The sequence below is a fragment of the Bombus impatiens genome, unplaced genomic scaffold, assembly GCF_000188095.3.
Source record: "Bombus impatiens unplaced genomic scaffold, BIMP_2.2 scf_0884, whole genome shotgun sequence".
Classification (NCBI taxonomy): domain Eukaryota; kingdom Metazoa; phylum Arthropoda; class Insecta; order Hymenoptera; family Apidae; genus Bombus; species Bombus impatiens.
Genome location: NT_177303.1, coordinates 1 through 61,728, shown reverse-complemented (window position 1 = coordinate 61,728; position 61,728 = coordinate 1). Strand labels below are relative to the sequence as shown.

The 61,728-nt window shown below is 30.5% G+C and overlaps 3 protein-coding genes and 1 long non-coding RNA gene across 8 annotated transcripts; 1 reads left to right on the top strand and 3 right to left on the bottom strand.

The window, feature by feature from the left end:
* Positions 1-48: 48 nt before the first annotated feature.
* Positions 49-9,317, bottom strand: LOC112213629 (dynein beta chain, ciliary). Of its 2 annotated transcripts, none has more exons than XM_024370658.2 (7): positions 8,997-9,317; positions 7,741-8,780; positions 6,725-6,832; positions 5,225-5,444; positions 3,501-3,653; positions 2,999-3,207; positions 49-1,544 (listed from the first exon to the last, which is right to left on the bottom strand). In XM_024370658.2, exons 2-7 carry the CDS (start codon positions 8,002-8,004, stop codon positions 1,305-1,307), a joined length of 1,194 nt encoding a protein of 397 aa, XP_024226426.2. In that variant the 5' UTR covers positions 8,005-8,780; positions 8,997-9,317; the 3' UTR covers positions 49-1,304. The 2 variants fall into 2 exon arrangements, with proteins under 2 accessions (XP_024226426.2, XP_033179159.1); XM_033323268.1 differs by having other exon boundaries at positions 7,741-7,971.
* Positions 9,318-18,715: 9,398 nt separating this feature from the next.
* Positions 18,716-20,024, bottom strand: LOC117152239. The gene is made up of 2 exons (XR_004462554.1): positions 19,626-20,024; positions 18,716-19,436 (listed from the first exon to the last, which is right to left on the bottom strand). It is a non-coding gene; the product is annotated as an uncharacterized LOC117152239 (long non-coding RNA).
* Positions 20,025-27,843: 7,819 nt separating this feature from the next.
* Positions 27,844-45,056, top strand: LOC100742319 (pollen-specific leucine-rich repeat extensin-like protein 4). Its single transcript, XM_003492848.4, has 3 exons — positions 27,844-27,938; positions 43,448-43,900; positions 44,508-45,056. Exons 1-3 carry the CDS (start codon positions 27,924-27,926, stop codon positions 44,601-44,603), a joined length of 564 nt encoding a protein of 187 aa, XP_003492896.3. The 5' UTR covers positions 27,844-27,923; the 3' UTR covers positions 44,604-45,056.
* A 727-nt stretch (positions 45,057-45,783) lies between these two features.
* LOC100742195 (lysophospholipid acyltransferase 5) lies at positions 45,784-55,773 on the bottom strand. Of its 4 annotated transcripts, XM_024370656.2 has the most exons (10): positions 55,599-55,773; positions 54,872-55,131; positions 54,265-54,431; positions 52,920-53,027; positions 52,375-52,497; positions 50,711-50,826; positions 50,355-50,525; positions 49,521-49,757; positions 49,063-49,371; positions 45,784-48,665 (listed from the first exon to the last, which is right to left on the bottom strand). In XM_024370656.2, the coding sequence occupies exons 3-10, from the start codon at positions 54,347-54,349 to the stop codon at positions 48,390-48,392; spliced, it is 1,425 nt and encodes a 474-aa protein (XP_024226424.1). In that variant the 5' UTR covers positions 54,350-54,431; positions 54,872-55,131; positions 55,599-55,773; the 3' UTR covers positions 45,784-48,389. The 4 variants fall into 4 exon arrangements, with proteins under 4 accessions (XP_024226424.1, XP_012246211.1, XP_012246213.1 ...); XM_012390788.3 differs by lacking the exons at positions 54,872-55,131; positions 55,599-55,773 and adding an exon at positions 54,466-54,796 and having other exon boundaries at positions 54,265-54,390; XM_012390790.3 differs by lacking the exons at positions 54,872-55,131; positions 55,599-55,773 and adding an exon at positions 54,487-54,796 and having other exon boundaries at positions 54,265-54,390.
* Between the last annotated feature and the right edge of the window lie 5,955 nt (positions 55,774-61,728).

Here is a 61,728-nt window from a genome sequence, read left to right as displayed (position 1 = left end):
TCTTCCATTCCTTTGTAAACACACATTATATCACGATATTACATATAAAATACTCTTGCAAGTAGAACGAACCTTTTCGACGCTAGATATTCCCACGCTTTTCGTTTCACTTTGATTTGACTTTGGTTTGCGTCAATTCGTTCATTGCCGGCTACGCTGTTTAAGCTATTGGCTTGAACAGAAAGTTCGTTTCGTTTTCCGTAACTAGATGAATTTGGATTTAAACCATAACCATTAAGTTTAATGTAATTGATGTAACCTGATACTGATGATTGGTTAATAGTTAACTGTATTATATAAAAGAAACATTTTCAAAAGCATTTTTTGTTTTCTACTACATATGACTGACTACATGTGTCAAACGTCACACGACAAATATCGGTGCAACTTGTCACTTATTCCACCCGTTACAAAACTATCTTGACAATTAGAAGTTGTCTCTTTGGAATGCTGCAAAAACAAACTGGAACGTTTCTTTTTCTCGGAAGACTAAGCGATTCTACGCCAGTAGAATAACAAAGTTTTTTACAAAAGTATGGCTATATATATATACATTTTTGTATTGTACATTATATTGATTGAAAACAATACATGTAAAGGAGAAATTTTAGATTGTCCTTAAAGAGGAAACGAATTTTCCGTTCAACCCAATACCGTCTAATACGAATCTCTTCCATATCAGAGAATAAAACGCACAAAATCCCAGGAATTGCGATCGAAAAAACATAATAGTTGGTGGAAAATTATTCCAAATTTTATCCGAAAACGCAATACAGTGCACTGTTTTGAATGCCAACGTGTAGAAACTCAAGAATGCGCGAGTAAACTACTGCAGTAACTAATATGAATCTCTTAACTATTTTATCATCAACTAGGTTCAGGTTAGGTTTCGGCATTTTTACCTCGCCTATCCTAACCTGACCCATATGGAATAAAACAGTGGTAGGTCCAGCATTTGTACCTCCATTTCCACATGAAGCGTTAATATCTTTTACAAACAACTAGTAACAGCTATAACCTTCTGAAGATAACTCACGAGGGTGACATATGTGAAGGTTAAGGTCATTGGAGGTTGGTCCCCTAAACAACGAAACTTTACCAGCTTTATTTGCCAGTTTTATCAACGAAACTTACTGAACAATAACAAAAGTTAACAAAAAATGGTCAGTAATCAAATTTTCCCTATAACTTTAGATACAATTTTCTTTTGTTAATCACTGTCGTTTCTTCATATCGATAAAAATTGACTTTGTTTAAACGGCATAAATGTTGATAAATTAAAAGCAAGTATTTATAGATATTATTCAGCAAACCTCGATTTCTTTAAGTCTCTTCTCAAACATATGAATCCTTTCGAAAACTAGCTTCTCGTGAAACGTCCAAAGTATAGGTTCTTGCGACTTAAAGTAAGTTTCTACTTTTTCTTTATATGATCGAAACAATTCTTGATAACTATTGAGCGTCGGTATTACCTCCGCTATCTTCGCTTTGTTGTCTTCAATATCTCCTTCGAATAAAGTTGACGGATTTATATGTTTCACTGCCTATAAAACAATAATCAAATGACAAAAATATCAAATACGAGCGTTATCCTTCCCTGTTAATATTAAAATAACGATTAGCAGAAAAATCGTGCTTATTTTCCAAAATGTTAATTTCCATACAAGATGCGTCACAATCGAATTTCCCTGATTTCGGTAGTTGACCCACAACACCGATAGGGGATGATTAATGGTCAGTCTAAATATTATATATATTATATTGTATTCTTATCATTTTCTTTTTACATCACTATTATTATCTGTACACGAATAAACGCACTTTGCAGTGTAACAAATGTTGGAAGAAAAGCATCTAAAGCTGTGAGCTTATAGCACTCGCTGACAAGATGTAAAATATCTGTAATCAACATAAGTCCTAAAGACAGTCCTTTCAATGAAAAATAATGATTTGTTTTTACATTTGTAAAAGACGTTCGGTGTGTCTTCCATCTATTTCAAAGCAAGACTAACATCTGCTAATTATGGATTGTCGTAATTTTTTTTTCAGTATTCATTCCATGTCTTGTATTACACAACATACGTTCATTTTCCATTTATTGCTGTAAGTCTATTGCATTATTTATCATTGACAAAAAGAACAAGACCTTCAAGTGTCGCCATAAAATACATCCAAAGAAGTCAGATTATTCAGAGTCATTAGCATTTAGAGATCATTTTGAGGTTTACGATATAGAGGAGAATATCTACTATTTCTTAAAATTTAAATATTTCGCTAATTTTGCATATGTTAACTTTATTGCCAAGAACGTCGTAAACTTAATCACCATTTAAACCTTTGATGTTTTCTATTCAATAAACGTATCGTAAATTATTCTTAGAATTAGAAACCACGAGGACAACATGCATCTTAAACACTTGGAATAAATTGGACTTTAATTGCCGATGAACGACAAACGGACACAGGGTACAATAAATTTGTGAATGAACTTGAAATAATAATGTTGTAGATAATGTAATTTTTATTTGTAATAAAATTTTATCAGGTGATACCCGGATAGGACGTAAATGAGAATCAAAAAGTACATCAAGCGATATATTGAAAGTGTAAAATAAAGCATTAAATAAAATAACTGATTGGACTAGTAGTAACTAGAACTCTGAAATAACAAATGACTCTCTATTTAAATAATTCTTTAACCCAGTTAGCTGTTTCTGACGAGTATACTCGTCATGAGGAAATGGTACAATATTTTGTGTTATGGCGAGCCCTGTTAGTAATAAAATTAAAAAATAAAACAGTCGTTTCGCTACAATTTAATTCTATATTATCACAGCTACACATACTCTGTGTTTGATGAATATACTCTTACTTTTTGCGACGCATTTTAGGTACACACTTTCCAAATAATGGTTAATAAAAATTTGTTCAATAATGCTCAAAAATGTTTGTGTCAATATGTTATCTGTTATGTGATTATACTATGTGAATTAAATACCTGAGAAATTAATAAATTTGAAATTTCCCGTAACAGAGCAATAATTCTTTCCATAGAGTAATATTTCGAGTTCGACCACATTAAGCAAACACAGTGAAACAGTAACTTTAATTTCCATATTATATCTCTGAACTCAACGTTTTCAATTTCATTGAAATACATTTCCAGAGGTTTCAAGTAAAGATTTATATCCCTTGTTTCCAACAATGCTGAAAGATTAAAGCAAAGATCATTTGAACGTAAATAATATATCTATTAAGTATAATAGTAATTTTTATTTTTAATTTAACAAAAGGATTATGATTTAATATTTCTCAAAGATTAAATTAGAACTACTTTGAATAGGAAAAGAAGAAGCAATTATAATTTTAAGTTGAAACATAAGTGTCAATATTCCTTAAATTAGGAGTAAGAAAATGCTATTCCAGTCAATATAAAAGAAAGTCAATAATTCCAAAATTATAAGAAATAAAACATTTTCTTTTTCCTAACTATTACTTACATGCAGTCACGTTCTTTACTAAATTTTTGAAATACACCGAATATGGACTTTCCATTTTTTCTAGAAATAAATCCATCTGTCGTACTTTTGGGTCTTTTAATTGATAATAAAGCGATTCCATATTCTTTAGTCTCATGTTCCAATAGACCAACTCTAGTGAAATAAACGATTTCGAATGATATTAATAATTGTCGTACCTTCCTTGGCAGAATAATTACAAGTGAGATGAACTTTTTCTTCAAAAACACGTCATATTTAATATTTTTAAAGTGAAAAACTCAAATATTTTTAAATTATCTATACTATCTATCTATCTTTACTTTTACTTATTTTTACTTACTTACAGGTAGGTAAGTTGAATTCAACAAAAGCTAATACATTATTCTATTGAATTAAATTATTAATTTATTGTAATTATTCCAGAATAGAGGCGATACCAACGATTTCAATGACCTTGAAATATGTTGATAAATATTCTGAACAACTTTTTGCTATACATACAGCGTGTCCTGTTTAACTGGTAATGCTCAGATATCTGAGAAAATACGAAGGATGCGAAAAAATGTTTGAGACAAAGATTGCATCATACTGTACTTTTGCGTACTTGACCTTGAAACATCCAGTAAAGACGACATTAAAATTTTTAAACGGATACCACCATTTTCTATTACATATTCCTGCAGCCGAGATAGACATATTTATTTGCACATGTCCATTGTTGTCAGATAAAACAATAGACCTTCATTTCTTCCAAATAGAACATTAATTCTTCCTCCTCTTGGAGAAATGAAAACACAGTTTAGAAAACTCCTAAACTACTGAAAACGTAGAAAACTACTAAACTCTTCAACATCTACTGCAAATTTTCTCGATGGATAATTGATAATATTCAAGATTTAATATGATTCAGAATAGTTACTTACTATCGTCCAAAAGATGGTAGAAAATAAGATCACAATCATTAGAAACAGAAAAATGGTCAAATTGTTTTGAAAACAAAAATTTGTAAAATAATTTGTTAATACATACACTGCTTGTAATTTGACAACTAAAACTGAATGGCGGTTTATTTATAGGAAAAAGTTGTTCAGAATGTTGACCTTGACAACATATTTGAAAATCATTGAAATCGGTGAAGTCGCCCTTGTTCAGAATAATTACTAATTAATTAATTAAATTGATTTAAAAATTGCCGTACTGAATTAGGATTATAATTACATTCTTATAAATATGCAAAAAATTATTATTATCTAACACGCTCAAATTATAATCATTTCAATAAAACAATACTGATTCATTTCACGCATTTCACAGATATATAGTTTCAAAAATTTACCTCGCTCGTTTCCTCGCCTAATCCATCTCTACCTAGATTACCCTAATAGTAACATAGCATACTCAAAGTATGCTAAATATAATATTATTATGAATTATGTATAGTAATTTATCCTAAACTTATATTTTATAACTATGTTTGAAATATCTGGTAAAATACTTATTTTTTAAAAAATATAAAGAAAATATCTAAGATTTTAGAGAATAATTTCACAGAAAATATGTCTCCTTTCATTACAATATTTGAAACAATATATTCTAAGTATACAAACTAAGTATATGATAATATTCTAAATGCTAATATACGTATATAGGTTTCAGTTATATGTAATGATAAAAACAAAATGATAAACTATAAACAGATATGGTTTGAAAAATTAGTAGATTACCGGACACAGGAATTTCCTTTTCATTCGTTGAAAACTTTGAGAACTCTACGTTGAGGATCTCATTAATTTGTGTCGCCCATTTTATTACAATTTCCTCTATGTTGTTCTTTACTTGGAGTAATTTAGGAGACTCTAATTTAGAATTGAATTGCTGATCAAGAATTTCTTCGATACCCATTGGCATTGGTAGTAAAGTTTGTCCTGTTATTTTTCCTTTCACCTGTATTTTGTATAAGTAATAATATTTTAATTTGTTCTTCACATAGCCTTTAATATGCATATAAACGAATGCAATAGGTCAATTAATAAGTATAAAATTATACAGTTTGTATTTAAAGATGTCAACATAAAAATGCATTCTATAAAGTTGAAGCAAAAAATTTCGTACCAGATATCTACATATGAATTCATTACTAAATCATTATTGGTAGGTACAAATACATAAGAACAGCGCCTAAAGAGGAATATCTGCAGAAGGAAGGAAGAACAAGATGCGGAAATGTTGGGGAGCGTAATCGTTACTAGTTGGACAAGAGAAAAAGAAAATGTGTTTCATGTAGTTTAGAGATAGGCACCTTAAAAGGCTTAGTAAAAAAATGGCTATAGGTTAGATTATAGTGTGCGAAGAAAAGAAAATATAGTAAAAGGTAGGATAAGTGAAGCGGTTATAAGCTGGTTAATTCAGTTTTGGAAAAAGACCCATAAAAATATAGGCACCGAACTGATTGTAAAGCAAAGGTAGATACGTAATAGCATATAGGATAGTGTATATAGGTTAGGTTAGGGTTAGGTTAGGAGAAATAAGGATAAACTAACACGTTTAATTTTTAGTATTAAATATGAGAGACAATATGTATGCTTGGGATTGAAGTATGAATAGGTATGGGTCTTTGGATGTGATGGATGCTCCGAGAGTTATATGACAATGAATAGGAATTAGAAATACAAAAAAATAAATATTATACATATACAGTGCATCCCGTTTATCTCGAATTACTGAAATATTTCGAAGAACATGAATGATACAAAAAGAATTGCACGATATAAAAGTGGACATATTGTATTCTTAAGTATTTGACCTTGCGATGACCTTGAAACGTTCTGTCAAAAAGGTGACACTCAGACTTTTTCAAGACACTACAAACCTGCATCTTTTGAGAAAGATATAAAATTCTAATGTTTTGAAAACATCTGAATGTCAGCTGCAAAAATATGCAATAAAAGATAGATATTTCCATTTAAAAATTACAATATCATTTTCACCGGTTTAATTACAAAATTACAATATCAGCCGGTTTCAAGGTCACTGCAAGGTTAAATAAACGAGAGAGTATACTATTGTATATCCCTCTCCATGTCGTGTAATTTTTGTCTAAAATTTGTTTTGTGTAATTTTGTCATTTTCGTGCTTTGAGATAAACCGAACACACTGTATATACTGAATCATTGTTAAATATAAAATTAACTGCTTTACTATTTTTTAAATAAATATCTTTCTACCTGCCAGATTAGACTTCGAAGATCGTATACTTGTTTCTTAACATCTTTCCGAACAACTTCCGGCCACCCAACGTGATTTTTTGGATTAGATAAAATGGGTACGTATGCCTGAAAATATTACAGTATGTAAAAATTATTTAAGGACCGATATATAGTGACTGAATTAATGACTGAATTAACATAACAGTTTTCATATATGTATATCTAAACTGTGTAAAATAATATTTTGAAAGTAAGTTCATTTTCTTTTGTTTCTTAGTTTGTCCGCGTCTCTATGTGTTCAATGATGTAAATACATTACACAAGTAGTTCTTTGAGAATTTCCTGGACCAATATCTTCTTTCAAGATTATAAATGGACTTACACCACTTTCAAAATTAGTGAATTGTGCGGTTTATTAAATTTAAATTACTTAACATTTTTGTTTTATGTTTTAATACACTTTTGTTTATAGATAAGACCAGGAAGAACAAAATACTGTTATTTAATATCAATATCCTTTCTTTTCGATTATTGGTACCTGACTATTTAGACAGACTATAGATTATAGGACATAGAATTACACCACTTTGAAAATAGATGATTATACAACTTCATCTAATAAGAAAATTTCGATTAATTAAAACAAACGAATCCTTTAAGTCTTAAATTATAGATTGTTTCATTGATATTTTCAAAAATCACATTTAGAATTTTTTCTATATTTACCTGTTTTTACCAGATATTTTGCTATCTTAATTATCTTCTAAAAGCAAAAAATATTCAGGAAAGAAAGGTGACAAAAAATTAAGCTTGAAAATTAATCTTTAAACTCAATTAATGTCACAATAAATAACAAATAGCAAATTTTACCTACCAAATTAATATTTACTAGTTTAGAGAAAGATGTTATATATTTTACACTATATATGTAATTAACATAGTGTTGCTACTAAAATCACAAAATAAAAAAAGAGAAACTAGATTTTCCTGAGTCGAATGTAATGGAATGTAATGGACAAAGTTAGAGAACTAACATCTTCTTCAAGCACCGCCAGTTCCTCGATTGGATTCGGCGCCATGTCACCTGGTATCAACAAATCTTTGTAGTTATCCTCAGTGACCTTTTGGGGCTTCCTCTTCAAGAAGTACGTCTGCTTTCTCTTAGATTGCGTTATTTCGAGATAGGGTACTAAGACACCGGCGGGTGTCAGTTGCAACACGAGGACCATCTCCGATGCAATTCCAAAGAACTTCGTGATTAAATCCTGTATGTGAAAGTCCCGTAATTCATTCATCATTGAATTAAAAAGACCATTTCAGTTTTGGAATCTCTTTAACCGATTGTATTATTGCGAATCTTATACAGGGTGAATCGAATCAGTGAGAAGTACTACCTAAAATAACTCGTTACATATTGGTTATATCAAAAAATGTCTTAAATGATTTATGCTGCATTTCATGGAACTCATCGAATGAGCGCAATTGTATTTTCTAATATCTTAAATTTTCTGAGATATCGAGGTAACCTTGATTCTTTTAAATGGCACCGTATATTTTGTATGACATTAGTTGGACCAACTGGACATTTTCTACAAAACAGATATTAATCTATTTATAACGAAAAGACATTATCGTGGCAGATATCTTGATTTGAATTTGTTAAATTTAACTTATGAAAGACGAAGACAACGTAAGCACAAAAATACCACGTCGCATCACTCCTTGGCTTTCATATTAAATTTGACAGTTGACAAATTAACCGCAACCACGACAATATCGCGTGAGCTGACTAAATGCTTTACAAAACAGTAATAAAATCCACATATGTCAACAACTTAATAGTTTGACAAATATTTTATGAACTACGCAAATATTGTCCAATCTCTATCATCCTCCCTTGAAATTATCAAATAAATGACGATTTTTAATGACCGAATTTTACGCTGGTAACAATCTGATATTTGGAACGAATTGAAGAATTCGTAACAAAAATTATCCTCGTCAATTCTTATCTTTTCCATTCTTGTTCAGTATATTTGAGCTCAGACAGGTACATCAAATAATACATCATAATCTACACATAACAAAAATATTAATTGTTGTTATATTAATTTATGTAAATAAGTATGCCTTCCTCTGATTTAGAGCAAGATAATGATTGTAACATTATTGACAGAGTGTTTGGTTATAAACAAAATATGCAAATTACTAGAAAACTATCCACTGTATGAAAAAATGGTTCAAACAGGAAGTGAATGGTTTCAGAGGGGACATAATGTGATATAATTACCTTTTTTTGTAGATGGCCGGTTAGAGATCATATACTTTTAAATACAACTAATATTTATCTACAAATAAATAAATAGTATTAAAACCTATTTATGTTGAAAAACTATTAGTGTAGCAGATGTTTTAACTTTAACCCATTCGCAATCCATGACGTACTGGTATGTGAAAGTCGAACTGATCAAATCCGCCAATGACGTATTGGTACGTCAAAATTAAACTAATTTTAATCCATTTGTATCACGGCTCTCTAGTTGTATGACTTATCGCTTGTAATGACAACAGCAACTTTGGCAATGAGTCCTTATGTCCGGAACATGCATGACTGATCATATGTAATTTATCAAATCATTCATAATTCATCCAGATTTTGTTTTACCGTATGGTATCACTTCTTTAACTGAACTATGGTTTGATCGATACAGAAGATCTCGATCGATATGTAACATCAAATCGATAATATTCTTTAGTCCTTATTGAATTGCGAGTGTTCGAGACGTGCCCCATTTCACTACGTGTGTCAGTATTACGATCAAAATAAATATTTATCTTTTCAGTCGTAAGACTCTATTTGTACTCTGATGTAACCTTATACATTACTAATTAGTAGTTAATTAATTGTTAGTTCTAATTTAATCTAATCTGATCGAATCATACTGTATGTCAACTTTTTAAACATTCAACAGAATAGTAAAAATATCTTTACATCTACATACGTACATATGTTTAATGCCCACACGCCATCTGTGTGTGAATTTACATATACACTCGCGTACACTCAGCATATCAATAGTTCACAAAGAAAAAGTAACTTGCGGAATGTTCCGCTAGGGTGACATCGGTCAGTTCGTCGTATGCAAGTTTTAATATGGCGAAACGGAGCCGTGAAGTTAAATGGAATAGAGTATATTTTCATTCTAATTCTCATTCTAACTTTAATTCAAATATTCAACAAAGATATAAAACCGAAACAATTGAAACAAGCAAGGTGAGTAATGATGAACATTGTAGCATCGAAAATGAGGAAATTGGATATCAGTGGACACAATGTGATGTACAACTAAAAATTTATAAATTTGAAGGACATGCGGCAATTTTGAATACTATAAATACCAAAAAAAATAGAAAGCTCGGATGAGATCAATATACATATGACTAAATAATAAATAAAACTTCGTGACAAAACAACAAGACATTCGAGGCACTAGTACAATAACACAATGATACATTAATAACAATAATACATGTTTTGGCCGAGCGACTTGGCTCGTTACATACATCCACGATACATATGCAATATGAGCCAGTCGACGCGACACTTTTGTGTTGACAAATTAACCTATTCAAATATGAAAGACAAGGAATGACGCGACGAGGTATTTTTGTGCTTATGTTGTCTTTGTCTTTCGTGAGTTAAATTTGACAAATTCAAACTAAGATATGTGCCACATTGGTTTCTCATTAAAAATAGATTAATACCTTCTTGCAGAAAACGTTCAACTGGGCCGATCAATGTCAGGAAAAATATACGGTGGCATCTAAAAGAGGTTGCCTTGATATCGCAGAAAATACAAGATATTAAAAAATAAAATTGCACCCATTCAGTGAATCCCATGAAATACAGCATAATTCATTTAAGACATCTTTCAATATAAACAATAGGTAACAAGTTATTTTGATAGTACTTCTTGTCGACTCACTCTGTACAAAGATAGATAACACGTTAAAATGCAAACGAAATCCTACTGTACATGCACTTATGTAATCAAAGATTGTACTAGGCTTTAAGCCTAGCTGCAATAAATAATATACGTATGCACATATATTACCAGAGATCTTTCGACAGGTCGTTATGACTACTTCTTTCCACAACGCATTTTTATCTTTACTCACGATGTACTCTATCTTCACTTAGGATATACTTATCGGAAAAAGTAGAAAGACGCAGATTGTTTTTTTATCAAAATGCATAATCTGATAAATTAATGGAACAGTAAAATTTTATTACTCTGTTTTATAAGCACAATTTATGATCCTTTTATTTTTACTTCAGATGATCACTTTATTGCGTTAATCTGTATTATTGCGTTCTTTAACTTACACGTGATCAACATAAAAACAGAAAATATTTTAATGAAAATTAATCGTATACAGGATGTATACTGAAAGCATCTTTCAAGCATTTCCGATAATTTGCCCAGAAAAAAACTTTACAAGACAGTCTGTCAGTTTTTGTCCCGCTACACATTTGGATATTAGAAATTACCAAAAAAATTTTTTTCATTAAAAGATAATCACGTTGATTTTTTTAAAAGATATATATTTTGGGCTTTACAGAGTTGTAGCAGGACGAATTCAAAGGCTTACTACACAATGTCCTTGAGATAACCATGTATTCAGCAATTTAGGTTAGGTCAACAGAAAGAATATGGAAAATTATTTTATTTCGATCAAATTACATATTCAAAATAAGATTAAGACTGATAAACTAATAAGTTTATTGAAAAGATCCAACGATAACAATAATACCGTTTTGTATTACGATAAACTACTGCTATTGGTAGAACTTACATTTCTGAATTCAAGGTCATCTTAAGATTACCTCAAGGTCGTAATATATCAGGCCGTTGAATTTGTCTTGACGCCAGTTACAGCTCTGCGAAGTTCAAAATATTTAAAAATATCAAGGTGACCTTGAGTTTTTATTGAAAAAAAATTTTATTGAAAAAATATATTTTTAAAAAATTTCTAATATCCAAATGTGTAACAGGTCGAAAAATGACTAATTTTTGTCCAAAACATTTCTTTGGCACATTATTAGCAATGCCTGAAAAATGGTGGTTAATCTTAGAAGATACACCCTGTATATTAAAAGGCATCCTAAGATAAATTCTTCTTTGAAATATAACTTTTTAAATCGTGTTGCCAAAAATAACAAGTAATAATAAGTTGTGACGTGATAAAATATTTTAGATAAATGAATCAAAATAAATGTTCCGCTACTCATTCAATGAGCTACGTTCACGTAATTGCGATTTCCCAGACATTTTCCTTCTAAGTTATCCACAATATTTTATTTATGACCTTTCAGATAATAAAAATTTCGAAGATAAAAATCGAGATGGAAGGTTTAAATGAAAGTATCCAAATGCAACTTATGTAATATCATGTGACCGATAAGATCATAGTGAAAGGTGTGCAATAATGTTTTCCTTGCAATAAGGAAATATTTAAGTGGCTTTTGTGATTAAATACCTCACAGCTGTTCCAAGAAGCCTCAATGACTGACCGAAATGAAATTTGAGGGGATTAGCGGCTTACAATATCGATATCGGCTTCGGTATCTATAGGGAGTTTCACCTACGATGTACCCGTCATTTTTTAAACCACGTTTTAATTTCCGTGGCCAAACATGTTATGTTACGATATACCGCATATATGTATATACAGGGTGTCTGACGTAACGCGATTTATTTTTTATGTTTTCATACTGTTTGCAACAATGTAATATTTTTTGTTTTTAACCGTACTTTAATGATATCTAACGTACTACAAATGACGATAAAAAAATTGTGATTTCTGCGAAATTAGTTTTCACGTTAAATGCAACAATATCTGGTTATCATCCGTCCGGGTTTCCCCGGAATTGTCCTAATTTTTAAGACGACTTTCCCGATGCTGACTTATTTTCCAAACGGTCAGCCTTCATCAATCGCCCATATTATCATGGTATACATGTATGTGTATGAGTACAGTGACCTGTCACATGTCAGACACATCTACATGTGTTCTAATATACTAGGTAGCAATGAATTTATTTTTCTAAAAATGATTTCCAAGTGTTGCGTTCGCATTAGATGCATTCGAAGCAGTCTAAATGGAAATGTTGTGCTATACAGTTGTGCTATACATACCTAACCTAAAAAAGTATGCAGTTTGGGAGTTTCCAAGTTTCAGGTAGAAAGTTTTGGAGTTTTAATGCTCTTTATTCTAAATTAGCAATTTTCTAAATGGCAACCCTATTTAATAGGAATATTAATCCAGTCATCTTTTGACTGCGTAATCACTTTCAAGAATAGTTAAACAAAATGTAAGATCCCGTAGATAACTGAGGTTACAATAGTATATCTTACGTGGGACACCCTATAGATACTAAGACTGTATATCGCTATTGCATCATCGGCTGTTTAGTATATCAATCTCTCGAAAACTAATGAATACTCAAAGTTAAAATTTTATATTTGTAGTACACTACTCCTTTCAAATTTCGTATCGAACAGCCACCGGGATCTTTCGGAACTTTATTATCTTTCATACTTATAATGCAAAAGTAAAACCGGGATTTACCTGTGAGTAATAGTCAAGTTTCGTTCCTTTATCTTAATAGCCTTACACGCGCGATAAGATCCAAACGAACATGTAATTGCATTTAAGAAAGGAATATATTTGCACAGAGCAGGTATTCCAATGCGTTTGCAGCAGAGATGCAAAATAATAGTTAGTTTAAACATTTTTCATCAATGAGAGAAAAGTCATTGAGTAAAAATGAATGTTTATTTAAGTAGCAATCAGTTATTAATAAATCTCAGAAATTTCCCAAAATTAAAATGATTAAGAAACAATAATTTTTATTTGTTCCGATTACGAATAACCATTATGAGTAATTACAATTTTTTTTGCTACTAGTAAACATTATCGATGGCGAAATAATCAAATTGTGGTTATCAGTAACCAGCATATGTACATAACAAAAATTTTTGTAGGTTACCAGCAGCCATTATCGATGGTGCGAATTTTATTTTAGTTATTTAGTTACATTTATTTAGTTGTAACCGAAGAAAGATTTTCGATGGCGAAAATTCTTTTTAATTATTGCTAAGCAATATCGACAACAAAAATCTTTTCTATTTATAATAAATAATATTAAATAAATTTATATAAATAATAAATAATATTTATCGACAACATAAGAAGACTTAATTATAAAACTTGTTTATTAAGCAAACAACGATATGAAAATATATGAAACAAAGAATAAGATAATAAATATTATAGAATAATATTTTTATTAAAGCTTGCATTAATATTTTATCAATATCTCTTATTCTATTCTTTGTTTCACATGTTTTCATACTGCTTTCTTGCTTAATAAAATACCAATTTTTAAAATTGTAAAATTTTAAAATATGTATTAATTATCAGTAATGCTAATAGTTGACAGTGACCGAATGTGACCAGAAAAAAATTCTGCCATCGATAGTGGTTACTGTAACCAAACAAATTAAACCAATTAACCAATCAAATGGTAACGAAAGTTAAATTTCCATTATCAGTAATGATTATCTTTAATCAAAATTTATTTAATTGAAGATATTAAATAAAAATTTGTTTTCTAACGAATACGGCATCTAGTTTGCAGATAAAATGGTGTTGTAAAAGATGAAAGCTTTATCGAATTATACAACATTTTGGTTGTTGATTTCTACGATAACACTTCTATCAAACCACAACGTATTCAAGTTACCTTGAAATCCGCATTGGATAACATTTTCGTCCATCTGTCGGCTTTTAATTTTCTCGAATACGTCAAATAATTAAACATATATTCCAATCGTGGATCCTCCTCCTTTTTCTCATCATCCTTTTTATCCATTTTTCCTGGTCACAACTTTATTTATTGAATCAAATATAACATCTTATATTACTATTAATCTGTTTCCTTATCGTATGTTTATACAAAGAAATAACGACTGCTATGACAGCAGAGTATATGCGGATACCTTCAAAGGTTTCTTTTGTGATCTGAAGTTGGATCCTGGCTAAATTCACACTGAAGATTGTACCGTTACCATATATGTATACATGTATATATGTATATCTGCTATATATGTATACATATATACATATGTATAGAGGAGTATGGGACGAAATAGGATACTGTTTTGTAAATATATTCTCTTCTATACAGAGTGTCTCATTTTGATCGATACGCACAAATATCTTTAACTATACATTTTCCGTAGAAGTATTTTAAATGAAACTTGCTCTGTTTGAAGGAGGACGTCTTATGGTGACCACCAGATTTGTCTAGGTGAATCTTAAGGTGATTTTTGCCTCTATTAACTATACATCTTTCATACACCATACAATACATTTTTTAATTGTCTACAAGAAAAATATTATTACGAAAAGTAGTATATGATTAAGGTACTTGTATTTGAGAATGCTTAGTTTAAAAGATATTTCAATGTCAATTTCATCAGATTAAATATATGGAAAAGAGAGAAATATACACACACACAAAAAATATACACAAAAGCACTGCGTTATGTTTCCTTGTCTTTTATAAGATAAATTTTATAAAATCAAAGTTAAAATATCTTTTAAACTAATCATTTTTCAGAGCCATTCTTTTCTAACAAATATACAAATCTCTAAATGAAAAGAAAACAAAAAAAGCTTGTATGCAAAATAAAATGAAACTGTTAGGAAGTTTCATAAAAGTATTTAAAATGTCTCAAATAACAAATAAATTATCTATCTTTCTTCGTAGTTAAAAGGGTCATTAAAATTGACTTTTATACCGAGAAAAATTTTTTTATTTAAATAGTTTCTGCCGCCTACCAGAATTTTTTTTTAATGCATCTACTATTCTTTCAAAATTAACTATTTAAAAGATCGTATTGCAATCGCAATGCTTTTAGCTACACTTAATTGGATAATCAATTTTTCATTCGTTCCAAGTACCAAATTTTTACACTTTTTATTTTATTTTCATGACCGATTTTTAAATAAACAAACATTTTTCTAGGAAGAGATTTTCGCTCGTCTAGTATTTTCCATTTAAAAAATATTGTTCATCTATTAAAAACTTAAATTTCTATTTTTAGAAAGCTAAAAGATATCTTTTTTTTTTAATTCTATTACACAATAATTACATAATAGTCGATATTTGTAATTAGGCACTTGAAATATTTTTTGCTATGTCACGAAGGTTATGTACTATGTGTTCGTATTATCGAATCAAAAAGAACACTTTTAAAGTCTATACAATTTGTACCAATCAACAAGATTAATAACTGCAGTCATTAAACGCAAAATGGGCCTATTTATTTCGCTTTGAATTAGCACTATATTTCTACGGATTTCTCCTCCGCATTCAGTTTCAATTATATCGTTGACTACAGTTTTTGATTACGAGTTTTTAGCTACATTTTGCTTAAATGAATTCGAAGCTACTTTCTCTTTCGCTAAATGCATGAAAAAAAGCTGTACAAATACCAACAGAAGCAAATAGGTAATGACAGAGGCATAACACAGACATGTATACTAACAGGCTGTTATTATATGTTGGAGATGAAAGGAAACCCGGAGCCTTCCCTTTGCAATTTTGAGAAAGTCCTCTAATGCTTTAGCCTAGATTTTATCATAGCTGTAATTGAGCAATTATTGTCATTCGATTTGATTGTAATCGTTCGGGATTTGTGATAGCAAGATTGGGCTCGAGGTGACAACTGGTCGTCGAACGTAGCCACGGTCATGGGATGAACGTTTTGCCTGACGGAGGTGTGGAGGGGTTGTATGCTTCTCCCTAGAAATGTGGTTGTGGCGGCATACGGCCTCAAGAACGGACCTGGCCACATGGGATTGTACTTTGGAGGTGTCGATGTAATGGGACACACGTTGTATTAATAATCAAACTCCAGACGGAAACTGCCTAGCAACGGCGTTTGGAACTTTCTCGATGCTTCCAACGAGTGTGTATCAAACCTCAGGCAGAGGCTGCTTAGCAACGGCGATTGGAACCTTCTCGATGCTTGCAACGAGCATATAACAAACAAATGCAATCGTACAGCGAGAAATATTCCCATCAGATTATTATTCGTGTGAACGCCTTGGATAGTGACACATCGAGCAGTTTATATCGAGCGTCTCAGCAATCGTATTTTGTGCCTAAAATTATTCTACGCATAGTAAAGAGTTATCCCGTTGACCGTGGATTCGTTTGAACCCAAGAACATTGTTAATAGCGTTCATTAAACTCATTATTCGTTAAACATATTATTCGTTAAACTCAATATTCATTATACTTTGTAAAGTCTTGTATATACGCGTAAATATAATCTCTGTTTTGTAAAACGATGGCTAATCCAAACGAAGAATCGCTACGCGCCCTAAAATCTAATGTTAACCCGACATCAGAAGTGGGATCAGGGCCATTTATAACAATAGAACAACTTTTGAGGGTCGTGGACCGGTTAACTCAGCCGAGAGAGCAGGTACCGAGTGTAAAACCTGAGAAATTATCACTACCACGTTTTAACCCCGAAGTCGCAGGCGCCGATCCAGCCGCGTGGTGCTCGGCTGTTAGTCTGCTTGTGAAGGACAACCCTCTACGAGACAGTGCGTTATACTCTGCCTTAAATGAAGCTTTAGCGGGTTCTGCAGCACACTGGCTGACGCAAACGATGGTAGACGAAGAGATTACCTGGTCTACTGTTAAGGAACGATTCCTTGCGCATTTCGGTGGCCAAGAGACAACGTCCTCGTCGTTAATAAAGGTATCCAGGGAACCACAGGGGAAGAACGAATCCGCAGGGGCGTATTGCAGTCGTATCCGTTCCCTCCTGAAGATGAGGTGGCGACATTCTACGAAGGACGAAATACTTAACGCCATCGCTCTCTACCTATCAAGTTTGCGCGACCATCGTTTTAGACGATTGGCTCTCACGAGTGACATCAAAACGGAGGACCAATTTCAGAACGAAATGAGACCCTTTTGTTACGAGGAGGAGCCGACGGGAAATTCACCGGCGGAACCCGAAGTCAAACGACGCAAGCTATCGGGCCACAGGGTGAAGTGCCATTACTGTGGTACCCACGGACATAAAATAACGGAGTGCCGCAAGAGGATGCGTAGAGAACAGCAGAAGAATACACGAGGCCAGGGAGGAAGCCGACCAGCCACATCGTCCAAGGTGGTTTGCTTCAAGTGTCATGCGGAGGGTCGTATCGCACCCGATTGTCCGCTACTGCAGGACAGAAAACCCGGCCTCAAGAACGAACGTCGAGTCGACTCCTGCGTGGTGGAGTCTCCAGCTGGTAGTTTAAGTCATCTGGGTGAGTCGTTTCCATTTTATTTCGATTTCGGAGCCGAATGCTTTCATTAAACTCATTATTCGTTAAACTTATTATTCGTCAAACTCAATATTCGTTATATTTCGTAAAAGTCTTGTATATACGTGTAAATATAATCTCTGCTTCGTAAAACGATGGCTAATCCAAACGAAGAATCGTTACGCGCCCTAAATTCTAATGTTAACCCGCCATATATTTTCTGAACACCTTAGCTTAGCGATTATTCGCTTGGAAAATTCCTGGATAAAAGAGCAAAACGTTTTAAATCTTTGAACAACAGGAACAGATTAATTACATGGTCCATAACCTCATATTATTCGTTAAGGAAGATATAAAACAATTTGCGAAAAATATTTATAATCCATTACATATATTGTAACCAAAACTAAAATATTTTCTTATTCTTACCTTGTAATAATAAATAATGTGACCTTAAGTGTTAGACCAAATAGGAAAACAATAATAATAATAGTCACCTACTGCCACTCTGGCTCGGTAGGTACAGAAATTTGTTTTATGTCCTATTATATTCTAAACATCCTTAACACTAACTTACTAAAAAAGATGAGTTTCTCACTTATTTTCCATTGCATTTATTTACATTACAATAATCTGAAGACATCTTTGCAAAATAGTAAAAATTGATCTGTTGGATTTCTTCCCTCCGAACTAGTCTAAGCTGCGCTATGTTCCTTATCATGTGTGTTGGCAGTTGTAACTAGATATAGTCTTCATGTTTGTATGACTGTAGGTCCTTGTTTCTTTTGTCCTTCGTATCATAGCTGACGTTTAAAATTCCACGATTGTCCTTTAAAATAAGCTTCTCTCTCTGACCTTCCCTAGAATGCTTGGTAGGTTCTTTCTTATTTGCATAACTCTTCCTGGTCGGTTTTACTGAGTATATTTTTAATTTGTGTATACTAGTTTCTTACCAGTTTTCTCGTTTTTCTACATCGTCCAGTTGGTCCTAGTCCATCGCAACCTCTCCTCGAAACCTAGTGCCCTCTATTTTCAGTAATTTAATTCTCTACCGCAACGCCCTCTATATGATTCCCACATTTGTTCTCTCTGTTTCGAATCACAGCAAGTGGAGTATGGAATATCGTTGTTTCTATGTTAGTTGTGTATCCAACGATAAATCTTTATATACTAGATGTATGTGTAAATATGGCGGCTACTGTTACATCGAAGATTTTCATTTTTGCTTTCCAGTTATATATTTCTTTCTTTATGAATGGTTTCCAAAGAGCTCCAAGAGCTTATTTGCCTTTCGCTGCAAACTGTTGGCAGGTCTGGTTGAATACACCTGAAGCCAAAAAGGTAAACACCTAGATGTGTACACTTTTTATTATTGTTATTGCTATTGCTAGTGATATTGCTATGGCTATTGCTATTGTTATTGGTATTGCTATCGTCAGGAAGGAAATATACACTCTGGTAATAGCAATGGTAACAGTAACAATCGTAACAGTAGAGAAAGATGGGGGTTGCTCACGCTTATGGTTCTGGTTGTTCACGAACTAGTGCTGCACCATGCGGCCAAGTGCTGAAGGTTGCAGACGCTAGCACATACAAGAACCTACAATGCACAATAACATAGACAAGAACCTATTAATTTCCATTTTACATGAACCTATCTAATTGTACTACGAGAAGGTTTATATCTAGTTTTCCATCCAATAGACACGTACAAGAATAACAAAATCGCGAATAATTAAACTAATTGTAAGTTGTCAAAGGAAGAGAAATAAATTGTTTACTATATTTTTTCTAGAGAAGAAAAGAGAATATTCTCTTTAAAACGATAATGGATCAGTGGAATGGCACAATAATCTTAATATATTTTCCTTACACGATAGTGGTTTAGATTTAACATTGAACTTACTTTTGTCCCAATAATTCACTAGATGGTGAATTCCACAAAAACAGAAATTCCAATCGTCTATAGACAGTATGTAAGAACACGAAGACGTAACGACTAATTTGTGTAACCACATAATTGAGTGGTGCAACTAGCCACGCTCTTTATCCATCTTATTTTCATTACTGACACAAATTTATTAATTCTGCGAATCTTGATCTTGTTAAAATTAGGAAAACTATATTGAGATAAACATTCTACATTATATTGGCATCAGACGAAACTTCTCGTTTGGTATCTAGCGAAAGAATAACGAATAAACAGAACGATATAAAAGATGAAACGACGATACGAAATCTTTCAGCGAAAATTTAGAAAATAGGCAATTAGGACTCTCTACTAAAAAATATTATTTTAAAGAATATAGAAAATTATGTTATAATATTGGTAGCAAAAATTTCATTTTAGAGGAAAAACAACATTTTTACGGAAATTTAATATATCTATTAATTTTTTATGGCAAATATAATTAAAAATCGCTTACAATGGTGTCGTGTTTCGTGTAATTTTAATTAAAAAAATATCACGGACATGTTGATGAAAGTTTCATAAAAAGAGGGCCAATAACATAAGTTTTATTATTGCATTGTTGCCTTATCGATTACCGATCTCGGATTGAGTAATATTGCTCGCCACTACCTCTGTAGTTGGTAACAGATGTTCAGTAAGGAAAATGTAATTGTAAAACGTAATTGTTTTATTGTATATCCAAAGATATCATCAAAATGCTAAAATGGTCCTACCGTGAGTGTATCTTAATTGAATTATTTTATTATTATTAAGTAAGTATTAAGCAATGATTGTTGCGTTTACATACAAGAAAGTTACAATACAAGAAACATTCGATAATTACACAAAAATCTGGAGCCAAATATTACAATAACGAAGATGTAGAAACGATTGCATTTTTCGATACTGAGACGTATGAACATCGAAAAAGCCAGAAACTGAACGTAGAAAATAACAATGCGAGTAACGAAACGATCGACAAATATTAAATACCCGCGATAAGGTAAGACCTTTAACTCAAAAATCGAACTTCCTTGTTTTTGATTTGTTGTCAATAAAACTTTTACCGACATGTTTCTTACGTCCCTCTGGTTGAAATGACACCAAACACCATATAATATGGAATATATTTGCCTACTCATTTTAACCTAAAAGATCTCACAAGTATGTCGGTAAAAGTGTAAATTTTCAAAAATCATAAATATTTTAAAATCAAATAAGATAACTGTCGCTTTTAAATTAGTACTTAGTTACATTGTTTCAGCAATATCTGTCATGTCACATTACTCGATCGCGGCGGGTTATCGAGCTTCTCAAGACGTCAGAGGGAATTCCTGTCCATAGTGGGGATGACTCCGTGCAACGGAGACTCCTTTTTACTTGTTAAATAATCTTTTGCGAAAACTAATAAACATTTAGGAATGAAATTTGGCACATTTTTTCATTTAGAAATATGTAGTGTTCCTAAGGATCAAACGAACATTCCATGCGATTCAATCAGATCATTCCTATTTCTTCCATTAATTTGCAGGGAAGTATGCCACTTTAGATGCTTGTTTCATCTTTCGAATGTCTATTAACATTAAGCCTTGGTTGCTATTTACATGTGTTCCTGTTCTACGATTTTTCTTAGATTGCTAATGCTTGTTTCTATTGGGCAGGATCCTTGCACAGATACATTGCATGAACATCAATAATGAAGCTTCTGGTTTTCATTCTAAATCTGGTAATAATCTATGATTCTTTCACAACATCCGTATAGAGCGTTCAGTATCGTCGTGAAGATTATCCGTATCGTTTTCAAACAGATTATTTTCGTCGTTCAAGGAAACCGAAGCTACACTTACGAAGTTATATAACACAAAAGCAAAGGCTTCCTTGTGAACATTCTTTATCCCTATCAATTTGTGGACCAATAATATTAGGTAACCAGTTTAATGGAGAATGAAGTAATCGAATTCTTCTGCCATTTGCCAACGAGGAAGCATTGGGTTAAGTAACATGAACCCTTTCCAAATCAACAATTAACCAACTAACTACGATAGAAACTTCCAACTAAATAAATTTTCTATTATTCTTTCCTCTTATGTAGAGTGCGCTACAACGATTCAACATTCTCAAGTACGTCTTCAAAAACAAAATAGAAATATTGGCAATGTTTTTGTAAAGTAATCTACGTCTTAGATATAAATACTAGAAATTATTGTATTTTTTTAAGGAATATTTTTATTAGAAGCGAAAGGGGTTAGTTTACAAAATATCGTGTAGACAAATTTTCGAAAAAATTGTCACTCGTCGGAATTCTGAAAAAAATAGTAACGGTCTCGTTTTACAATTTTGTTACCTGAGCCTGTAATGAAAATTTAAATAATACGTTTCTGTATACTCATGTCAGTTGTATACAGGGTGGTTGAAAAGGGGGTGATTCTACGCGAAAAAAGAAGTCGAAAATATAGAATAAAAAAAATTTTTTTTAAATTTTTTTTTCTTTTTTTTTTAAATTTTTCCATCGAAACAACGATCTACAGTGAGGTCTATTATAACGAGACGTGATAAAGTGCACGCGTACCGAGCGAAAATTCAAAGTCGATTTTCTCGAAAACAAAGCCTCAAACGAAAAATTTTTATTCTATATTTTCGACTTCTTTTTTCGCCTAGAATCACCGCCTTTCCGCTTGTACCACCAGTTACCAACCACCCTGTATATGCTGAACGCTTTGTTCATTTCTGGTTATTGAGTCGCAGTTTCGAGATCAAAATCGGGCGAACATCGTACTGTTATAGATCGTTGAATTCGTTTTCAAGTCAGCTACAACCATATCAAGTAAAAATTACACAGTGCTATTTGCAAAAACCAAGGTGACCTTGCCCTTTTATTGAAGAAGCAGATTTTTGAATAATTTTCTTATTACCAAGTTTGTAGGCTGCAATCGAGGCTGATTAACTTCCATCTCAAGCATTTTCTCGTTAAATCATTGGAAATGTTATAAAAACAGTGGATACTCTTAGGATGAACACCCTGTATAAGTGACATGAATCTTCAAAATGTCTTGTTCAAATTTTCATTACAGACCCAGATAAAAAAGCTGCAGAAAGCGATCTTTATCGTTTGCAATTTTTATTTATTTATTTTACTAATTTTTTTTATGTTGCAGCGAGTATCACGGGTGGTACGTCTATAGAAACGAAACGTTGTAATGCTATAAGCAAACCAATAAAGACAAAAAAATATTCAACCTAACCTAACCGGACCTAACCTAACCGAAAATTATCCCATTTATTTATACTTGTAACGATATGTGAGCATTGTTTGAGTAAACTACATAGAAATTCTTTTCGTATGTTTTGAAGGAAAATTAGTAAAATTTTCAATAATTTGTTTAATATAATTCCATTTAATATTATTCCATTACAGAATTTTATTACGTCTTAGTTGCATATGTTATATCTTCGTTACATAAGAAATATTTGAACATTTTACAATGATAACAAATGAGATATTAAACGAAAAAATCACAGATACGTGCTAAACAGTTAAATAACCAAACATGAAGTAATCACTATTCTTCGACGTGCTGTGAATGGCGTTAAAATACTTGGCATAATCAGCATACTAACGCTTTCCCCTCTACCGTAACTAGCGCATTGCCTTCTTCGATGTTTCTATTTATACGTGCATTTGCATCGATGCGCTAATCTATTTTCGCTCCTTTGCAAATAGAAAACCGTAACGCAAGCGCAATAATAATATAAAAAAAGAATCGGCGACTTTCATATGTCCTCTAAGTATTACAGAAAAACTAATCATGTCAAATGATGCCCCCCTCGAAACTATTCAACTTCTATCTGAAACATTTTTTAATATTATCGACAACAAACGAGATGTTCCAGATGATGAAGTTAGATGGACCACCCTGTAAATGGACCGTATATTTTGAAAATGGCGCAAGTCAATTTTTTGAAAGAATTGATTAAACGAGAAATTTATTCTTCAATGCGAACTTTTCGTTTATAAATAATTCATAATTTAAATCGTAAAATATTCGTTTGTTTCTATCGATTGAAATTTCGTTAATAAATAAAATTGTATAATCAATAATTTATTTTGAAAGTACCGCAAGCCCATTTCGTAGTCTGCCCAAACAGCGAGGCCACCGGTAATGAAATACAAATGATATTGGAATTAAACAACAGTGTTTTGTCTTTTCTGCTCTTATTTACAAAGAAAAGTGGGTCAAAGCATGAAGCGTTTAGTTAGCATGAAGTTTAAATAAATGAAATTTGTTAAATTACATGGTTCAGTAGTTTTAAAAGTGGTGTCAAGCCATTCACGACCCTGAAGAAAGAAAATATTTTAAAATTGGGTAATCTAACCTAAACTCTTACGGATCACGTACGATCCAATGATATTAATTCAAGATTAAAATTTAAAAAATAATAGAAATTGCAAAAAACGAGACGATTATCATATCAGTTCGAAGTTTTAATATTTGTGTATGTGTATATACGTAAAGAGTGTATTTGTCCCGCTTCAATGAACAAACCATATGATGAAAATCATCTAATTTCACTAACCAATTAATGGATTAATCGATTTAACATATTTTCGTAATCTTAAATTACTTGAATACGTTACGACATTTTGTATTATACGTGATTTTGTAGTTCGTAAATTTGTTCGAATAAAACAAATTTTAAAAGTAAGTTTATTAATATGGAATCAATATTGCTCTCGTTGGTTTTAACCAATTTTTGTAGTGTACTAAACTTCTAGTCAAATACCTAAATACTTAAATGGATTATGTCAGATATTTACATGATTCGTTAATTTAAAAAATTTGTGTAAATATAACATTTTGCTAGTTTACTAAATATTTACATATACAAAAGAATGGAGAATTTTTACTCTCTTTTAATTCAAATTAATTTCTTGGTACATTTAATATTAAAAAAAAATATATAAATCATAAAATTGTTTAAATAAACAATGAGCAATATGAGAAATAATTGGTACATATAGTAAAGTACCCTTTTTAGAATATACTAAAGTATATTTACTTGTATTTCAGGCTCACAGCCTATTACAAAGAAGGTTACTGGTATATAATACATATATTATATATCATACATACATCAACATATATTCATATATATACCCAATATATGCACATACACACTGCAATATAGTAACTTAATTTTTATTATGATTCAACTAGCATTAATTTTGTTACCTTTATGATCTCTTGTACAAAATGGGATATATTTCTTACTTCCCATATAATCCTAATATTTAATAAGACAGGCAATTCTTCTTCTCCGACTTTTTATGCATAGTAGTCCTACGAGAAAACATATATAATTTCATAGACACCAAATTATTTTACAATTTCTATCACGCTCTATAGTTCATCTACCATATTTTTGTATGCACGTGTCAGGTACCAAAACACATTTTGTTACAAATAATGGTTATTCATGATCAAAAAAGAAATTCTGCCACGGATAATGATTATCAATAACAAAAAAAAATTCTCTCATATTTAATAGTTATCAACAACCAAGATAAAATTCTCTAACCTATTATGCTTATCGGTAATCAAAAGAAATTTTTCTCCTCGAAAATGGTTATCGGTAATTAAAGTAAAATTCTCTTATCTATTACGGTTATCGGTAAAATTGTTCTCCCCGAAAATGGTTATCGACAACCAAAATAAAATTCTCTTGTCTATTGTAGTTATCGGCAACTAAAAAGATTTCGATTTTTATAATGGTTAATCATAACCAAAATCGGTTAAACTTATCTATTAACTCTTATAGTTCAACTTTTAGTCAGTTTGGCCATAACTGTTAGGCTACCTGATACGTATGTATATATTTCAAAACTGAATATAAAGATTACAGTCTTCCCATATATTGACTGTGAACTACTAATGAACTACGTAACACGGAATGTATTTTCTTGTCAAGGCGAGACCAGATAAGAGAGAGCTACTGTATACACGAATTCATAGTCTTAAAGAAACTGAAATCTACGACGCAAGGTTTTACCTGTAAATTCGATAAGTTCCATTTGGTCCGGATATGGTCAAGGCGGAAGAACCGAATGATTTAACGGACGAGGGAAAGAGGACGGCGAGCCGGGCGAAGATAAAGATTGAGTCAGTGAAGAGTATCACGAACGAAGAGGAGGCTTGAGAATGAGAAGGAATTTGGTGCGGGCAGTGGAAAGCGGCAGGTGTTCCGGGTTAATATTCGTAGCGAAGAGGATTGTTTTGCAACGCTAACTCTCCGGGCAGCTTACGTGCCCGTGCCCGTCTCGTAATTAGTTTGACTTTCACCGTGAGGGCCACCATACCGAGCACACTTTCGCTCGTCTTCAGTTTTGCCCGTCTCCTCTGCTTGCCTCTACTTGCCTCTGGAATTACGTTATGGAGAAAATGCCTGAATGCGTCCACAGGAATTTAGGCCGATATCAAGGACGTTCTCCCATAACCTCGCCAGATCCGAATCGTCAATTCGACGATCCGAGAGTCGACCAGCGCGCCCCACGTGACTCACGGGGTCCTCGAAATCTTTGTGTCAACGGCGCAAAGCGGCACAATTTGATTCACCACATCCTTACAGCAGCGATGCTTACTCAATAACGGGCTTTGATGTAACCGGGCTTTGATTTCTTGTAATCTCCGAATGATCCGTTGCGATACGAAGTCTCCTTCATGCAATATCGTTTCACGAGGCGTTTAAACGCCGCGCTACGTCGCCCTCTTGTTGCACCTTCATTCAGACTTTCTTCCAGTGCAGCGTGACGATGAGGCTCGCTGCCAAAATTATACCCAACCGTTTTGCACCGTCACTTTTTTCCTCTTTCGTTCCGTAAAATTATACACAACCACTTCACGCCGTGACCCTTCCCTCTTTCGTTCGATATTCAACGTTCTCGAAATCACAGGTTCATACATGATGGAAACTAAAACCTTTTTATCTCAAGTATTCATGAACTAGGCACGTGTGTCGAAATTGGATGCAACGACAAGCATCGAGCTGTTATCGTTTTGGTAACCGAACTGTGGTAGAAACGCAAATTTACCATAACCTAATTTATGTCGACTCTTGTTTTTATCCTGCCATCTAAAGGAAACACACATCACTACGTAATAGTAATATCATCTGTGCTTTCGTTTCTTTTAATACCGTTATAAGGATGCGCGAGGATATTTTTGCTCGAATTGCTATATAAAAAACCTTGTCAAGAAGAAAGGTTTATCGAATATATTCGCTACAATTGGCTTACGAACATACGTGACGCGTGTGAAAGAAATCTGCAAAATTTTATTCTCACATTTACACTCGATAAACAAAGAAGCAGAGCGGCTGAAAAATACCGTTGAAAAATGAAATTAATGGACGTATCGTCGATCGATTCTCTAGAACCTCGACGCAGCTGGATAACGATCACGCGAAAGCGTTTCTATTAAATTAATTAAAATAAAATACACGGTAAATTAAAGAAGATCCTTTGTTCGCGTTTCCGATCACACCGGTTTGAATGGCGAAAAATTTCCCGGTGTAAATTTCGCCTCCGTAAACCATTCTAGACGGGCCAAGACGAAAACCAGGGATGTCGTTAATCCGTAATAAGATCAGGGTTACGTAGTCACCTGAACGAAGATCGCCCGATCGATGATCGAACGAGCGAAGGAAGAGGACCGAGGATGTTCCTTTTCCCCTCTTCCAGCTCGTATAAAAGTCCGAATGTGTCGATCCAGCCGGCACAACAGTGAAAGATCGTCGGTGAAAGACGTTCTCCTTTGCGACATCTACCTTTCGTCCTCGTACCCTCTTCGATCGCCGCGAAATACAACGATGTTGATCTATCTGGTGAGTTGTTCGATTCCTTCGTCGTGTCAGTTCTTTAACTTTGTCGCCTCTACCGATTTTTCCAATTTTCCGAATTTCCGACTTTCTGCACGTCGACCGTTTATGCAAAAAAATTGGCTAAAGAAAAAGGGGGGCAAAGTTTATGAGAACTGTGAAACAATCGCAATTGTGTTATCACACTCTTAACAGATCTAGTGAAAAATTCTTTCAAATGTTGTTTCAATCGAGCCAAGAAAATGTCTGCCAAACGTTATTCGAAAAAGTGCTCCAAATAAAATTTGTTCCATTTCAAGGGGGATGTCTTGTTATGATGTTTAGATTTGTCTAAATGCTCTTTGTTTTCTGTTTTTCTTTCTTTAATGTGAATTACACAATTTTCGATTCTCTACAAAATAGTATTAGGGTACTTGTATCTGAAAGTGCCTAGTTTAAAAAATATTTCGATCTTAATTTCGTGGAATGGAGTGCACGTCAGACGAAGAGAACGTAAACATAAAGCGCTGCCATCTTTTCTTGTCTTTCATACGGTAAGTTTTAAAAGATTAAAGTTGAAATATCTTTTAAACTAATCATTTTTCAATACAAGTACCTTAATATCATTTTGTAGAGAATTAAAAAATGCATCGAATGGTGCATAGAAAAATGTATAGTTCCATTTAAAAAAATAGAGGTTATCTTGAAATCTCGAAGACGCGTCCGCCTAAACAAGATTTGCGATCATCGCAAGATATCCCTCTAAAAATAAAGTAAGTTTTATTTGAAACACCTTTTCGAATAGTGTATAGTTTAGCAGATATTCGCGTGGATCGATTAAAATGAAATACCCTGTATTGTATGTATATATATAATGATAAACAAAATTATAATATCTGACTAATAGTCACTTCAATAATCCAGTTTCGATTAGAAATGTTTTTCTTCTCTCTTTTTAAATATTCTCCCCCGGAATATGATTCCAAAGAAAAAACCAAAATTTACTCGTGCAAGTTTCAATTCCCCAAAGCGCTTCCGAGTATTTTTTCGAAATGTTTCAGAATTTCTTTCATAATCGTATAAAGTCTTATCGTATCGGTATCCGAGAAATATATGTACAGTGGATACAGTGAAAGTTCGAATTCGGATAATTTCTTGATTCTTATTTGGCAATGCATACTAACCAGTAATTGAAAATAACAGTTATCTTAGCAACATTTTTTGAAGGAACGTCATTGAGTAAAAATTACTTTTAATTTTAATTAAATTTAAGAAGCCAGTCATCAATAAATTTCTGAAAAAATGAAATGCTTAAAAAACCTTAATTTTCCATTGTCGATGATGGAATTTAATTTTGGTTACAAGTAATCAATATAAATGACCAGATTTTTTTTAGGTTACCAATAATTATTATCGATAACCCGAATTTTGTTTTGGTTACCGATAACTATTATCGATGGTGACAATTTTTTTTATTACCGCTAACCAATATCGACAATAAAAATTTTCTACTTATATTCGACTATTGTCAATTGTTATATTATTACTGATAATTAGTATTCATTGACAACATGAAAAAGTTTAATTATAAAACTCATATATGTTATTAAGCAAAGAGAACGGTATGAAAATATATGAAACAAAGAATAGGATAAATATATTGTAATACAATATTTTATTATATGTTATCTTTTGTTCCACATATTATTTTCATACTGTTTCTTGGCATAATAAAATACATAAGTTTTATAAGTAATCTTTTTCATTTTGTCAATAAATATGTACAAATCATCAGTAATATTAACAACAATTGACAATAGTCCAGTGTAACGAAAGTATACTTCTGCCGTCGATAATGGTTATCGACACCTAAAATAAAACTTGGTCCATCGATAATGGTTACTAGAACTGGTAACTCGAAAATGGTAACTAGAAAATATTTCGCTCATCTATATTGGTTATTGGTAAGCAAAATTAAATTTCCGTCATCGATAATAGTTATCCGTAACCAAAATAAAATTCCCATCATCGATAATGTTTACCGCTAATCAAAAATAGTTTAATCATTTATAACGGTTATTCGTAACCAAAAGTTTTAAATTACAAAGATCTATAATTACTTTTATACCATAACTTTTTAATTTGCCTTGTAACGGTTATGATGTCTGATAGTAGCTAAAGTAGGTAATATTTTTAACAACACGTTGATGCTCATTTTTCCGCAATCAGCGATCTGTTCTTCACGACTGGTCTTCGTGTAATTTGATCTCCTGTGGAACCTGTTGATTACCCTTACATGTTATGACTTCTCTTTCGGATCGTCTATAATTTGTTCGCAATTTGCAACTGAAATATACTATCTCGGCCCATGCAATTTGAATTCTATTCCAAAAGTGAGATCACAACTGACAGGTTTGTGCGCTAAAAGCTGTCTTGAAATATCTAAGAAATAATAAAGAAATTAGATGAAAAGAAAGCTGGGGTTCAATAAATTCATTTCACTTAACTAAACAAATTGTATCAAAACGTTGTAAAAATGAAATTTATCATCAAAGTATTTGAAATTAAACAATTTTTCTATATTTATATTTGGAATCATTATATATAATGAAGGAACTTCAACCAAGTGATGTAAAACAGAAAGGAACAATCAAAAACAGGACGTACACTTAGTCAAGTACAACAAACCATACGCATAAAACTTTGTATTAAATTAAATGATTAACAGTTCCAAATACAATTTATAAAGATAAAATTGGATAAATAGTAAGGCAAAATGTAAAAAATAAAATATTGTAAAAATAGTTATTCGATTATTTACTCGGAGTATTACATATTTTAATATGTACTCAAAATTTTTAAATCCTCTATTTTACATAGAAAAGTGCAGCATTTTCGTTTAATCTAAAATCTTTCCATTTTGAACTTACACAAATACAAAATACAAATACTGTGGACTGAAAAAACAAAAATTTTTATTTATTTTTATTTATTATTATGTATTATTATTATTATCATTATTGTGTTAGGTTTCTGCCTGTTAGGTATCTTTCTGTTGTAAAAATATATGAGTAGATACACAAGTAAGCATATTCCAAAAAACAAAAATTATTTCACAGTAGTTTTATAGAGTCAAAAGAAACCGAGCAAAAAATATCCCAGTTATGATAATTCGCGATTAAAATTCAGCAGCCAGCCTCATTTTCCGCTCCAAATCTGCTGTGAATTAGAATGCTCTAGAAGAAACTTATATCAAAGTAACCGTATCAATTGTAAAACGTTTTTACCCATTTTAATCTACAATTATATGTTATAAGTTTCCATTTACGCTATATATGTAATGTAATATTGTAATACATAAAAAGGACAATCATAATTATTAACATCTCATAAAAATGAAAGATATTTGATATATTCAATATATGAAATTATTATTATCATTATTTTTTATTATTTATTATTATCATTCATACGTGAACCTTTCGCTCACTACAAGTGTCGATAATAATCGGAATACGAATATAGGTAAAAAATTAATAATATTACAAAAATATGTAATTAAACATAAAAATATCAATATTTCTTTGATATAGTGTTAGATTTGTATTATCCTTCTTACTAGTAATTAATATCGCATTACTCTAAATGAAGGTACGCTATCTCTTAGTACTCTAGGCAAATTACTCTAATTAGTAGTGCAGTCTCTTTACATCATCTTCAGTCTCGCTTTCATAATTTGCGTTCTGTTTTTATTTGTACTGTGTATATATTTTTAATCTGAGTTCGCTATACGTTGAGCAGTCTTTTAGGATGTGTTCTATCGAAGCATTACTGACTGACACATTAATTAAATATCATCAACGCGAACGAGAGACTTGCGATTTGATACGACTGCCAAATCCTTCTGGTTCATAGTTAAATGTGTATACCATATACTGGCCTATCTAGCGCAATTCTAGAAATAATATTAATTTTAAGGAGACAAGCTAAAAATAAATAATAAACTTTACTTGTAAAAGTCTTCGTTCTAAAAAGAATTAATTTTGGGATACGTACATTTAATTCATATACAACCTGAATAGTATATGTATAATACTTTTTAATTTATCGTTTATTAAAATATCGCATAAAATAATGCAACATCGATAACATCGCAAATTATTAAAATAAATACGTACTGTTAAAAACAGAGGATTTTGTTAATCTTATTTACTCTGTGTTTCACATATCTACATATCACGTATATATAACCATACCATGTGAAATTTTCTCTTTTCCTTCTCTTTAATTTACCTCGTTCGAGCTGTCTCCGACAAAAGATACCGAGAAGTAAATTTCATACTTAAATTCCATAACGAGTGTGGCCGTGTTTCTTTCGTGGGCGTCGATGCATCAACATTTTACGATTTCACTTGATTTTAAAGCAGAGATCTGGCCAGAATCGTACATTTCACATGCATTTTACTACAAAAACGAAATTTTTTTCCCGTCTTAACGATGAAGGAGAAAAAAATTTATACTTTATAACTTGTTTTATTTAGTTTATTATGTTACAAAAATTTTTGAGGTTATGAGCCTTACTATGAACATACGAGCATATATGATGTTTACACTGACAGTATAGCATAAATAGAAATATAGATGTCTCTTTTAATCGACAACTTTGAAAGTGGTCTAAGTTCATCTTCCTTTGTTTAGGGATATCGACGTTTCCATCGATTGAAAAATTCTTATAAGATCTACTTAGCTTTTTTTAGAATTAATTCGACCAGTAGTCATAAATAGACTCAAAGACACTTTCAAAATTGTACAGTTCATTAAATTTTAATTATTTAAAATTTATGTTTTATGCTTCGATCTATATATGTTTATAGATAAGAGCAGAAAACACAAAATACTGTTGATTAATTTCAATATTATTTGTTTTTGATCATTAATGCCTCGACTATTTGAACATACTACAAATTACAGAAAATGAACTTACAGCACTTTCAAAATAAATGATTATGCAATTCCATTTATTAACGAAGTTTCAATTAATTAAAACAAACGAATAATTTGTAATTTAAATTAAAGATAGTTTATAAATAAAAAGTTCACATTAAAGCATATATAAATTTTTCATTCCCTCCACTTTTGCAAAAAATAAACACACTAGTTTCAATCTTATCAATCTTTTAACACATATCAATGTAACTATAAACCAGTGGGATAATAAAAGAAAAATATCGATAAAATAGCAGAGATCCAAAATAACGGTTATTTTAAACATTTCTTGGGAAAGTAATAAAAAAAAATTTCAGTCACTTATATTAGTTACTAGTAACCAAAATTAAATTTCTGTCGTCGATGATGATTACTGATGAACAAAAAAATTTGTATCGCTTATGATAAATCCGTGACCAAAATTTTTAAATCAAAGATATTAACTCTTATACTATACCTTTTTAAATTTGTCCTATAACAGTTATAATGTGTGTAAAAAACTAAACACTTTATTTTATTAGACTAAAAAAATGTAATGAAATAAAAATGTTTAGACCCTTTGCTTCATTGAAAATGATAAAAGGAAAGAAGCAAATAAATTTGCTCTCAAATACAGAGCCTGTATCGTTAAAGTAATTACTTCGTTTCACGGTTGTATTGCTAACGACGATGCATCTTTACGGACGATTAATCTTCCAATTCGTTCCGATCAATAAAACGTTCACGGAAGAAAAAGCTCATCAATGCAATGTTAAGCATCCGAACGTACGAATAAGGAGAGCGAAAATGTACAACGATGCAGTTGGTCCGCCGTTCGAAAGTAGCCGAATTGTTTTCACGATGAAAGTTGATCGCGTATTCCGCGTGCATGTGACCACGTACTCACGTGATCGATCTGTCGTAAGCAAGCACCTATGTACAGTGGTTCACGAAAGTATTTGAGAAATTTTTCATATATACGGTATGTTCTGTTTAACTGGAAACGGTCAAATATCTCGATAAGTACGAATGATGCGAAAAAATGTTTCAGGCAAAAGTCATTTGACGTCAAAGGGAACATATTGTGTTTTTATACGTTTGATTTTGCGATCACCTTAAAACATCTTGCAAAAGTGACATTAAAATTTGTAACCTCCGTAATACTTCTATTTTTTAGTTCATATTCTTATAGCTGACATTCAGACGTATACATATAACAGAAATATTACTAGAAACACTTTTGTACGATCCATTATCAAAATGTGCACTTCAAAATTCCACAGAACAACGCAAGGAATTAACCTACAAGTGATTGCAATCACAAGTCACTCGCAACTGACTGACCGTTTTGGAAACATTAGAAAACTGCGAAATCATGTGTCGGTAATGCAATGTAAGTAGTAGCATTATGAAAAACATCTTTATGTGTTCCCATGGTATATATTAGGTAACGCTAATGCTGACGGCATATCGAATTTTAAAGTTTATATCTCGATAGTGGATGATGCAAAAGACACGGGTTTGTAATGCTTTGAAAACGTCCGAATGCCAGCAACAAGCATATATATAACAAATATATAATAAAAAAAATAATTTAAAAATTTAATACTATCTTTACATGATGTTTCAAGGTCGTTACAAGATCAAATAGATAAAAGTACAATATGTCTTTCTCGAGATCATACAACTGTTGTCTAATAAATTTGTCATATCATTCGTATTATTGCAGATATTTGAACATTTCAAGTTAAACAGGACATTCTGTATATAGCGGAATTTGTAGTAACCGAATTAATTGGGAAAGAGATGATTATTCGAATGAAGGAATCCGGATAGTAAAACACGCGTCCTTTTTTTAACTATAACATTTTACAAAGCAATCTACCTTTCATGACAACTAATCAATATTTTTCTGTCTTGTTTTTATCGTCTCGTTTCATTAGTCATGGTTCTGAAGCATCTTCAAAATTGAGAACAGAAATACCCTGAACCCATCTTCAATATAGAAAGACTTCAAATCAAAAATGAAATATCGAACACCGACACATTATCATATATCTTAAAAAGAATAATTACAAGAACAATTACAAAGAATACGATATTGTTGTAACTATAACTTAGGTTTTGAAAATATAAATTTCAGGTTTTAAGTTAAAGGTTTGAGATTCGTAAGCTTAACGTTTTATGACATTTATCCAAAAACTATAAGCTACAGATGGAGAAAATAAATAAATAAGTAATAATAATAATGAAAGAATATACAAAAAAACAAGCTTAAAAAGTACACTATTTAAACAATCAAAATATCAGGAAAAAAGTGACACGAAGAATTGTAAATATTTTTAATTTCACTTTAACACTAACTAAATCTAATCTCAATCTAATATAAACCGCATTAAATTTCGTTAATTTTTTTTCACGCTTCATCCACTACAGCTGAACCTAACCCTAACCCTAACGCATACCACATGTTGAATTTTTTTAATTTTGTTTGTTATATATTTTGTAACGCTTTCATTATTCGACTATTTTATTAATAAATATTGAATTAAATTTCTTTTTTACCTATTTACTATTTAACACCTTTCACTTAATAGCATTCATATAATGAAATTTCGATTAGATTTAGGTATAGTTTTATAGTAAAATTAAAAGTACTTATAATTGTTCATGATACTCCTTTGTTACATTTTACTTATTTAAATAGTCCTTTTTAACATATTGAAGTTTAAAAAAATCAAAGATACTGACCAAATTGCTCACTATTACCAATTCATTCCTTCGTTGGGCTTCATTAAATTACATTCTATGTTTCTAATGCCATGAACATTTTCAAATAGGACAGGTTTTCATTGTCACTTTCATTATAATTTTCTTTTTTTCAGTACTTAACATTGGGACTTAAAATTAGGAACCCTTTTTATCCAGATTTCAGAACTTTTCGCATAATATACATCTAGAAACTAACATACTGCATTGCTGATTTATCGAAACATCGTATAACATTACTCACATATAATAAAGTCTAGATGCTTATTTTTTAATACCATTAAAATTTTTCTCTGTTTTTGTTTCTTAATATCAATCATAGATCTTCGAACGTCGTAGACTCTTGTAATTTTTGCAACACTTTCACACCTTTTTTTTAACCTTTGAAATGTATTTTGTTTTCCTTCAACGCTCGATATAATACATTACTTTTTCGATGTTGTCATACACGCGTTTATAATATATTTACATACACATTATTAATACGTACAATATTAGCTTTATACTAGGGTAATAAGGAAGATATGAAATTGTAAGAGATACATGTAATACTAAAAAACATAAGCAGAAAATTGCTTGTAATATTTATCCTCAGATCCCACTGTATTATACAAAACATATCTCATTAGCACTATAACGAGATACGACTATCATAATTATACTGGTGAATTTTGAAATGGATCTAAAAATTGACATAGGGATACAAGTTATTGGATTAGTGCAAAAGTTCGTGCCCAATTCCAACAGATGTCACTAAATTATTTGTGTGCAAGTCACATCTGTTGCTGCATGCTCGAACTTCATAGCGAATAAAAATAACGATATTCAAGTCTTATTTCAACAGCAGACATTTGTTCTCTGACAGTTTTTACATGGCAAGAAAAAGATGTTGAAAATGAACGGAGAAAAGATTCAGTTACATCGTGTTATGTTCTACAAATTGCGAAAAATGATAAACAATGACGTTCTGCTTAATTTATCGGAAAATAATCCAACTTCAACTGAAGAAATTCCAGAGAAACCTTTTTATTGTACAAAGAAGTGATGCATGGTCTTGGAAAACGTCCTGAATATTCTTTACGACAATTTCCGCTGTTACACCTTCCTGGAATTCGTAGAGCATGACATGACGCATGGCATGACATGAAGGAAACGAATCTTTCTTTCGCTCATTTTCAAAATTTTTGCTTTACGATGTAGAAACTATCGAAACACAAAAGTCTGCTGCTGAAATAACGATCGAATGTCCCTCTTTTATTCTCCATGAAGTTCACACATACAGTAACAGATGTGACTTGCAGGCAAATAATTTACTGACATCCATTGAATCGGGCACGAACTTATGCACTGACCCAATTTTTATTGGGAACGTACACTTTGCAAAGATCAGCAAACTATCTAAACAGTAAATTATTCGCCATAAACAGCCACAATAGCCGTCTCTAACGTTGTAACGAGATATGACTTTCGTGATTATATTAGTGAAATTAGAAACGAATCTGATAATTTACATAAGACTTACAGGATATTTATTGGCAGCATACAATTCGCAAAAACCAACAAAGTATTTGAACAGTTAATTACTTTCTATATATATTAATGAGTCACAATAGTACAACCGGTAGTGAAACCATCTTTAGTACTAACTACATGTTTAAGACTGCTATTCATGTAGCATACTAATTGTTCAAGGCGTATGTTTGCGATAAGTGTCTTATAATTTCTATATACATTTTATCATTGATTTCAAATTTTACTATTATAATATATAATGAAGAAGGCCGTATCTCATTACAGTAACGAATTTTCAAAAAATTTCGTATAATAAATAAATTTGATAAATATCTGAATAATTTCATGAGGCTATACTTTTATTCGGACTGCTACTAATATTTACTATAAATTGAATGGTCATCACAACTCTTGTTTTCTAGTTATTTCATTATAAAATTGTTATTTATATTATATGTGCCTTATAATGTAAGGCTAAATAAAACAAATGCTGCTAGATTTTTCCAATAAATGTAACAAGTAGCTACGACCAAGTAGTTATAACCGATAGTGTCATAATATCTACATTATAAAAGATTTTTATTTTATTCTTTTTAATTTTAAAATTTATACTACATGGTAATAGGTTAAGTAAATAAAGAAAGTTCATATAAATTTATGTTAGAAAATGCTTTATTGAAGAGTTATATAAGCGTTAGTAAAAATTTGTATTAATTGTTTTGGCAGTCACAATAAATGTTCGAAATTTCTTGCTTCTGCAAGAATGCCAGCTTTCATTCGAACTAATGATTGTCGGACTCTTTCAAATATTCCTGCTGTCGTGAAAATAATAGTAAATGCATTTTGGATGTATTCCCAAAGCTGGTTTTCTGTCTCTATCACATTTTCATAAATCAACAGTTTAGCATGAGCCCCATAAATCATACTGTCTACGATCCTGCATAACGAGTCTCAAGGAAAACCTTCCCGGAAATTTTTAAACCCTCATGACTCTTCAGCAAAGCACTTTCGTACATAAATTTCTATGAATTCCTTTTACCTGCTTAACCTCACTAACACAGCATAAATTTTGTTCCGACCTTTGTAGTATGCACTTTGTGTTAACTATAGTGCAAGTATAATTAATGCAATTTGTTCCAAAGTAGGTACGATCTGTATTACTTACTGCAATTAATATATTCATCAAAAAATTCTATCATGAGTGTTCGAATACTTCCGTGAGCCATTGTAAGCGCATACATACTAGAAACGCAGCGAAAGAGCAGTCGTGACCGTTTCGCAATCAATTTTCTACCACGTTAAATTGTTACGCTTATGCAACTGCTCTTCCTTTCCTGTCGTACGGAACGAAATTCGAAGAAACTACGTAAACCGACACCCACGCGCGATCTTGGCGCTGCTGGATCGTCAACAACTAACAGTAAGTTCCCACATCTTCGAGGAAATTTCACTGTTCGCTGCTCGGCCGGTGTTGGTGCTCAACGACCGTTTCGTTATCTTTCTCGCCAACGTAACTATTCCTGTATTGTTCCCTGCCAACACCGATGCGATAATCACGTTAACCGTTAAAGTATTCTTTATCTTCAGTTCTATCATTTCCTCATCATTAGCTATATCTGCTTTGTCCTTTCTTTATGAAAGAGATTCTGTCACAGGAATTTTGATACACTTTATCGTGGGAGGAAATAAACTAAAATCGCGATACAATACAATAGACTAAAATAATAATAATAATCAGATAAAAACACTCGCAGCATCTTTTCAACGAGGAACAGATATAGCAATCACACAAGCAGATACACAATATACGTGGTTAAATCTAAATACAAATATGCTAAATATATGCACCGGAATGACCAGAAATACCAGACCAAACAATAGAAAGGTGTAAAACGAAACCATTACATGGAAAACGTGTAAATATCGCGGAACAAAATGATATAAACGCCGAGTTGACATATCCATGGCTCGAAGAAGGAGATTTGTAACCAGCAATTGCAGGATTTATGATAGCCATCTGGGACCAAGTTATTAAGTTACCAGGAATCACAGAGAATACATATTGAAAGAAGAAATCGAAGATGATAAATACAGCAAATAACAGAAACTATGAAATGCGACACATTATATACAAACAGACATAACCAAGCAACAGGAATCATTCACAAAATCATACAAAAGTACAAATTTACAAAAGAAAAGTAATCATACTATACATACAGACTATAAACAGTATTAGAGAACGATGACGTAAAGATATACTGACATAGAACAATACAGATAAATTATACAATAACAAATAACGAAACTAATAAATAAAAAGAACAGAATGACATACAGAAGAAATATCAAAAATACGACACCAAACAATTGTAACCAATAATCCACTAATAATCGTATCAGTAGCCGGAATAGCATCCAAATGTTTTCGTAAAAATATACAAGAATTAGGCCTGAACATAAACATCCATACATGCATACAAAAATCAGTTCTTTTAATAGCTACAAATATAACACACTCATTTCTACCGTTAAATCGGTCAATATAGACAGACTTGGCATCATGCCCATATACGTGCATACGTAATACCCGTACTGATGAATATATGGATAATAATAATATTTTATTGTACACCAGACTTTATGTCTGTTACACGAAGGTCTTTTGACACAGTGAGCTGGTTCATTTAAATATACTTTTTCTTATCTTAGCGACGGTTATTCTACATACATTCTAAATACATTCATTTATTACAATATACATTAGACGTAAATATAGTATATATAATGATGACATAATATGCATATGTGTGCACTTAAACTATAATACTAATACTATAATACTATAATATCAAAATATTTAACTACACTTGTAATATTGTTCAGTGTTTATTCCTTAATGCTAGATAAACTGAAATATTAACTAAAGTATAGATACTATAAAACGAAATATATTATATTTACGTAATTTTTTCTAACAGTCTAAGTCATTCATAAATTTATCTTATTTTAATCATTCTAAGAAATGTTATAAAAAACGTGGGCTGACCAATGACCACTGTGGCGATCAATAAGTTAATTATGTTTTGATTGATGTTTATATATGATATATTATGTGCTGTACATAATATTTTACATAATTGTAGAATGACATATATTATACATTGTGAACTTTTTGGAATGAAGTATAGTTTAGAAGATACATATTTATGTGGATCGATAAAATGAGACACACTTTGTGCACTATGTACATAGATACGTTTTATATCATTTGTGATCACTTGATTAAACAACGTTCTTTTTATAGGAAAATCTTGTACAAGATCGTATAATGAAAGTTGCAAATTAACAATATTTCATTTTATAAAACGGATTGCATAATCAAAACAATATTTAAATGTTTAAATGTTCATGATCAAAAAAGGATGACAAAAGTTTAATATAAAAATTTAACGAAATATTCAATTTAACAATAAGACAAAACCTTTTCTTTTGTAGATAATCTCTGATAAACATCTGATCTAAATATTTAATCATAAGAACAATGATAAAGAATAATGAGTTTAAGCTAGATAAAACGTTTTTATTGTGTGGGGATTGAAGAAAGAGTGAGAGAGATGTAGGGACAATGATGAGAAAAAAAGAGAGTTTCGTCCTGGGTCCGCTGCTAGACTCGTTGATTAACCTAGTCGTTTGGAAGTTCTGCTTGTAGGAAGTGCTTAGAGTGGGAACACTAGTGGGAAAGTTTCACGTGTCGCACTGGAGTAGGTTAAGTGGAAAGGTTAAGTCACATATCTGCAACGTCATTTCTACCAGATAGTACGAAAATAGCTTATCTATATGCATATTAAATAAGGAAACCGTTTCTGTATTGAGACTGAAAATATAACAGTTTACATTTCGGTAGTCATTTTTCTCAAAACCTCTTGACTCTTGACCAGAAACGTTTATCTAAACCAACACAGCAGCGTAGATCTCTGGTGGCAGGGCGGAAAAGCTTCCTGCAATTGTTTCTATAAACTTACTATTCAAAACATAGCAGTCGAGATGAAATAAATAAAGTGATGGAAAGCGGTTCACTTAATTAAAAGATTCAAACAAAAAATCACGTATTATTTATATGATAATTGGCTGACTTCGTTATCCGAAACATATTGTTTTTCTAATTTAATGATACTCGTTTATGTTGACATTTTAATCATGGGAATTCCATTGAAGAAACTTTCACGAAATCAATGAAGTCTAGTACCAATTACTCTACTATTCAATTAACTACTAGTTTCGTAATCAGCCAATAAGGAGATAATTATACGACTTTTAAGAAACAATGCAGCAGATTCTCCCGCATAAAGAAAAAATAAACAGAGCGAGGAAACTCGAAAAGGAAAAGCCAGGATGCAAGAGTAAAAGTAAAAGGCACTACTTATTTTTTGAAATATAGTCACTGCACTGGAAATAATTAGTATGACACTTTAATTACGCCATCTTTGTTCTCTCTCTTCTCCCTTTTCCTTAAGAAAATCTGTTTCTTTTCAACGGTTAATATCGATACTTAATAGAGACAAATTACTTAATTTCTAAAAAAATTAAATCATAAATCCTTTACTTTATCACTATCTGATACTGGCTAACATGTTTGTTCATCTTCGCTACTGAATTTATTTTCATTTATTAGAATTCATGTTTAATTTAATTTTTGGCGTGAAAGAATTAATTCGGAATATCGAATTAACTCTGTAATATATTCTGGAAACGTAAATCAAATTCCTGCATAATATTAACTTCGAACTTAATATGTCTGTTTATTCAAATGTACTAGCAGTCGATAGATATGAGAGGTTACATATGTTTTAAGATTTACACTTTTTTACATGAAAATAAATTATTTTATCATGTCTTGTTATTCTTGTCATTCTTGTCTGATACTCGTTGAAAGAATGTTATTACTTAATTCAATTAAGAATTTCAATCTCTTCAAAAAGTAAAAGTAAAATATTTTAGGTATAAAAGTAAAATTTAAAAGACCTTACATTTGTCTTCAATAACTGAGTATAAATTCATTAATATTCTATTTTTGACATTGTTTCGATAAATACAGGGTAGTCCGTCTGATACGACACATTTACAACTATGTAACAAAAAATTTTTTAACCGAAATTGATCAGTATCGTGTTTACAATAAATGTCTATAATAAAAAATTTCGAAAATAATTTGTTTTCGTGAAGAAACCAAGCTCACCTTGGATTTCTTAAGTACGATCATATTTTTTTCTTATTACATTATAGTAGACGTCAAGATGAATTCGAACTACGGAAGAATAAAAATCTATTGTAATTATCGTAATCAGTGAATAGTGCATCTAAAACGGGTTTAAAATGATGTCAATGCTTTTCTACTGTTTCCCTAAAAGGAAAGTGTAATTAAATGTGAATTAAACGTCTACAGCTGATACTATGTAACTATGTCCCCTTTAGCCAAATCCATTAAGCTAATTGTGGTTATTTGCAACTACTGGCTTCTACATTTATTAGCATTAGATTTACTTTAAACACATTTATTGGATTTAATGAATCGAAATTATTAACTAATTTATATGTAAAGCTAATGAATTAGAACTTGAATTCAAAACTTTTTTTTATCACAAAATATGATACGATATTCACTATGGAAATAAAAAATATGCCTAAATCGTAAGTAGGCTTCTGAATCCGAGTAATTCAAAACTTTAAATCCAGCACAAACTTATTATTAATATTATGCATTTCATAACGAGATAAAATGGAAAGGTCACAAAATTAGAAAATAGAAATAGGCGATACTAATCAATTTTGAACTTGATGAAAATGCTTTCTACTTATATGAATGTCGCGACATAATATAAATTTAGCTATAGAATAATATAGAAGAATTCATGTTTATTATGTGTGGACGACATATGTCAAATACCCACTTTTATCACTTTTATTTTTCTTGAATTACAAATCAATATGATACAAAACAGCTTTATCGAAAAATCAAACTTTATTATTTTAGTCTAATAGAAAAGAAACAATATTCAATGAATTTAACCGTATTGTTCATAAAATGAAGTTTGTACCTTATTTAGACATCATAAGAAAGAATTATTTTGAACATTATAATCATTGCGATTTGATAGGTTTGCAATTCCAATTGTTACAAATAAAATATGTTACAAAATAGAAAATCACGAAAAATGGACATTCCTCGTTTTTTCTCCTTATCCTTCAATTTCATTATAATAACTTCGAGATATTGAAAACTCTTTCAGACCACGCTACTATTGGTAGCTTCTACGACAGTATACTCGAAACCAGCACCGGAACCACCTAGCTCGTACTTTCCTCCATCGAGCGGTGCTAGTCTCTCAAGCGGTAGTTATGGTCCCCCAGACCGCTATGGGCCACCCCAACAACAACCTGTCGTCCATAAACACGTTTACGTTCATGTACCACCTCCGGAAGCGCCAGAATACAAACCACCAAAATACATACCACCCGCAGCACCACCACAGAAACATTACAAGATTGTGTTTATAAAAGCACCTACTCCACCAACACCAACAGCACCAGCTCTACCACCATTACCGCCTCAAGATGAAGAAAAGACTTTGATCTATGTACTGGTGAAAAAGCCAGAAGAGGCTCCAGAAGTTGTTCTCCCGACTCAAGCACCAACGCAGCCCAGCAAACCAGAAGTCTATTTCATTCGATATAAGACACAGGTAAAGTACACAAAGTTTAAACATTTAAAGCAAAATTATGCTAATGATTGTAAACACATTCGAATGATTGGACGTCAAGTCCAAATCAAATGAGACACTAAATAAATACAATTGTGAATATTATAAATATTTATTATAATAATTGCATTCAAAGAATCTAATCAAGATATCTACTTAATACTGATTGACATAATCATTACTAATGAATGAATATTAAAATAAACAATATTATATTACGTACTTTATGAACTGAATTTGTGTTTACCTTCATGTGTATACACAGAGTCACAAATTTGCAGTGTATATAAATACATATAAAGATATGTATGTAAAAAAATTAACACTACTTTAAAGAACCACTTTTATCATTATTATATCCTATCATATATAATTACAATTGACATATAATATTTTATTATTGAGAAAAATTATTTAGAAATGATTTTATCTGGGATTAGAAAATATCCACTATAAGTAAGCAAATAATAATTAGATGTTAGATAAATTTAAAAAATAACTGTTAAAAGTCAATGAAGCACTTATTTATCACAAATACAGGAATTTTTTGAAACAAGTTGTAAAGGGCTGTACTTTTCTTATGTTATAGAAGGAACAACAAAATGCAGAATATGGACCCCCACCGCAATCACCTCCTTCAGATAACTATGGCGCTCCACCATCAAGCCCTGGTGGTCCTTATTAAATAACCCTATTCCATAAGAATGCTCTGAATCAAATACTCAAAACACGTGAATCTCGTGAATTATAGAGATTTTAGTCAATAACAATACTCATCATCCATGAGATTTTGAGAAAATCAATCTGTAAGTAATGTTATTACTATTACAAAGTTTTGTGACTTTTACGATTAGACTGAGATACTATTTATCTCTGTCAATGATAGTATACTAAAGACACTTTGTAATGTTAATATCATTAACCATAAGTTGAGATGGAAATTCATGCATAATACTTGTATTAATTTATTATATATATTACTTTTATCTCTATTAATTTCAAATTATTATCAAATGAATCAGAAAGAAAGTTATACAATCAGAAATATCTTTTTTGCAAATTTCAACATTATTTTAGAGCACTATTCACAAAGGATTATCACATATAGAAAGTTAACAAATTCAGAAATTTCTGATTAATACAAGATACACAATAAAAATTATTGTAACTAATATATATGTATATTTTAATAAAAAACTATTTGTACTTTTGTAAAAAGTTTCACTTCATTAGTTTTACATTTATTTCCGCTTTAAAGCTACTGTAATATGAATTTTTTTTTCGATCAATATACACAATTCAATAAAAGTAGATCAGAAACTAAAGAAGATACAAAAATTTAATTTAATGCAAATTTATTTGGAACAGAATACAAAAGGATAACAAACAATGATATGGTTTACAATTCCAAGTTTATAATTTTGATATACAAGTATATTAAAAAATTACTTCATTTAAAAAGATATTTTTATAAATAACTTGACTGTTTAAAATATAATAACAATGAAAAAATATTCAATATGTTTGCTTGTATATCTATAAAAAATTGTAAACCTGTAGTTAGTATTACAACTTTTACTGTAAAAATTAGTCTTACTTGTTTAAATAATCTATAAAAGTCACAGATTCAGAAAGATTCTTTTGAATTATTATAACTTCCAAAAAAATTGTCTAAATATTTTATTCTATCTTCTTTGGGTAAAAGTATTTACTTATCTATTTATACATTTCCTTTGCAATACATTAGATTTAGTAGTAAATTCATTCCTTTTCTTGCAAAATAAATATGTATAATAAAAGAAGTATAAACCATTTTATTTTATCACTTTTTACTGCTTGCAATTATATCGTTTCTTTACTTTATCACTGTAAAACTTTCCTTCCTATTATAAAACGATATGGACATATTTTCTCAGAATTCTATATAAATACATATTCAAAACATAAAAATTTCCAACCAAATTGCATTGGTAACATTATTCTAGTGAAAAATAATGGTAGCTAATTTTCTTTTTTCATTGCCTATGATTAACTTATACACAATATTTATCAGTAGTAATTGTCTGCTTTTCTGATAAAACATTATAATAAAGTCACTTTCTCAATTTTATCAAAAATACATTCTTAGATTGTTACTGCAGTTTAGATTAGCGTTTTCCTTTATCAACACTGTCCAAAATAGTTTGTTCTGTTCCAATTAATTATTTCAATCACAGATCTTCAATTTCTTTAAATACAAGAAACTAACATGATTTGTGTTAAATATTTAAAATTTTATAATATCTTATATCATTTTTAACCATTATATGTATTCGATTAACATTAAGCTTTATTTACTTGTCTTTACTCCCTCAAATAGACATTATTTGTAAATTTACTACCTACATCTTTACCATATGTGACAAATTTTTAGTTTTGTTTATTTCTTAAAAACCTACGTTGCTCTTTCCAGAAATAAAGCAATATTAAATATCAAAAATAATGCTGCACTCACTCATCATCAGAAAAGCTTTACCTATTACAAAATACATACTACATACAGAAGTACTTACTAAATTATGTACAATCATATACATCCTTGGAGGACTTAACTTAACCTGATATGTTTAATTATCATAACCATTGAAATCATGAGATGGACATTTTTCGAAACAATCGAACATTTTTTAAAGAACGTGTTAAATAAGCTTTTGGAAGAATTATTCCGACGTTTCGTTTAGTTAGCATCATCATTGTAGCAAGAAGTCCACTGAACCCAAATGGAACAGAAATCGAATAGACTTTCTTTATTCGTAATAAAGCTAACTGCTATCTTGATGAAATATATGTCGGAATATTTTAGAGCACAGCTTATATCCGAAAATTTCAATAATTACTACGAATCTTGCATTTATAAATAAACGAACTTAGTACTCAACTTAATATGCACACTTTTCTACAATCTTATAATTAAACTTAATATACTTATAATTAAACTTAAGTTTTAACTCAATATTTATGAATTTATTTTAAAATATCATTCTTTTAAGATAAAGAAATAATTTGGCTTTAAATTGATCAATTTGTAAATACTTTTAAACGTTTGACGGTTTCCATGCCACACTATTTTCACGTAACTTTTCCATTCAAGCCATATGTACTACACATAGTGTACATGCTTACTTCTTTATCTTAACACTTATAAACTTGTTTTACATGCACTGTGGGGACAATGATTTTAATAAAAAATTCAACTTTTACCGAAAATTGGTTGGCATGGAACATCTTAAGTGTTACATAATGCGATCATTCTTCTCGTTTCAATTTGGATAGTATGTAAGTACCTGATTATAATACTTAAACAACCATAAATCACTCGAGTGCGATCGCACAATTTGACATTTTTGTATACATACATTTTTTCGATAATCTTTGGCACTCAAAAGGTTATAAATACAAATATATTTAACAATATAAGGTTACAATGAGGATACATATTAAATAATTTAATCATGTGGAATCTGTAACATTTACGATTATGATTATAATTTAACCGAAAATGAAAAATTGATTTCACAAATTTTAATAACTTTTTAAATTACTACAAACAATAATTTAATTTATTTGTATAATCATACCTTTATTATCATCAATCATACATCATACCTTTCCGCATTTCAATCTTTAAATGCATCATATTTTTAAAAGAACAGAAACTTTAGCATAGTGTTAAATTATATTTCTTAAATTATATCTAAAGTAATGCTAAGCACAGTTCTTCTTATAAAAAGAAATAATTTTCTTAAAACGCATCAATCAAAATAAAGATATTTGTAATAGCTCCCTTAAATATTTTGTACGTATTAAAGTTTATACAAAAAATATTTTGTACATGCTCAAAAGTTAATCCCACCTATTAATCGAGGAAGGTGTAATTTTTTATATTTAGTGTACAATATCACACAAAATAAATCCTTAAGTAGTATTAAGTATCTATTTATATCTACTAATCACAATATGAGATTACAAATAATTTCCAAAAATAAAATGTTTCCTCAAATACCTAAAATGAACATGTCAAGATATAAGCATTAAGTATGATTAGAAAACCATACTTCTACATTACAAATTTATTAAGTTCTTGCTTAATAAAAGATTAAAGATTAGCAAAATTTTCCGTTTCTTTTTCTTCTTAAAAAAAGATTTCCAAAAGTATAAATAGGTCATTTCTAGAAGTTTAAACAAATTTTCTTCTATTTATACAGAAATTGCAACCTTCTACTATTTATAAAAAATGTATTGTATATTTTATTATCTTAATTGGCACTTTTCAAAAATAGTTTATAAATATTTCTTGTACTTCAACAAATTATGTGCAATTCCAGTATTTGAAGACAATGTACCCTTCATCATTTCATTTCAATCACTTTCCTTATATTTAGTATCATTAATAAAAAGATAAAACTTATTCAGAAACTTTTTTACATTTACATTACTGTTCAAACTTTTTAGACCGCTTTTTGAGAAAAGATATTTTAACAAGTAGTGAAATCAGTGGATAAGAGAGATATATTATATGACCACAATAATAAATAGAAAAGTAAACCTGATGATAACGAGGGTATGACAAAAATGTAAAACAAACAAGACAATAACCCATAAAAATAAATGTGTACATGTGCATAAGAATCCATGTGAGAATTTGAAGTTCTGGACGACTGTTTAGTAAGCTTTGTAATTTCTGTTGTCTCTTCAATATTTGAGATAACTACAAAAATTAATACAAAATTTTACTCAGTGCAATGATACTAAATTGACAAATAATTAGTTCATTAACTACTTTAATAATAATTTAATCAATTGAATAATGGCTTACTTAATGTATTTAATCTATCTGACCAATTTTATAAGTTACAATACAATAAATTACATTTTGAGAAAATATGACATTAATATCAATATATATTTCTACCAAAAATAAACATGATATTATATATATTATATAGTATATAATAACAAGAAGAATATAATACTAAATTTATAAATTATAAAATTTTTAAGTAAGCCATTAAACAATCGTTTACCTGATCATCATCCAGGTAAATAACCAATTGCTTAATCATTGCATATAGGAATATTTGATGTAAAACTAATATCAAACTTACGTCTTTTTCAGCATACATGATAATAAACTCGAGGAAGAAGCATACATAGTATCCTGAATGAAGTCCATGCCAAACTGCGAGAAAAGCCAGGGTGAAAAATTGACTATATATTTTCGATCCCAGAAATTTCAACCTCTTATAAATATATTCCGCACACCAATTATTAGTGTTTATATTAAATGATAAGATATAATCATTAAATTGAGTTGCTGTTTCAAATTTTAACAATTTAACATTTTCACAACCATTCCACAGAGGACGACCTTTCTCATCCTTTCCATTATAAGTTAGACCAAAAGTTGTACAAACCTGAAATAAAAATTATGTTTTATGATTCAAAGCAAGCGATAATATATAATTGTTAACATTGTTTAATTATAAATTATTTTGTTGATCAATAGATTAGTAATCTATAGAAAAGTATATATTATAAACATATATATACATGCTTTCCTTACCCCTTCAGCTAATAACCAACAAGAAATATATTTATACAGATTGAAATGACCCCAAAAGCCAATCGTAAAAAGACGTTTCAAGAATGTCTGTTCTCGGAATTCTGCACTCAATAGATATTGATTGGGAATGTATGAAGTCCCTAATTGATAGAATATCAAGTATATAAATCCGACAAACATTCGAGAAATACCAGGAATGATACAATCAAGAAGTTCAATTTCTTCTTTCATAGAGAACTAAAAATACAAAAAAATAAATTATTTTTTCTTTATATTATATTACATGAGTTTTACGGCAATAGATGAAAGTGTGCCACCATGTTACAAAAGTTAAACTAAGAAAATATATTACATAAACGTAAACATGTTTTATATAAAATATCTTAGTAACATAGTATTATACAGAGTATGTAATAATAATGGATTAATCTTTTCTTTAACACAATATGAAAATAGGTTGACAACATTTACTTTAGCCTTATTTCAAAATCTTATCTATTTTCATGAATGTAAAATTAATATCTGTGAAAAAACGAGATTTATCACATATTTTATTAATTATAATTCGTTTCAGTGAATGCAGTAGAAATTCCTTATATTAGTTTGTGACGTGTATTCGTTTACTTCTATATATATATATATATATATATATATATAATTTGTTGTAATTCTGTTAATGAATTATTTATGAGATTGTGTAATATTTTTCTCTTAGTTTTACTCATAGAACATGTCGGCACCGTTTGTTGAGAAAGATCTGAGACATCCTATATATCGATTAAAAAGTTCTTACAATTTTTTCGATTACTTAATTAGTATTTTAGTATGACTTACAGTATTCGTATCGACCATCGTATATCGTCCATTTACATAGTCTAAGTACCTTTTCATGCTAAATTGTGGCCCAACGAGAAACGATCCTGGAAAATATGCAAATGCTGCAATCTCTAAAAACGTTGGTTGTTCTTTCAAGGCCACTTGTTTCTGCGATGCAGACAATTTTTCCTAAAACGGTAATGTTATTAGTTAAACTTCTTCCTTCTGAAAGGAAATTTCCTTCGTTTCTTATTCACCCTTCTTAATTGTTGTATTTAACTTAAATTTTAACTTCGATTCTTTAACTCGGCTATTTATTCATTAATTAGACATTTCCATCGCGTGTATTACGCTATTTGTTGTTCTATACGTACCTCGGGTTTTTGACCGTCCAGCAAATTGAACGCAAGACCAATTAATCGCAGAGTTAGTACACACTGTGGCATAGTCCATTTTATGTCATAATCATCTGTACTTGTCATATAATATCCTATAAACGATAAAAACGAATATTATTTTTTAATGTATAATATCTTTATTATGTTCGATCTATCATGTGGATACAGGAGTATTCTGTGATATGTAGAAATCATTTTATAGATGAATTTAAAATTAAAATTCTATTCGTCCTTGTTTTTATGTTATGGAAAGTATTTAACTCGAAATGATGTTCTGTTGCACTTTAGTCGGGCAATTATATAATTGTTTAACCAGCAATTTATATATATATATAAATATATATATTTATATAGAATTTTTATATATTTATATATATAAATATACATATATATATATATATTTCTATTGCTAAACCTGCTTATTTGACTAAAACGTGGTGGAAGTTTAGTTATAGATTCGTTTGAATTTTATTATGCACAGTACTGGACAACTAGACATAATAAGACAATCAATGGCAAAACATTTGCAGACCTGCATTCATATGCAAAGAGATTTGGTCTGTTATGAAAGTAAGCGGATACAGTTTGTTGAAGAAGAAACTCGCCGTAACTTGAATAAGGATAAATTGAAAAGAACATTATCAGATGTTTATATGAATTCTTTTCATTTTTTTTTTTTCATGTACTGAACCGATCTTTAAATCTCATATATTACAGGACACCCTGTATATATCATTTCAAGTGAAACGGTAACATGTACCACGAAGTTACAATTATCTGCACACGTTAAGTATTACGATCTATCAAATTGTATTAGTTCCAAGTAATGCAACTATTGAATAAACGTGAAATTATTCGCTTTATCAATTATTTACATTATTAATACATTCATCACGTGGAATCAATTTGGACTAAATTTCAAGAAAATCGTATAATTTTAAATTAAATTAAATGATGAAATATATATATATTTATTATTATATATATTATTAATATATATAATATATTTATTGTTATATATATCATATATAATATATATTATTATATATATTATATATATATTATATATATATTATATATATATTATTATTACATATATATATATAATAATTACATATTATATATATATATGTAATAATAATATATAATTACATACTATATATATATATATATATATATATATATATATGTGATCTACATTACCTGTTGTACACTTGTTATACATTCATTGCATAACATTAACCGATGACCGACGTCACGTGAACGGAGAAACTTTTGTCGATTAGCAGTAATCGATATCGCATCGAACGTATTAAATTAGTTATCATCGTCATTTAAGAAATAATACATGTTATGCAAAAATGCATACATAATTTTTTTAAATCGCGCTCAATTAAAACTAACGACACTTTTACTATAATTTATAATAGTTCGCACGATTTCTGGATAATTTGTAAACATTGGTAACATTTTCCTAGTAAAATGAAGCTAATTATATAGAACAAGTTAAATATCTTTTATTCCTATGTTCTTTTTGTCGGAGATTGGTAGGTTGTTTGTTTATTAATTTACATGTTTTTAAAAAATCGCACGAACTGTTAAATAAGTATAAATAATAGTGTACTATAAATTGTTCATACCGCATAGAAGATGAGCCATATTGAAGACAAAAATAATGACAACAGATAAAGAGGAACCACCAAGGCGTTTTAAGACGCGATATGTGACATACATTGCTGCAGCTGAGTGAAGTATATTGAGCCCTGTAAGTACACAATACTTATGATCAACTAGTTCCTTAAAGAATTGATCCAAAATATTTTTGAATGAAAATTACATTTACTATTATCAATTAATCAATCAATTTATAAAGTCTTTCCAATACGTAAAAGAAAAATTATTTTAGTATGCCGATCAATACCTTTAAATAATTTTCGAATTGCTTTCCGATTTAATTACTATTGAATAATTCATCATAGTTTAATAATTCTTAAAGTAACAAATATACTGCACACTAAAATTTCAATTCATTTCCTCGAAGAAGTAAACGTCATAGTTGAAATAGAATAAAAGATATAAGACAAAACATGAAAATGTATTTAAAAAAATTCAAGAAATAATAATTTTTTTCTCGAATATTCTTCTTCGAATATTTAAATAAATTTTTCTGAAGAAAAATAATTACCATAATTCCACAAGCAAATCAAAACGCCACAGGTTGCAAAAAATATATGTTGAAAAACTGGACATTTTCCGTACAAAGTATATCTGTGAAGAAGGGCGATGGGTAATCCTGAAAGTTCAGTTATAATTGTATTATTCTCGAGTTTCATCGAAATATTTTTACGAATGTTTCATTTCACGTACATTTTATAAATTAAATTCATATCTAGTTGCAATTATTGATACTTGTAATTCGTTTTCATCAACTTCGAAATTAGTCATATTACAAGTAATTAACTCTATGACAATGTTAGTATGATAATTTAATTAATTAATCTAAAAATAATACACCAGTACGTGACAATTTGTTATATTCTTACAATCATAACATATATAGTTTTAAGAGACGATAATAAAGTGAAAAGTAATCAATGATACGAAATTTAAATACAATACGGATAATTGGGACGCTATTATTACTTATTATACAGTTATTATATTATATTATATAGTTATTATTAACAATATTTTTATCCACAACAATTGCACAATTGAAAAACAAAGAAAATAATTTATAATTGTAAATATAAATTCTTTCATTGAGCCAGAATATTATATATATTGCAATGATGTTGCAATTTCCGTCGTAAAATAATTTGCATAAAATAAAACCAGGAATAGAGAAATGTGACAGATTAGGACGAGAAATGGAGTTACTACTAAAGTAAATAGTAATTATTTTTATTCTTACAATCACTAAAACACACACATAATAACACATATGTTCAAATATAAATTTTAATATAACCAGTCAGTATACACATCAGATAAACAATTTGTATGTTTCTTTATAGCCAAAATCAATAATAAATCCTAACTGACTAAATTACAGATATTATAATGTAACATACAATTACTTCTGTATAAAGTTTAGATTAGGATTCAAAATTAAACAATCTAAATAATAAAAAGTGTTGTTTCCTATTGCAATAGTTACTATTAAGATAATCTTGACCAATTTACGAGAGAATTAAAGTACATATCACGCACGCATGTGCAACAAAAATGTAGGATACATAACCTTCAACCTCAAAACACTGCGAAACTGTGGAAATACTATTTTCAATTATAAAATGACAAATTAAGATCTAGAAAAGTATTTCTAGGAATACATAAGAAATCATAATACATAACAAGTAAATCGAAGTGCAATGTGATTATGCAATCACTGATGTAACGAACAAAAATGAGATCAGGCTATAGGTTAATGTATACATGTATTTTATATACGCCAATTTATTGACGTTAAATACTGTAAATGAAAATCGTAAAAAAGGAAGCAATGTCCTTCTGAAGACATTAATTACCAAGAAAAATGGAGATAAGAAGACGAAGTGCAGCTTCGGATGTATTTAAAGTTTCCGAGAGGCTTAACAACATACTGCTCGACATTGTTGATTCTTTCGAAATGGTTTCTTATCCTGTTGCTTTATCTTCTTAAATCAGTTTCGTAATGTTATTATTAAATTTATTTCTATGGGAGACGTAAAAAAGAAAATTTAATTTACATTCTGCACCAATAACGTCACCTGTCACTTCTATAGTTATCAAGAAATCGATACTCAAACCACGGTAAGAATGGAAACCTTGTTATAGTGTTCTAAAACTCATTAAACTTTAGGTAGTTGCAAATAAAATTTTTCAAAAAAGAAAAGACATGTATATAGAACAAAATTACATATTGAAATGGATGGTTGAAATAGTAAAAAGTAATTATTCAGTATATTATAAAAAAAATTGAAAGAGAGTTGAAAACAAAACATTGGTATATTTAAGAACACCTGAAAACAAATTTCACGTCAAACAAATCACACTTTCTGTATCTATTTCTTTCTATTTCACATTATTTAAAATATTAATTAACGATATTGCGAACAATTATACTTAACATATAACATATTAAGGAACAGTTATCTTCCAGTAGACCATACGTTTACTTTCAAGAATGCTCAAATTAAAAATTTTTTCTAATCCAGTATATGCAGTATGTCAAATAAATCATTATCTGCTTCGTAACCATTGACGAGATATGTTGCGACACAATACCATTCGCACAATGACACAGACAAGTTATTCGCGACAAAATACCATTTGTACATTGTTACGGACGAGGTTATCCCCCGACACAATATTCGTACTACACCATCTTTGAGATGTCCCGTTAGTCTGTTTTTCTGTAATTATAATTTTTGTTTTAATAAGCAAACGCACAAGATATCTCGTCCGTGACGTAGTATAACTGTAAATGATATTGTATTATAATCGCGAAATGACTCAGCCGTACTATCGTATCGATATCGTATCGTAAAATATCTTGTCCATGGCTAAAAGTAAATAAAAACATAAAGTAAATAAAAACACTAAGCTTACCAAAATTCAAAATTAAAAATTTTCAAAATTTCAAGTATTCAAAATTTAATTTAAAATTATACATTCATTGTTATTTATTTCGTTCATCTAACTTTTGCAAACGTTCTTATATTAATACAAATTGAGAAATCAAATAATATAAAAATTTACATAAAGTCAGATGAACAAAAGAAATAACAATAAATGAACAACTTTAAATTAAACTTTGAAGCCGGTCATTTCACCGGATCTGGTAAGATTAGTGTTAAAATATGTAGCTTAACAAGCTTACTACAAACATAAAATTCTTTTAAAAAGAATAAAACCGGACATAAGTAAACTTATGAATCAATATTGTTTAAAATTGTCACAATTTAGTTTGTTTTCAAACCGTATTTAAATCAGCACAAATTATTTATGCCAGAGACAAAAGAGAGTACTCACGCTTATTGACCTAGTTCTTCTTAGACTGGTGCTGCACCATGCGGCCAAATGCTGAGATTATCTAACGTTAGTATATACAAGAACCTATAAAATTAGGGATCTGCCTGTTTGGTTGCACACTAGTATAGACAAAAACCCATTGAGTTTCACGCTACAAGAACCTATTTAATTATGCGGTTCTATGGGAAAGTTCTTATGTACTTCTTTATCCGATGTAGACAAATATAAGAATTATAAAATTGCATAATAATGAAACTATTCGTAAACTGTCAAAGAAGGAGAAATGTTCACTACACATATTTGTTTTTAGAGAAGGAAGAGAATATTCTCATTCAAACGATACTACATCAGTAGAATGATGCAATAATTTTAATATTTTTCCATATACCATCTAGAATTAAAATTATCTATGCTTGACACTTGGCATGTCAGTTGTACTAGCATGAATATTTATTCATCGTCGCATGCCGATTTTCCCTGGTACGTACGATGGTGTTCGTTGAGACGAATTCAATGACCTTACATATGAGGCCATTCATTATTGTAAAATGTTATAAATTCAGTTCTTAAGAAGTCAAGTGAACCAGTGTCACTAGCTACCGGCTACTAGATTGCTGTATGCGCTGTAAACAAGTATCGAATTTCTTATCTCCCATGATGCTTCCCAAAATACCAAACATTATTAAATCCTGAAAACTCACTTTAATTGACGTACTTTAGTCGAATAAAAATTATAGTAGTAGTTAAAAACATTCGTTGAGCCGCAAATAAATAAAAATCGTCAAAAATTGCACTATTTTCAATTGTTAATTATACATATAAAATTGAGAATGCGATGTTGGAAATCATGAAAATGTAGCTTTTGTCATTCTGAAAAATATTCAAAATTTAATCCCCAAATGTTTATTAGTTTTTGTAAAAAGCAATTTAACAAGTAAAAGGGAGTCTTCGTAGACTTTAATTTCTACAATTTTCAGAAGTAACATAGTAACTGGCGGGGGCTTTTTCTGTTCTTGAATCATGTACAACTCGAAACTAATCGATCTTTTAATTGTAAACTATTTAAAATTGGCGCCAGAAATGATACATCATTTTACTTTTTACAAGGACACGTTTATATTATAAAGAATGTAACAGTTACGGTAAAATTAAAAATATAAGAATTAGTAAAATTCAATAATGCAAACCAAAATAAATGCATAATTATAATGACAATTATTAAGAGCCATTAATCATTTAATAATAACATAATAATTCTACTTTTTCTATTTTTCGTTATAAGAACATGTAGAGGCAATGCTAATGACTAAGATTGACAATAAATAACTTGATCGTCTAACCAATAGACGTGAGCGTTCACCTTCTTCCATCAATTCTTTCTCATCCAATGAATTTGCATACATTCCAATCCACGTGGTACCCCCATCTTTATCTCGGAACTTCTAACGAATCTTGGGGAAAACAAATTTTACGCAGATTCACTCGTCTGTCGCCTACCGCAGATAGCCGAACCTAATGATTGTCTTATATAAATCATTAACTTTTGCCTTACTTAAATTTCTTTATATTTTAATTAATGCTATTTATTTCTATATCTTCATCCAATTTATTTTATTTTTGCACCGTCGTGTTCCCCGATACCTAAGGGTTTTTTTGTAGCTGGCTTCAGGTTTTTATGTGATAAACTTACAGAGATTGGCTCGGTGAGAAAATATTTACGTCTACATCGAATGTAACAACAGTCGACATCGAGAATATCATCTGTATCACTTTCCGAAAGAATGAATTTGAAAAGTTGGTAAGTACAAAATATTCATACTGTGCATACGTGTATTTTGTATCTGTTAATGTTCTAAATTAACACATTAACGGCCGGTATTTTCTCGGTTAAATCGCGTTTCTAGTCAACATCCTCCTTAACATTTTCGACACTTTCTGATAGTACTTATATGAACACAGAATAGAGACGACATATGGATGTTTCTAATATAAGAATCCAATGGTTCAAAAGTCTTGCATTTATAAAGTTTGGTACTTTAGCCTACTGCATAGCTTACTTTTACGTGATAGCCATTTAAAGGGTAAATTTTATTATTTATTTAAACACATAATGTGTTCAGAATGTCGGAATATTGCTTTACGATCAATATTCTGAGATTTTTCCGATTCAAATGAGTTAGCAAATATGCTTCGAACAATGTAGTTGTCTGATGATATTCTTATTATAAAAATGTAAGTAACGTGTTGGTAAAAGTATCATCACAAATCAAGAATAAGAAAATTTAAATTTTGAATTGAACTATTAAGCTTATCACAGGTCATTCATATTTGTTGATTGTCAGTCCCTCCTTCTCTTTCACTCGCACTGTCCCTTTCTACGTTCGACACGTCTAGGACCTCAGTTTGGACATTTAGAATAGCTTATGTGTCTCCATTGTCGCAACACTTGAATCCCGATTTTCGTACAATTCCAAAATGTTTCCTGTATCTTCAAAAAACGCAATAATAGTTAAGAAGGTGTGTCTGCAGACGAAGTTTAGCCAGTCCTTCAATTAAAATATATTCACAGTAGGAACATTTTAGCATTTTGATGATATCCTAGGATATACAATAAAACAACTATATATCTTTTCTCTATTAAACATCTACTACTGACTACAGAAATAATGGCAGATAGTATTACTCGATCCGAGACCGAATGTCGACGAGGCGCCAATACAACAATAAAACTTTCATATTATTACCAATAGTTATGAATCTTTCATCAACATGTCTCGCAAGTTATCACCCAATGATTTTACGTCCCTGCGCGCCCCGAAACTTCGGAGCAAGCAGGCGAATCCGTTTCTGTTCTACATACAGCTCAGTTTTTTTCTTCAGTAACTGATATCTTCGATATATAATAATAAAGTACTATACAAGATCTGTATCTGGTTTCCTCTAAGTCAGTCAATTTTAATATAAAACAAGATACCTTGTCTCTTGATATCAACGTGTATTACTCGTTTCATCTATGTTACTTTCGCTTATTATTAATATGTACTATTCTTTTAACAGGCAATCTCTTCCTAAAATATTATACCTGCGCAACATTAAGAAGCATGGATGTCTGTGCTAATTATTTTTTACTCGAAATCATCAAATAAAATTATACAAAAAATACGAACACAAGAGAAATCATACTGTATCCGAACAACCAACAAATTTATTACAAAATAAAAGAGAAAGAGAATATATACAAGAAAGATAGCTCGTGATCGAAAAACAAGTGACCAGAAAAGAAGGGTAAGAGCAAGAAGAACGACATCAATGCAACTACTACCGCTACCAGCAATAGAAACAGGCGGATGAGGGAGAGATAAAATAAGAAGAAAATGAATTATTGTTAATACACCAATGCTAGACTATACAAGAGTACCGTTAAGATTCGCTGAAAATGACGATTCGATTGAACGACTAGCAATTCAATCGCAGGCAAGCTGCGACGTTCATATTAAGGAAAGCCTAGGGAAAACATTCCGAGAAATAGAATTGCAAAATGAACATGCTCTGTTGTTGAAAGAAAATAAAAATTTGGCACGCTCTGCTGTTGAAAGAAAATAAAAATTTGGAAGCACAAATAAAATATGTCAAATAACACCTCTAAAAAGCCGAAATGTCCAGAAATCAATTGCGTGAGAAGTTGAAGAGATTAGATGTCTTGAGGTGGAAACTCAAAAGGTAAGGTCAAAATACATGCTCAAGTTCGGTGAAGAAAAAGTTGCAAAGCGGTGGGCTGAGAGACAGAAACTAAAAAATTTACTGCACCAGTAAAAATTGTACAACTAAAAAATTCCTTGAAGATGAATCACGACATCTTCCCCCAAAAAGAAGACGCTTCGTCGTAGAGAGCGAAGATGCGGTTTCCTGCTGACCCCGGAAACTCTTTTATTCGTAAAGCAGAACGATCGCTATGAAGTCAGCCTGTGAAACAATCGTTTTCTGAAATCCATAGTTTCTGAAGAATCGATTCCTTCGATGATTCTAGGAGCATTCAAAGAATAACTTTTCGATACAGCGGAGGAAGGCCCGAGGCCGGACGACATCAAGAAAGAAAGACGCAGGTCTCAAAAGTCAAAAGAAAAGGCGAAGAGTTGGGATTTCTTTTAAGACAGAAATCTACATTTATATAATACACGTCTTTGACTGAATTATTTTGGATGGTTTCCCTTTATAGAATAGTCTATTGGTATAGAGATACATACATATTAGATATGGCAATATTTGTAAATGTATTATTTATGTTTTTTGTTTCGTATTTTAAATTATTATTTTAACATTTTTTACTATTTTTAACTCTAGTTAATATATATCATCGTTCAAAAATATAGTAAACGATTAAGTTCTCTTTCTTAGGCAACATACGATTAAATAAGTTTCCGTAGTGTGAAAGCCAACAGGTTCTTGTTTATGTCGGCGTACAACATAATCGGGTAGATCCCTAACTTTAAGCTTAAATTCAAAGGTTCTTGTATATGCTAAATTACGACAAAGCAGGGCAGATCTTTAATGTTATAGATCCTTTTGCAAGTTAATTTCAGTTGAACTCCAATTTCCTCTCTGTTCGTAACCATGGACGACATATGTAGCGGCACGATACCATAACAGCTTAATCGCGACACGATACCGTTTGTATATTGTATCGGAAGATGTTATCCCCCGACGCAATATTCGTACTACACCATCGGTAAGATGTGCCGTGAGTGTGTTTCTTTATTATTACAACTTTTGTTATAATAAGCAAATGCACCAGACATCCCCTCCACGACGTAGTATGACTGTGAACGATTTTGTGTTGTAATCGCGAAATGACTCAACCGTATTATCATATTAACAATATCGTATCGTAATATATCTTGTTCATGGTTAAAAGTAAATTAACACGAACCTTACCAGGCCCGGTCACATGACAGTTTTCAAAATTTAATTTAAAATTGTACATTCATTGTTATTTATTTCACTCATATAAATTTTGCAAACATTCTTATATTATCACAAATTGAGAAATCAATTGATCAGATAATATAACAATTTGCATAAAGTGAGACGAGCAAAAAAATAAGAATGAATGTAAAAATTTAGATTAAACATTGAAGCCGGTCATTTGACCGGAACTTTTTAAAAAAATTGAAATTGGACATAAGTAAACTTATGAACCAATATTTTCCAGAATTGTCGTAATTTAGTTCGTTTTCAAATCCGTATTTAAATCCGAACAGATTTTACCAGAGACGAGAGATCACTTTACTTTTTATAAGAACACGTTTATATTATAAAGAATGTAACAGTTACGGTAATTTTAAAAATATAAGAATTAATAAAATTCAATAATGCAAACTGAAATGAATGCATAATTATTATGACAATTATTAAGAGCATTTAATCATTTAACACTAAACCTACCGACACTTCGTGTACATCTATGCTACCGTGTACGGTCAAAATGACTGGTAATGAAAGAAGTAATAGTTTTTGTGATTTATCTTAGATAATGGTAAATTTGTAACTAAACGTATATAAAATGATGAACTTTCATAAAATTTGGTCTAAATTTACGTTTGTTTAATTTCAATTATGGTCTTAAATAAAATTACACTTTTATTTATATAGAGGTATATCTTATTCAACTTAGATGCATTTTTACAAATTATTTAATTATCAAATATACATTTGCCGCATATATATTTCCTATGACTTAAACAAATTTTCGTAATTTTCTAATTGTTACAGTTTTTTACTTGACAAATTTTTTGTAGTAATGAATCTGAACTTGTGGATAGTTTTATTGTATGGTTTTTTCCCGCGACTTTTTATATAAAAGTAATCTATGCACCAGGTTTATAACAATTTCTTGAATTCTCTGTAAATTAGCCCATACTGTAGATTTCATTGCAAATTTATTGGTTCGTAAACGTTGGCTTCACTCACTTTTCTTGTCA

Excerpts from the sequence above, each read along its gene's own strand:
- LOC112213629 (XM_024370658.2), bottom strand. The coding sequence starts at position 8,004 with ATGATGAATGAATTACGGGACTTTCACATACAGGATTTAATCACGAAG. Across the intron at positions 5,445-6,724 it reads TTCGAAGTCTAATCTGGCAG|GTGAAAGGAAAAATAACAGG; the intron begins GTAGAAAGATAT and ends TACAAAATACAG. Across the intron at positions 3,654-5,224 it reads AAAGGAAATTCCTGTGTCCG|AGTTGGTCTATTGGAACATG; the intron begins GTAATCTACTAA and ends TTATTTCACTAG.
- LOC100742319 (XM_003492848.4), top strand. Across the intron at positions 43,901-44,507 it reads TCATTCGATATAAGACACAG|AAGGAACAACAAAATGCAGA; the intron begins GTAAAGTACACA and ends CTTATGTTATAG.
- LOC100742195 (XM_024370656.2), bottom strand. The coding sequence starts at position 54,349 with ATGTCGAGCAGTATGTTGTTAAGCCTCTCGGAAACTTTAAATACATCC. Across the intron at positions 49,758-50,354 it reads CGATGGTCGATACGAATACT|TTCTCTATGAAAGAAGAAAT; the intron begins GTAAGTCATACT and ends TTGTATTTTTAG. Across the intron at positions 48,666-49,062 it reads TCATGTATGCTGAAAAAGAC|TTATCTCAAATATTGAAGAG; the intron begins GTAAGTTTGATA and ends TAATTTTTGTAG.